This window comes from Aphidius gifuensis, linkage group LG1 (genome assembly GCF_014905175.1).
Source record: "Aphidius gifuensis isolate YNYX2018 linkage group LG1, ASM1490517v1, whole genome shotgun sequence".
NCBI lineage: Eukaryota > Metazoa > Arthropoda > Insecta > Hymenoptera > Braconidae > Aphidius > Aphidius gifuensis.
This window is the reverse complement of record NC_057788.1, coordinates 14,397,620-14,463,246: the sequence shown is the minus strand read 5'-3', so window position 1 is coordinate 14,463,246 and position 65,627 is coordinate 14,397,620. Positions and strand designations below refer to the sequence as shown.

At 28.6% G+C, this 65,627-nt stretch overlaps 2 protein-coding genes across 4 annotated transcripts in view; both read left to right on the top strand.

The window, feature by feature from the left end:
• Nucleotides 1-12,763: 12,763 nt before the first annotated feature.
• Nucleotides 12,764-44,318, top strand: LOC122848998 (dopamine receptor 1-like). Of its 3 annotated transcripts, none has more exons than XM_044147505.1 (6): nucleotides 12,764-12,852; nucleotides 41,553-41,622; nucleotides 41,846-42,155; nucleotides 42,270-42,423; nucleotides 42,972-43,370; nucleotides 43,708-44,252. In XM_044147505.1, the coding sequence occupies exons 1-6, from the start codon at nucleotides 12,778-12,780 to the stop codon at nucleotides 43,996-43,998; spliced, it is 1,299 nt and encodes a 432-aa protein (XP_044003440.1). In that variant the 5' UTR covers nucleotides 12,764-12,777; the 3' UTR covers nucleotides 43,999-44,252. The 3 variants fall into 3 exon arrangements, with proteins under 3 accessions (XP_044003440.1, XP_044003456.1, XP_044003448.1); XM_044147521.1 differs by lacking the exon at nucleotides 12,764-12,852 and adding an exon at nucleotides 14,584-14,604 and having other exon boundaries at nucleotides 43,708-44,075; XM_044147513.1 differs by lacking the exon at nucleotides 12,764-12,852 and adding an exon at nucleotides 19,137-19,539 and having other exon boundaries at nucleotides 43,708-44,318.
• A 17,715-nt stretch (nucleotides 44,319-62,033) lies between these two features.
• Nucleotides 62,034-65,627, top strand: part of LOC122848745 (PAX-interacting protein 1) — a 17,889-nt gene continuing 14,295 nt past the window's right edge. The window contains exons 1-3 of the mRNA XM_044147031.1: nucleotides 62,034-62,546; nucleotides 62,635-62,819; nucleotides 62,917-65,627. The exon at nucleotides 62,917-65,627 is cut by the window's right edge and continues 1,433 nt beyond it. Of these exons, the coding sequence (XP_044002966.1) occupies nucleotides 62,451-62,546; nucleotides 62,635-62,819; nucleotides 62,917-65,627 (2,992 nt within the window). The 5' untranslated portion in view covers nucleotides 62,034-62,450. The remainder of the gene's footprint in view (nucleotides 62,547-62,634; nucleotides 62,820-62,916) is intronic.

The following is a 65,627-nucleotide window of genomic DNA, read 5'->3' as shown; positions in this document are numbered from 1 at the left end:
TAATATTGAATGTAAAATTGTTTTTTCATTCAATAATTAATTTATAATAGAATTTTTATACCCTGGGAAAAAATCCAGAAGACACCCGATTTGATAATATCTGTAAACACATGCACAGATCGTTACAGATCTTTGAAAATACTCAACGATCATTAGATGTTATATTTACCATACCTGGTGAAGACAATCTTGCAAATTCTAGTAGATTCTGCCAGTCAAATTCTTGTCTTTCAAAAGTCTGACAGAATCTTACGCTCGGGACTCACTTTACGCTGAGAACTCACCTTACGACTGAGTGTATAACGCTGAGTTATAACGCTTAATTTTTTTTGTCACTACCGTGGCAAAAATATTTCTCCTCAATTTCACGGCAATTACTCCGAATTTCTTTGCAATTACTCCAAATTTCTCCCAAAGTGGCCCATGCGGAGAAAGGAGTGTAAAGAGCACTGAGAAAAAAAATTGCTGTTATTGAAAAAAATTTTTCTTCATATTAGCAAATTTTTTCTTGGAACTTTTTTGTCTTAAGTTGAAAAAAAAAAAATTAATTCGAGAAAAAATGTCTTATTTTGAAAAAATTTTTTTTTTAATTTGAGACAAATTATTTTTTTTTGAAAAAATATAGAGTTAATTTAAGAAAACTTGTGATAAACTTAAGGATATTTTGTCTTTTGATTTGAGGAAAAATTTGCAAAAAAAAAATGACATATACCCCAATTTGAAAGACAATTCATTCGATTTGAGGCAACAAGCGTTCAAGTTGAGAGAAAATTTGCTAAAATAAAATAATATATACCTCAATTCAAAACAATATTGATTTTTTTTATGTAAAATATTTATTAATTAAAATAACTTGAGAATTAAATTAAAGCAACAAACGATCAATTTGAGAAAAAATTTGCTAAAATGAAATGACATATACCTCAATTTGAAAGAAGAGTCATTCAATTTAAAGCAACGAGCGATCAAGTTGAGAGCAAATTTGCTAAAATAAAATAATATATGCCTCAATTCAAAACAGTATTGATTTTTTTTATGTAAAATATTTGTTAATTGAAATCACTTGAGAATTAAATCAAAGCAACAAAAAATCAATTTAAGAATTGAAATAAGTTAAATCTATATATCTATGTAGTAAAAAAAGAAAATATATGATTGACTTTGTTAACTTATTCAAATTAGAGTATGTATTTTATAATAAATTAAATTACATCACCACTTTACTTTTTTTTGTTATTTGTCTGAAAAAAAAAAACTAAAATAAACTTTATTCAAATAAATGTATTATAAAACGTCAAGTATATTATATATTCAATAAATAATATATGTCAAAGAAGGTCATTCTGAATGAGGATGAAAATTTTCTGTCTTTCAAGTTAACGTGCGATGGCTTAGGGTATGGCTTAGGGATAACACACTGGCGTTTGGAATATAGGTTTAGATAGGTTTTTAGGGAGATAGGTTCAAATCGCGCTCGGGACAAAAAATTAATTTACAAAAAAAAAAACCATGATACAAACAAAAAACGAAATGCAGTTCTCAGTGAGCAAAAAATAATAATTTTTTTTTTTTTTTAATTAAAAAATGTATTGACAAAAATCATTCAAGTTGAGAAAAAAAACATGTTTAAGTTGAGTGAATAATGATATAAATAGAGCAAATTTTGATTTCATTTTAGCAAATTTTTTCTCAACTTGATCGCTCGCTGCTTGAATTGAAAGACTTGAAATTGAATGACTTGTCTTTCAAATTGAGGTATGTCATTTTTTTTTAGCAAATTTTTCCTCAAATCAAAAGACAAAATATCAAGAGACTCGGTAGAGTCTCGCCTCAATTTTTAAAAAGCAAGACTCTTTACCGGGTATAAGTATTTTAAGTCAGTGGTCCGTGACGTCGTCGTTTTTAATTTATCAAATGTCGTTCTAATTATTTGTTTAAAAAAAAAAATAAAAACAGTTTCATTATATATATCGATGCCTCTCTTTCCAATGAGCCTACTCTCGATTTTTTCCAACAAATAATAAAAAAGATATAAGAGTCAGTAAAAGCCAGGTATTAAATCTTACTAAAAAATAAATTTTCAAGCTGAAATGTCTAATTTCTTCGGATACGTTGCGCATACCCCGCGCCTATCCCTACTCCTGAATTTTTTTTTACATGCATATATGTGTGTGTATGCAGCCGCATGCATTAGTTATTTATCATTGATGGTATAGCAGAATTTGTTTCTTTTTCCTTTTATTTAAAGCGTACACGGAAAAAAATTTTTAGCTGCAGTCACGAGGCGTTTGGATAGTTAAAAAAGGATAGTTGATTTAATAATCAAGCCCGATATATTAAAAAGACAATCGGTTAGTTATTCCAGCCGACTGGATAGCTAGCGTGGCTAACCAACTCGTCAGGTTCGACATAATCTCAATGTCAACAGCTGTTGTGTTCATAACCTCTCTTTTTTGACAGATCCACCAAATTATTATTAACAATGACTAAAATAATCCATATAGTTATTAAAAATTTAGCATAAAATTTTGTATTCAAGTTGGCGTTTATTTGGTGCATCAAATTTAGTATAAAATTAATTAGATAATAATTTTAAAAATTAGTAAATGTATATATTGTTTGTACTTCGTATGTCTATATACTTATAGTTATGCATATACGCAATCCTAAATAGCTACTAAAGCGATACCAGCTTGTCAGGCTTTGGATAGCTACCACAGCCACCAAAGTGTAGCTAATGTAACGAGTAGGCACGCTGTTTTCACAAGAATAGTAACCTGTCAAATGTGGATTGCCAAAATAACAATCCTCTGCTAACTATCCAAAGGTTAGTTAGCCGTGGATAGGAGAGACAGCTATCCAGCTCGTTGCTGCAGCTAAAAATTTTTTTCCGTGCAATAAAATTGTGTAAATTTTATGGCTTAGTATTGTATATAGTCAATGGCCAGATTTTTTACATAATTTTATTGTAAAAATTATGTATCAATATACGAATAATTCTTATAAATGACGGGGGAACGCAGTTTTTACTATTTATTTTGTAATTTTTTCTTTTACTTCTGTAATTCTTACTTAAAATTTCTCTCAGTGTATGTATGGGAATAGTTATGGTTTTCAGTATATTTCTTTATACTAAAAAGAATTGTTTAAACTTTTAAAGATTTTTAACTTCATAATTTTCTATTGGTCTTTATTTTCAATATTTTTTTTTTACAATCAATATTCGCTGCACAGTATTCCGGGAATATTCATTGAATAAAAGATATCTTGAAGAAGAAAACTATATATTTTTTCGGATTTCTACTGATGCATTTTTTTTATAAAAATAATAAACAATCGGTAACACTTCAGATGTTTATTGTTATTATTGTTATAAAAAAATCCATTAGTAGAATTACAAAAAAAAAAAAATATTTTACTTCTTGAAGATGTCTTTTATTCAATAGATATTTCAGAAATACTGTGCAACAAATATTTATTGTAAAAAAAATATTAATAGACAATGAAAAATATGAAAAAAAAAAATCTTAAAAGTTTAAACAATAAATATTCGTTGCACAGTATTTCTAAAATATTCATTAAATAAAGGACATTTTGAAGAAATAAAAAATATATTTTTTTTTTTTGGATTTATACTGATGCATTTTTTTATAACAATAAACATCTGAAGTATCGCGCGGTCGATCACACGCCCGTATACGTTACCGATTGTTCATTATTGTTTTTATTGTTATAAACAAATGCATAAGTAGAAACCTAAAAAAAAAAGTATTTTACTTCTTCAAGATGTCTTTTTTATAATTAATTCAATATATTATCGAAAAAATACCATAAATAAATAAAATATATTTGACATCATGCACATGTGAATCTATAGACGTTGTGGCAATGTATTTTTCTACTTATTTGTTTACTCAATAGTGTTCAACTATTAAATTGCATTGAATTAACCTAACCATCATAAATATATCGATGCATCGAATGTATCGAACGAATAACGTCGATGTGCGCGTGAGCCAATAGAGTGACGAATAAACGTTGCAACGTAAAGTTAACTGACGTCTTTTTTATAAATGAATCATCTACTGTTTTATTGTTTGTCCTTGGTGATTTTTGTTAGGCCACCCCTTTTGTTACTAAATATTATCACCTGGCTGTAACTTATTTCTCTTTTTTTTTTTATTCTCGTTTATGATTAACCTATATCTGTGACAGTTTGCTTGGTGTATAATTTACTGAAACCTTATTACCTTAATATAGTCTGTCTCTGAATTTTGTGTGATTTTGTGCACACAATAGTCACAGGTGTTGCTACAAGAGTGCGTTACTATTATTTTTTCCAGAAATTTTTAGCATATATCCATCACTGAGAGAAATTTTAACTAAAAATTAAAATCATGGTTGAATAGAAATTACTATAGTACTTTGTAATTTTTGTTTTAATTCTGGGACTGGCCGCGAGAGTCGGAATTCTACAATAAAATTATGTAAAATGTGTAAAATGTCAAAAAATTGCTAGGTTACTTCAAGCCTCTATACATCGTTATCCATTGCAGATAGACATGGGGTTGAGTGAAGTTTATTATTGAAAATTCAATTCTAAACAATTAATGAAGAATTACTTTTTTTGATTAATCTCTTAGATCATGAGTTATGAGTTAATTAAATAAAGAACATACATGTTTAGTGAAAACGATAAAAATTATTATATGTTTGAATGAAAAATACTGCACAATTTAATAAATATTCTTATATATATAATAAAAATTATCATGTACACATATAAAAGTTAGCATAGACTCAAATATTTTTTACTATATAGCTTTGTAAAAATTCTGTTTGTGGGGCGAAATAACACAAAGATGGCCGACCGATTGAACAAATGATTGAACTGTCATGTAATTTCAAGCATTTCTACAGCCTTATCTGTTGAAGCTAGGTATGGGGTTAAGCGAGGTTTATTATTGGTTATTTATTTCTAAACAATTTATCAAGAGTAACTTTTTTCTATTTAACAATTAGTTTTCGAGTTTTGAGCGTGTAAACAGAAAAGAAAAAATGTTGCCGGGAATTGATTGCTATTCTCCGTGAATCTAGCACAAACTGCCCAACTTAACACAAAAAATGTCCAACTTTCAAATAAAATTTATAATAAAATTTAGTAAATTCTAAAACCGGTAGTGGGTAAATTCTCAGCATTCTAAAATTTACTTGTGAGTGTCGTGAATTTAGTCATTTTTTTAAACAGAAATTACAATAAAATTGTGTAAATTTTATGGCTTAGTAGTGTATATAGTCAATGGCCAGATTTTTTACATAATTTTATTGTAAAAATTATGTATCAATATACGAATAATTCTTATAAATGACGGGGGAACGCAGTTTTTACTATTTATTTTGTAATTTTTTCTTTTACGTTTGTAATTCTTAGTTAATATTTCTCTCAGTGATGATATATAATTTTTCGTGGGGGTATTCTGGTGAAAGTAATTTGGTAGATTCTGGCAGATTCAAAAAAATGACGGGGCGTTTGTACTGATGTAAATGTCGATGGGCTTATTATTGATGACCCTGGTTTAAATATTTCTCCGTCTTTTGTCCATTTTTTTCCACTTTTCTTCCGAAAATGACTCATAGTAGGAAAAATGTTGAAAATAATTCTCCGTCATTTCTCCAACCATGGGTCATTTTCGGAATAAGGTGAGAAATGGCGAAGAAATATTTCCAACAGGGTATGCAAAGTAAAATTTCGGACTGGTCTTTTTTTATTACACGTATATAATAAATTCATGGTCTCAACGGAGACACCTTTAAGCGGTAAAGTATGGGCTTCACCATGTTCTAATGCGCCATTTTCTTGCCTGAAAAATACATACACTGCAAACAAAAAATTTTATATTTGATAACAAACCTTCTTGGAAATAGAATTTTACGTTCTATTCTTTTTTATGATAAATTTTCACCAATCGAAGGAATCAATGCACGGGGTTATCTGGTGTATATGTATATCTTTCGGCAACATTTGGAAAATTGATCCAAAACTTACGTAAAAAGGTTTTCTTATATATAAGATCTTATAATAAGCAGACATGGTTCAATGATTTGGGGGGGGGGGGGGTATAATTTTATATTAGACGTCTCATGATCTTATAAAGCCTCGCATGACTTTAAGGTTGTTTCTAAATGGCCATTTCTCCATTTTATGAAATAATTCTACTGAATAGATAGTTATTTCATTCGAACAATTAAAAAAAAATATCGAAAATTAAATTGCGGAAAATCCAACCTTAAAGTCATGTGAGGCTTTATAAAATCATGGAACGTCTTATATAAAATTATAAAACCCCTGAAATCAAAAACCATGACCGCTTATTATAAGAAAACCTTTTGACGTATCTTTTGGATCAATTTTCCAAATGTTTCCTAAAGCAATATACACCAGATAACCCCCAAACATGATCAAACAGGGTATCTTCTAAATTTTTCCCTGGGTATCTTTCAGTGGTAAATATAACATCCAATGTTATGATCATTGGGTATCTTCAAAGATCTGTAACGATCTGTGCATGTGTTTACAAATATTATCAAAACGGGTATCTTTTGGATTTTTCCCCGGGAACAACGTTACCGGAACAGTAGACTGGCAAGAGTTTATGATAGGGAAGCTGCCCTTTCCACATTTCTTTTCAGAGCCCACCAGGGTGACTGAGTGAGAGCTATGCTTTCTCATCATAAACACTTGCCTGTCGGCCTCCCCGAGTGGAAATTTAGTTAAGGTTCTGATCAGAACCGGATCAGGGAACCTGATTTCAAATCAGAACCGGATCAGGAATCCTGTTCAGGAACGGATCAGAATGTAACGCTCTTTTTTAGGATTCTGATCAGAATCGGATCAGGAAACCTGGCCAGATTTTAGGGTTAGAGCCAGGATACCTGAACAGGAATGGATCAGGATTCCTGACTAGAATATAACCAGGAATCCTGTTCAGGAACGGATCAGAATGTAACGCTTTTTTTTAGGATTCTGATCAGAATCGGATCAGGAAACCTGACCAGGATACCTGATCAGGAATGGAACAGGATTCCTGATCTGAAACGGATCAAGTAATTTTTAAAAAAAAATTGTTTTTTATTAATTGATGTTTTGTAACTAATTTACTATAGCAATGTTATTGATGAAACAGATTGAACGATAAGATTTTATATACCTAACATAACTTAAATTACCTAACCACTAGCGGGACGCGAACTCGGAACTTTCAGATTACAACTACGGACCTTAACACGCGCGGCCATGCCGTCTATCGATGATCTGATGTGATTTTTTGCTTTCATAAATTACATCAGCTAAAAAAAAACTTAAATTAGAATTTGCGACGTTAATTTAACGTAAAAATAAAATATAACAATTTGTTAAATTGTCCCTTGTCATTTTGTATTAGAATTAAAATTATAATAATAAATAAATATTTATTATAATAATAAATATTTTTCCTGATAATATCCTGGTCAGAATCTGTTCAGGAAACCTTATTCAGGTAACGTTCAGGTTTCCTGATCCTTTCCTGAACAGGAAAACTGAATAAAAAAAATTAAATTATTTGATAAATTTTTCCTGATAATATCCTGGTCAGAATCTGTTCAGGAAACCTTACTCAGGATACGTTCAGGTTTCCTGTTCCTTTCCTGAACAGGAAAACTGAATAAAAAAAATTAATTTATTTGATAAATTTTTCCTGACAGTATCCTGGTCAGAATCTGTTCAGGAAACCTTATTCAGGTAACGTTCAGGTTTCCTGTTCCTTTCCTGAACAGGAAAACTGAATAAAAAAAATTAATTTATTTGATAAATTTTTCCTGACAGTATCCTGGTCAGAATCTGTTCAGGAAACCTTATTTGGGATACGTTCAGGTTTCCTGATCCTTTCCTGAACAGGAAAACTGAATAAATAAAATTAATTTATTTGATAAATTTTTCCTGATAGTATCCTGGTCAGAATCTGTTCAGGAAACCTTATTCAGGATACGTTCAGGTTTCCTGATCCTTTCCTGAACAGGAAAACTGAATAAAAAAATTAAATTATTTGATAAATTTTTCCTGATAGTATCCTGGTCAGAATCTGTTCAGGAAACCTCATTCAGGATACGTTCAGGTTTCCTGATCCTTTCCTGAACAGGAAAACTGAATAAAAAAATTAAATTATTTGATAAATTTTTCCTGATAGTATCCTGGTCAGAATCTGTTCAGGAAACCTTATTCAGGATACGTTCAGGTTTCCTGTTCCTTTCCTGAACAGGAAAACTGAATAAAAAAAATTAATTTATTTGATAAATTTTTCCTGATAATATCCTGGTCAGAATCTGTTCAGGAAACCTTATTCAGGATACGTCAAGGTTTCCTGTTCTTTTCCTGAACAGGATTGGATAAGGTTACCTGACTTAAGGAAATCGTAAGGTGTCCTGACCAGGTTCGGGTCAGGAATGAGTCAGGTTCCCTGAATAAGGAATCCGGATCCGTTTCTGATCAGAGTTTGAGGTCAAATAGGGCATCCTGAAAATTTTTCCACTCGGGTCTACGCCGTGCTAGTATCGTAAGAACACCTTGTTATCTGGGAATATATGTTTTTTTTCAAAGAAGAAGTGAGCACCTTCGTCAATCTCTCTGCTACCATCGCTCTCGCCCGATCGGTAAATGGTTTTTGATAATATTCAAAACAATTAGTATGTCAAGAATACATAACCTCAAATTTTTTTTTGTTATTTGTTTACATTTTACATGATTGTGCAAGAAAAATTAATAGATATTATTACCCATTAAACAGAAATAAAAAATAGCGTTGTATAAAATTTTAAAATTGGAAGACTGAAGTTTCACGGAAAATACATAAAGCGAGGCTTCTCTCCGAAGTTTCGAAATTTTTCACTTTTCAATAGAATTATACGCATTCGTTAACCAAATTTTTATTCATATTTTATTTTTTCAGTTGATTTTTTTTGCCAATTTTTTATTATTTATTACAGTGTAGTTTTGTCATTCCACATTTTTTTTTTTTTTATATTTAAAAATTTTTTTTTCAATGTGTAGCTTATTATTGGTGATAATGAAAGATGGTGAGCGTGTGACAGATTTTACGGGACGATGAGCTAACAAAAAACAAATCGGCTGTGATCACATGTATACACTGATATATTTACAAATGTGAAAGGTAAAATGTGTGCATGTGTAAAGTTAATAAAGCTGTATATATATCAATATATCAATATCCCATATTTTTTAATATTCATGAATATTGATATAAACTTCGTGTATCGCAATACTAAATACGATTTTTGGAAAAATAAAAAAATGATCAAGAATCGAACTTTTGATTATTGCATTCCAGGCAAGTGCCTTAACCATTGAGCTGCGGGGGACTCTTACCTCTTCTGGCCACGGAAACTTTTTTAAACACGAATGACGACCATTGATTCGTCATTGACAGCAATTTTAACGTATTGATACCTACACCGTTGATACTACACCTAGTGGTAAACTAATAATTATTCATCAAAATTCATTATCAAAAATGAATTCATAAAGATTTTTTTTTCTCTCTTTTGTACAACATGAAATTAATATTAATAAGAGACTACACAAATCCAATATTGCGGCTGAGCTTTCGCCTCTTAGCTTTTGTAATAAAAAAAAACTTATTACATTGAGATTTTCGGCAAAAAAAAATTAGGTTTTTTATATCCGTACAATTCAATTTGAATAAATAATAATTATTGTGAAAGAGAATAGAAATGAAATAAATGGATTATTATAGTTCTTATTTTTATTTATTTTTTTATATGAAAAATAATGATGAAAATGAGTTTTGATAATTGGATAGGAATCTTTTTCATTAGCAATTAATGTTCAGAAATAATTTTTGTATTTTTTTTAATTTGTGCCTATGTTAAACTGTGATTATATTCACAAAATAATGATATTACATTTAATGTCGATTGTTCAAATTTTTTAGAGTTAATAAATAAATAAATAAATAAATGTCAGGTGCAGTTGAGTATGTATATGCCCTTACTGACAGATGACGAGAAAATATCCATCCTCTTTCAATTCAACCTGGTTTACGTCGCTTCAAAAACCTCACACTTCATCCTTGTCTATGGTTAAGGGGTGGTTGATGGTCATAGAAGGAGATAGTTAGATTGAACGAACAACGTACGTGTCTTGCTTATGCCGTTGAACGAGGCACGAGCAAAGCACTCGGAGCTTGACAAATACGTTGATCCGTCACCGATATTGGCCGAGCTTAACCGAGAACAGTCGGGCCACTGCACATTACTACTACTTGCTTTCTTTTTATCTCACTCTCTTTCTCTCTGTCTATGTCTATCATATTAACTCTTTACTCTCTTGCCCGAATGTACATCCGTGTTTTATTTTTTTATCATTATTATCATCATGTGTATATGAAAACATGCAACTATATTATTTATCATTAAAAATATCCATAGAAGATTTCGTCAAAGTATGATCTAATCAAAAGGGTGCATATAATAATTGAGCAGTTTATTGTTGCGTCAGAGAGTCATATAATCACCCTTTATTTATTTTTACCGGATAATTTTTTAATTAATATTTTAAGAAGCTTAAACTTGATATATTTCACTTAAATAGATATTAACCACAGTGTTTATTTAATTCAAATTTTGAAGTCCTTACAATATTCTATACTCAAAGATGAAACTAGTTTCTGCAGAGATAATATTTTGTCATCACGTGCTTTTCTTGAATTTGCATTGTGAATTAAATTTATCGACCCAGTTTTATTGTTGAAGAAGCGTGTGAGCATATTTTTTTTTTTTTATGCAAACTTATTCTCTCCTTCGAGTCATCCTCTGAACTTGCTCTTTTCGTCTCTTGAGATTTCGCTTCTTTTCTGTAATCATATATATATATATATATATATATATATATACATTATACAGTGTGTGAAAGGGTTCGTAAATGTAAGGCTTTGATTTTCATCATTTTTATAAAATTAGTTTCAAAGAGATTTTTCAATGTACACTTCTTTTTTCTTTTTTATTCATTGATTCAGCTCATTTCACAATTTTTTACAATGAGTTTTGCTTAATGAGGTTTTTCATACAAGAACTACCAAAAAAATTAAATTTTTATAGAATCTGTATATTTTTAATATTTCATATATATATATATATATATAATATTTCTTATAAAAATATAATCTTTTTTTTTAGAATAAATATATTTATATTAGAATGATTCTGCTATATATATATAGAGAAGTTTATATTAATGTTGAATATAAATTTATAGATGATAGAAAAAGGATGTGTAAATTGTTATCATAATATATATAATTCATTTTATTCGATTCAAATTGTGTGGGTTGTAACCAATGACAACTTGTCATTATAAAGTATAAATTTCTTGATACATAAACAAGCCGTTATATATAATTTACTAGCCTATGTTCTAGAAAAATTTCATTCGATGCACTCAGCTTCAAATCACGATGATATTCTGTTATTATATTTTATATAAATAATGGCTTGCTATACTGTTAATAAATTGAGTTGAATACTGTTTAGAATTTTTATAAAAACTTATCATTTTCTTTGAATTTTTTTAATGAAAACAGAACTCCTGCCTGTGTTTCTTGAAAAGACACCCGAATCAACTAGATGAAAAGTATTTTTTTTTTTTTTCTTGTTAGTTGTAATCAAACTCTTTTTTCCCGTGTTTGTTTTCCGTTTTTCCTTCATTATCTCTTTATACCGTTCAAAATAAATAAATATCGTACAAGACATTAAAATAATCAAAATTTTTAAACGTGACACGTATGTACATTAAACTGATAAAAAAAAAAAGAAAAAAAAATTCTCTATTCCCTAAATCCGTTTATTTCAGTCAAAGGGATGAGCTGTATACAATTTTAGATTTTTTCTCAAGTCAATATAAGCATAGAGGTTCATAAGCTTTTTTTCTGCCTTTTACAAAACATGTGAAGTGTTTTTTTTTAGTTAAAAAAACATATTGCTAGAAAAAATTAATTATATTTCTTTTTGTAATTTTTTTTACCACTTTAAAAAATATAGAAAAATTTAAGAAATAAAAGGTCAAGATCATCACGTCTTTCTTAAATCTTAATTTCAAACAACTTTTATATTCTTCCACAAACTAGATTTTTCATCACAAAAGTATGACAGTGAGGTTTGGCACTGATTTGTGTTGATATAAAGCAACATGTAAACAGGAGATTGAGCGATTATTTCATTATTGATAGTTATATAAATATATATATGAATTCCTTCCTCTCATTCACATGTTGAATGTTCAAATTAATGTCTATCAGTATTCCGCTTGATCATCTCCATTATTTGTATCAGTCATAATTCATAAACATATACAATTATAGATAAACGACAGCAACAACAGAAAGTGAGAACGTTTTCAATGAAATAAACTTTTCATTGCAATTGTTTCTTTATTTTATAAATATATAAATGTTACCCAGAAAGAATGAAAATACCAACGATGAGGATGTTTGTTGAGATTCAATTCATGATATTCATATATATATATAAATATGAACAAGTTGTATATATGCATTAGACTCTTCGTGTGTGTAGGGGTATATGAGCAGTTTATATCCAGAGTGGTGAGTATATAGTGAGATGTGTCGAAGTAGGGTTGCATAGCAGTAAATAGAGGGGTTGAACCGGAGATGCTTCTGGAGTAGGAGTGAAAATCTTGGTGGTTGAATGTCAGCGGCGCGGAGCGTCCAGTTAGTGCGCGGCGAGGCGCGCCAGCTGCCGCACGTCATGATTTTATCCCAGGTGAGCTCACCTACGAGACAATCCGTTACCCATTTCGTATTTTATAAACGTTTAATTTAATTTTTTCAAATGCAAATATAATTTTTTTTTTTTTTTCAAATTTAACAACCCCAAGTTTTTATTTATTATTTATGTTTTTTTTGTAAAAGGCATGACTTTTAACTGCACTTAATTCTTATATATACATTATATTCTCAATATATATTAAATAGTTGCCACATAAACTTGAAAAAGAAACATAAATATAAATTTCGTTCATATTCTCTCCTTCTAAATGTGCACGATTGTTAAAAATGTCAAAATAATAAAATAAATTCTTTTATATGTACTTTATACTTATTTTGTAATTTATAGATAAATATAGGTATTTATGTAAACATCACTTGTGTATTTTTTTTGTTATATTTAAAGAATTCATGATAAAGAAAAAAAAAGCTATATATCAGGAGAATTTTTCCTTTTCATTTTTTTGATCATTCATTCTTTCTTCAATGTGTATTTTTTTTTCTTATCCTGCATTGATGTCTTTGAAAGTTACTTTTTGACTGATACTCTATAGAGATTATGATGTTCTTAGAATTGGATATAACATAAAGTTTCGCGATCGATGTTACAAATTAGATATTTACAGTTTTTCTGTTTGACTGGTGATTGCAACAGGTTCCGTCGCGCTCAAAATTCTTCAGGTAAAAAATAGTGTTTATACTGTTTAAATGAAAACTGTGAAATCACACACTTAAACTTTATTTCTTTATTTATTTTTTTATTTATTTATTTATTTTAAGTTTACGTAATATTATTATAAAATTCTTATCTCTAGACATTAATAGCTCAATTTCATTTGATCTATAGATTTTTGCGAGAATTGAACCGTAAATAAATTGAAGGATTTACGCAAGATTTAAATTCTATAGTAGTTACTGACAAATATCATAGTTTTTTGTATATACATTGATATCTTGCTCCCTTCTTCCATATACACAGACTCAAAAGGGGAGATAAAGCGTTATATATATTCGATTGCCTACTACCGATTCGGGCTAATATTTACACACTTGATCCTTATATCATACTTCCGACATAAAGTTTATCCTAGTCACCCTTTCGAATCATCATTCATTTTACTCTCACAAGTTTTTATTATTCAACCAACGAAAAATAATTTTTTCTATTGCTATTACAGTTACCAAGCAACAATCAATTTTTTAATTTAATTCTAAATGAAAACTAGATTAAAAAATAATTAATCTTTTTCCTGATTTTTTTTTTTTTTTTCATTCAATTGATGAATTTAATTTTATAAATTATCAAAAACTTTTTATTTAATTTAATTTTTTTTTGGCTAAAGTTAAAACTTTTTTTTTTTTTTATATTTTTATCGACTTAAACTGTGTTTCAAAAGTTCTTCAATATTCATTATAATTTAGCGTATTTTAAGTTTGTTAAATAAAAAAAAAAGTGACTATGTTAACAACTTCTGTTGAAGCAGGTTTATTGTGTAAGCTGTGTGTTTGTGAATGATATGCTGTTATACAAAGCTCAAATATTGTCGGAATAAACTTTTGAAGGAAGGGGGTTAAAAGAGGACATATTACTGCTGATGATGTTAATGGTTAAAGTGGAATTTAGTTGGTTGGTCGGTTGGTCGGTTGGTTAGTTGAAGATATGATGAAGTAGGAGGTTATGTGTGGTTATTTAGTTAACATTTCGACGGTATTACCATTCAATTAACAATCTGCTACGTATTACAAGGTGGTGTATATTCAGTGCATGTCCGGTTTGAATTCATTAAATCCAGGATTGTTGTAAAGCTACAATTCAAAGCACGAACTTGCTTAATGATAATACCCTCGGATATATATTGCTCAACTTTACGGTCTCTTAACTCACTCCCCAAACTCTTAAAGGCATAAAGATTTTTGCTGTATTATCTTGAGGGTGTATTAAACAATTTTTATTTGTTTTTTTTGTTTTTTTTTTTTTGCCACATGGCTATACTTGATTATCTTCATTTGTCAAAATCATCTTTCAAAGTTTTTGTTTGTCTTCAACAAATGTTCCCCCCTTGGGCAAATGTTGGATTATATGAATACCATATTGACTATTTTTTGTATCTTGATATGAATTTATAATATAATTCAAGAATTGTTTAATAGTTTTGTTTTTTTATTAATATTATTATATTTTTTTTTCTTTCGGTGGAAGATGATAAAATTAAAAATAAAAAAACTTCATGGATATTAAGAAAAAAAAACTTTGTTAAAAACTCGATGCTTTTTCTCATGGTACTCAACGGGTTGCTTGCGTTTTTATGCAAAGGGATACAAAAAAAAATTACCCAGCGATACCGATCACTATCAAAGACGTGATAAAAACTGTTGGTTATAATTACCACTATCATTTAAAAGAAATCGTAAGATAAAAAATATATATATTCATACAGTATTGAGTTATAGACTATAGATTTTCATTAATATATTTAAAAATTATATAGTAAATATTGTATCGAACTATTTTGTTGTATTAAATATCACCGAAATTTTAATTGGTATAGTATATTAATGTAATACACAATTTTATATTTCTATTATTTTTTCCTTTTTAGTCATCTATTTGAGAGACAGTTAGTGTCGCGTTTAAAATATAATTTGTAATAAAATTATGATAACTCAATGGTGACACTATAAAGGTTGATTTTGATGGAAATGGTTGATCAACAAAAAAAAAAATGATTGATTTGAAAAAATATTAATCAATGATAATCCATAAATTTCTGGGTGATGCAAAATTATATATACATTTTTTCTATCAGATTTTAAATAGATATTCTTTTGAATTTGATTGAATAGATGCAAATTTATAAAATGTGCAAGTTAAATAAAAAAAGTCCCTTCGGGGCAAAAATTGGTCACCAGAATTTTGACCTTGCTCGATATTCACTCGTTCTATTTATATATATTCAAAAAAAAATATATTGTGATACAATGTCAGAAGCGAAGGAATTTTAACATTCATGATTTTGTTACTTTTTTTTTTATTAAAGTTCTTGCTTCATCAAGTTTAATATTTGCTTTTTTTTCGATACATATAGAATTAACACTTATATTTGATTTTGTTGTTTTTTTTTTGTTTGCGTGAACTTTTATTTAATTCAATAACAACAATTTTTTTTTCAACCCATCATATACATGCTGGAAACTTTTCTGACATTCATAATTTATCAGACAGATGTTTTTTTTATGACATTTATATCGATATTTCAACTTGCATATGATTTTTTTTTTTATCAGTCATATGAGAAAATTCAATTTTTGTACGTAAGCTTCAATCGTGTTATAGTAAAAACCATCAGAATTTGAGTTATCGATTATAATGATGTATTTTTATTCTCATGCAAAGTGATATTAATTTTTTTTAAAAGGAATTTTTAGTTTTTGTAATAATAAATTTAATGCAACAATACTATATTATTCAGTGGAGTTGATAATATTGATATTATTGAAAATATTTCAAAGATTTCTGTAATTTGAAAAAAAAACTTTGCTATCGAGTATTCCTTCTATATATGGATAAAAATTTTTCAAGCTATCTCGTTTTTTATTTATTCATTTATTTTTTCAAAAAAAAATCACGGAAAATTCTCTGTAAACTTTATTTTTGGTGAAAAATCATATCAGGTTCAAGTACAACTCAACAGTTTGAGTTTATTCAAAAACTAAAAAAAAACTTTTTACGTATATGCATATCAAACAAAATTATAGCTATTCAAAAATCTATGTGGTGCAAAAGTGTGAATTAAATTCACTTTCCACCTTGTCCAATATTTACGTGACCGTGTTGTTTTTTTTCTCTTTTTTCTCTTTTCGTTTCTTCATGCTGCACCGTTTCGTTTTCATTCCTTTTTTTTTATTTTGCTTTTTTTCATACTACGTGATTTTTTTACCGTATATTTTTTTATTCTACACGTCTAACTTTCAATTTACAACGCCTCGATAACTTGCCTTCCAGTTGGACTTTCGTTGACTACATCTATTCGCGCATAAAATCGCTCGTAGAAATCTATATATACATATATATCAAAGGATCCAAGTGAAGTAGAATAACCCGTATATGATGCGTATATAAAAACTATTTTGAATAATTCGCAATATTGTTTTCTGCTCATTGTAAATCTCGAAGAATAAAAAAAATATTATCGATAAAATTTATAAAAACTAGGGCATTGAAGGATTAAGTTATATACGAAACAAAATCCTCTTGAAATAGCAAAAATATAAAGAGCTGAAAAATTAAAAAAAAAATCTTTAGCAGGACAAACGAAAAACTTGATGTTGGAGTCAAATTTTCTTTTATTGAATATTTATAAAAATTCAAATTACACGGTGCTATAAAATTAGAGAAAATTTGACTGAGAGAAGAAATCGAGGGGCCATATCCACTGTCATATTCATTATACATGGTATCATTTTTTTTGTATTCCAAAAAAATTACAAGTACTAGCCAATTAGTGGTCGAAGTATTTATAAATATATTCATTAAAATTATTCGAGAATATTTTTGATTTTTTGGTAGTCAAAGCAGATTCATACGTATTTATATAGTCACAAAATTTTTTTTTTAAGTCTGAAAATACCAAGTACAATAATATTTTACACATAGACTTATTTTACATACAAGAGTAAATTCCAATTTGGAATGAAAAAAATTGATTCAGGCAGTGATGGGTAAAAATTTTCCAAATTTTATCGTAACATGCTATCTTTAAATAATATAATTTATATATAGATAAATAATATTTCTGTTTATATTTTGTTTTTTAATCTGACTAAGAAAGTTTTGAGAACCCTTGTGAATAAGAAAAAAGGAACAAGAACAAGTATAGACTATAATAAAAGATAAAGGAAACCAAAATAAATAGAGATGGAAGATATCACGACACAAATCAAGTTTACCTTCTTAATATACATCAGAAACTATACTGATGCCTTTCTCAGCAAAGACAAGAAAGTTAATATATTCAAAGTTAAATGAGTCACCCTCAGTATATATATAAGCATTGAAGGTACGGAGATTGATGATGGGGGTTGTATCATGGTTGCTTCAAAATTTCAAACTTTTCTTAACATATTCATCGAGGGAATGTGCTTTATCAGGTGGATAGGTCAGTGTGAGACCTATTAAATATACCTACTGAGTGAGTAAACCAATCGCCCAAGAAAAACATAGACCAAAATTATAATAACAAAAAGAATTGAATTAAAAAAAAAACTATACTCAAATACTAAATAAAAAAATATTTCCTTCCAAAATATTAAACGATTATATAATTTTTACTGACGTTATAAATTTCAATTTATTTAAAGATCGAAATACCATGAATATTATTTTATAATATATATATTTACTACTGGGTTAATAAAATGCTTTGACTTGGGTCTCTCGTACTCATTGAAGTAAATTTTTATGGTGTGTGATAGTGTAAAGTTCAGTTTGTGTGGGTGTGGCAGGCGGCGAGCAACAACAAAGTTACCGTGGACAAGCATCGATCAGGGCTAGACCAAGAGGCGAGCTCCTACACGCCGATGTAGTAGGGGTAGAAATAGGGTGAAAGTAAAGCGGGAAAATGGTAGAGAAAAAAAAAAATTAAAATAAAAAAATAAAGTAAAGAAAAAAAAATAATCAAAAATAAACGAAGCGAGTAAAGCGATGTTGGAAAATTGTCCAATCATATAGACATACCTATAGGTATATATATATATATATATCACATTTGTGATTGGTATATACGGTGCTGAGGAATCATTATATAGTAAATATGAAGAAAAATTAAATGACTTAAAAATGTAAAATACATGTGGGAAATATAGAATTCCTATATATATACACTAGTGAAATATAGGATTGTGTATCCAATGCATCTGAGATATCGTGAAGGCTACTTGCATGCCACAGAACCAAGGGTATAGCCACAGGTTGGACTATTTGTCAAATATTGACAGTGTGGTTAACGAAAGAAATACATCCTTCATGTTTAATTGTGCTTTGAAAAATATTTTGTATGACACATAATAGTCATAAATCATATATATAAATTTTGTAAAAACAAAATAAATAGTGTTCAATGCAGTTAGAAGTAAATATGTGGACATAAATTTAAGTAAGCATTGACGACTTTTTAAAATGAGTTAAAACTTCAACAATGGTTGTATACCTTATCCGTTATTATGTTAATAAACGTAAATTTATGAAAAGTTCAAAAGTGTTCACAGTGATGATAAAAAAAAATTGCCTCAGGATATTCTACAGTTTAGAAATTAACTGGTTTAGGTATATCGTCATATTTTTGAGAAATAAGATTTTCTTTGCCATTTTTCATCGTAACGATCGTGTCAACATGTGAAAAGAAGATGACAATTTGACAATATTAAGCCTTAAAGTAGAAAGGTGATTTACAGCTTTCATCCCCTTAGCTTTAAAAATATTGACAACAGCGCTCTGAAATGTGATGATTATAACAAAAAAAGCAAAAAAAGAAAAAGATGACAAAGAACATAAATAAATATATATATATACCGATAAAAAGTCCTCTGATAAGATGTTTCTCATTAATTTTTTAGATTCAAGGGACAATGAGTTGAAGAGGACGGCATTGATAATTCAGATAAACTCTGAATTCTCTCATGTATGGTACGTTATCTATACCACCATTAGATCGTTAATATAATAATATAGCTAGTCTACATGTGCGAAAGGAAGTCGGCCACTATCTCGTGTAGGAATTGCCAAGACTTACAATACGGCCATGCATTGGCCAATCAATGACACCCAATGATTGGTAGCCAGGCTTGGGCCATTTATGATTCATTCTTGGTGAACGACTGGCCCATTCTTATATTGCCAATTCATGGTTCTGATCTATGGCCAATACTTGGCAGCTTTTTAATGGCCTTTACTTGGTTGCCGCTCATCGACCAAGCCTTGGTGATACTTAAGTAGATTACAGCAAAAATTGAGACGGAATACAATAAAAATTACTATTACTACATGAGACCCCAGTTCAAGTCCAGGTAGAATCAAACATCAAGTATCATTTTTTATTGGCTTATAATTGGTCAATCATTATGCCAATCATGGTTGCCGTTATTAAATTAACGTAACCATCTAGACCTGTAGATTAAATGGGCGATTAATGTTTGCCCAGTTATAGATGGAAGTTTGTCAAGCATCAGCCAATGCTTGGCCATGTTGTGTTCTCCGACACGGGACGTGGTAGAGCGTTACTGCTATGTGAATAAGAAATTTCATTTTTAATTCTAATAAAAACTGCGCAGTATATGCTATATAGTATAATTTTTTTTTTTAATTTACGTAGAAACACTTTTACCGTTAAAATTAGAATTTTCATGAAGTCAATGTCCATTTTCACTGATGGAGTTTATGAATACGAAAAGATAATACGAACCATCGATTGTCGGGAAGGCCGAGTGTACTATGACCCGTCAGTAGTTATCGGAAAGTCAAGGGATCGCGCCTCGCTTGCAGTAATAATTTAGGTTGTTTAGATAAACAGTTTTTCCTCCATCAGTTTGCATTGATTTAATAGATGAATAAACAAATGAAAAGAAATCATTTTTTTCTTAATTTATAATATTTTTTACTAATCATTTTATAGGTTCAGATTTTCTAATCCGTTTCTAACCAGGTATCCTAATTCTAACCTTACGATCAGGTCAGGTATCCTGACCCGATTCGAATCCAAATCATTAAATTCAGTGTTACATACGGATCTGACCAGGTTCCCTGATCCAATCCGGATCCAAACCTGACTTGAATTTCCACTCGGGTAGATCTTTTAATTTTGAATTCAATGGTATATTACGGAGCCTAGGAGCCATAAAATTTTATTAAACATAGTAACATATAGTGTTATAGTTGTAAAATATTACAAACTATGTAATAAAAAGTGAATTACATTAAATAAACTAAAAGTAATATCGAAATTATTATTTACTTGTATTGTTTTATTATATTAATTTATTGCGTAATGCCGGTCAGAAAATATGTTTTTCGCCACGTCGACATGGAAATAGTGGTCTTCGATATTCAACAAAAGTACTCGGTATAAAATGAATCGAATAGTTTCGTGGGAATACCGGGTACTCGGTATATCGGCTCAAAAAACTACCGGTATATCGACTATCGAGTACTTGGTTTTTTTTTTTTTTTTAAAGAATTCAACTAGTATTTTTTTGCTAAATAAAACAAAATATTGTAAGACATTCTTTAATTTTTTTATAATTTATCAGTCAGTACAAAATTTGCGTGTAATAATTAATTATTATTAACAATAATAATTATAATACATGCAATAAAAATAAAATTAATACATATATTTATAGTCAAGTCAAACAGATAATTTTAAATTCTTTGATAATTATTAATATTATATAAAACTTGTTAAATATAATGTTAATATTGCATAAACATTTCATATATTTATTTTTTAGTTAGTTGTTTGGTCTCAATGAAATAAATATAATTAATATTGTCAAATGTCAATTTGTTGTTGTCACAATGTTGTGCAAAAATAGACGCCATCACGTCAACTGCAAATAAAGGTTGTTTTATATGTGGCAACGTAAATCCTCTAAAAATGGCGCTATTATAAAAAAAAAAATAATAATAATTTAAGTTCACTTTGAGGTCACCACCGGTCAAAGTACTCGCGTCCGATATTGGCCAAAAATATACCGAGTACCGGTATATCGGGGGAAAAAAATACCGAATAGTTGGGTACTCGGTATACCAAGTAGATACTCGTGTCTCCGGTATATCGCTCAATATCGAAGACCACTACATGGAAAACAATCGAAATTACACCGTCCACAGGGTCCCAAAATCCCTGTTTTTCTATCGATACGCAAAGACGTGGTCAAGGTAGAAATACCATGCGCAAAACATCTGCATCGATGAGCAAAATTTTTTCACATCGAAAGCCATCTAGCGTCAGACATTTGTGGCGGTCCTCGAGCCCACACTTACGCCTCTACTGGCTAACTTCGAAAATCATTTATATTTTTTATCATTTAACTAACTTTCTAATAAATAACATTTAGTGTTCAATAAAATGGCAAGAACTCAGCATCTTAAATTTGTCTCGTTATTTAATTAACCCAATCTATATAATAAAAAGAAGTGGCCGGATCCTTGGAAACGCAGTTTTACGCAAACTATTGGTCCGATTTACATGAAATTTAACATATATATTTGGTTTGAGCTCAGGAGGGCTTAAGTCCACGAAAAAATCACCCAGATTACTTTTTACGATAACCAGGAGGTCAAAATGATTTTCCCAATTATCTTCAGGGTTTTTCTTATTATTAAATATATTTTTACAAAAAGAAGAAATTAAAAATATTGCTTTAGTTCATCATCTCCTGGGTTTTTTTTGATCAAACAATATATTTTATTGAGAAGAAAAGAAATAAAAAAATGCATTGGTTCCTAATGTTGTCCGGTTTATCAGAATGCAGAAATTGAATTTTTTCTACATACCTATTTCTTTTGATTTTAATTTTTTGAAGAATCAAAAATAGATATACAACCAAGTTCGGCGAAGCCGAACACGGCCGACTCGTTAATAATAATTATTAATTAATTAACAATAAATAAATTGACACTCATTAACCCACAAATACACCATGAAATATGAATCATAAATCATAATATAATACGCGGATCATGCACACATGTGAGGTAAACACACGTAATACCCCACACATTTTGCGCACTGGAAGTTATCTACCGGGAGTACGTGAACTATATCTATGTATTATTATTATTATTATTATTATATCATTTATATACATCCCTAGAGAAAATGGCGACACCGATCCGACACCGATCCGACAGTCGGTTTGTGCACTGATCTCATACAAAAACGACACAAAACCGACACACGACTATAAGAATTTCTAAGTCACAAAAATAAATAGTAAGAAGCATTTAAAAAATAAAATATTATGTCTAAAAATTTCTTAACAATATTCTCACAATTTAAGACACATTAGAATTTTTTTTAAATAATTTTTTTATTGAAAAAACTCAATTCTGTTTACGTATTAAAAGTGAGGTTAGCTGTCAGAATCATCTGTACACGACTGTGAGATTTTACAATTCTCACACAATTCCGACACAAATCCGACAGACGTACGACAGTATATTTTTATTTTGTATTTAATATAAAAAAAAGCATTTTATTAATTAAAATTTTTGTTCAATATTAAAGTTATAATATTTTAATGATTTTAGGCATATTAGATTTTTTTTTTTAAATAAATTTTGACAAAAAAAATAATTGGAAACATGGGAAACCAAATACATAGTTTCATTACAAATTACATTCGAGTTACAAAAATACCAAATACATGGGAAACTGATTAAATGTATTAGTTTTGAAAAAAAAGTATTTAAAAAAAAACCTTTCTTAACCTCATAAAAAAACCAAAAAATGATAATTTTCTAATAAAATAATTTGAAAAAAATCTAATATGCCTATAATTATTAAAAGATTATAATTTTATTATTAAACAAGAATTTTTGCAAATCGCAAATTCTCACAGACGATTCCAATTATTGTGTCGGAATTGTGTGAGAATTGCAAAATCTCACAGTCGTGTACAGATGATTCTGACAGCTAACCTCACTTTTAATACATAAACAGAATTAAGTTTTTTCAATAAAAAAATTATTTAAAAAAAATTCTAATGTGTCTCAAATTATAAAAATATTATTTAGAAATTTTTAGACATAATATTTTATTTTTTAAATGCTTCTTACTATTTATTTTTGTGACTTAGAAATTCTTATAGTCGTGTGTCGGTTTTGTGTCGTTTTTGTATGAGATCAGTGCACAAACCGACTATCGGCATTTTCGCTAGGGATATTGTTTTTTTAAATTTATTCATGGTTAGGTTAGATACCATATGTCAACTGACCAAAAATGAAACACAATTTATACATATGTGGAATTATCATTAACTTCCCGGGAAAAAATTAGACGATCGCCAATGATCGCCAACGATCGTCAGCGGTCGTTGAAGATGTCATATTTGTCCACATCTTTGTCGATCGCTGTCGATCGTTGTCGATCGCTATCGATCGCTATCGATGTACAACAATTTACAGAAAAATAGACAAACATGATTCTACGGCCTTAATTTAAATTTAAAAAAAAAAATATTCCTGTGTATATTATAATTACGATAAATTCTCCAGCATAAGCTAATGATTATTACAATTTGTCTATTTTTCTGTAAATTGTTGTAGATCGATAGCGATCGACAGCGTTCGACTTTGATCGACAGCGATCGACGGCGATCGACAAAGATGTGGACAAATATGACATCTTCAACGATCGTTGGCGATCGTCTAATTTTTTCCCGGGTTGTTTGAAAGCTTGTTTTTGAAATTATTAAAAATGTGTAATGAACAAATATAAATCTATGATTATTTACAAAAGTTAGTGGATGAAGCTGATACCATTGTCTTAGACATGTTGCCTGAAAAATCCAAATCAAAATGTCAAGTTTACATATGACAAATTTATTCAATGGATATATGACAAATTTATTCAATTTATTTATAATTTAATCAATCCCAGAAAATCACTGCACAACAAATGTGTGAAGATGACTTGTGTACTTAAAAAGATTATAACGTGCTGTTTGTTTTGAGCTAATAACTATACATTGATTGACTGGTAATGTTGTTGATAATAATTTTGACTCTAAAGCTAGCACAGTCTTATGACGAACATCCAAATTATTGTTATTATCATTATTATTATTATTATTATCATCATCATCGTTACATGGTAGAATTTTAATAAGATAATTGCTTCATAACAAAATGTCGTTTGACACTTGCTACATTTGATTCATATGTATCATCAGTAACTGTCAATGATTCTATCAGTTTTTTTGGCGATTTTTTAATTAATTTTTTCAATGTTGGCTTTTTAACTCGAACATAAACATTACTATTATTTTAATAAAAAACAAAAAAAAAAAAAAAAGATGTGTGTTATTGTACGCACAGGGAAGTGAAACTTCTTTAATAATTTTAATAAATAGTAATTGAAAGATCTCTCGTTGCATTAATATATTTTTGACTAGTTGTCTTTTTCGCTCTCATTCCGAGTGAACTATTATGTTCATTCAGTCATTAACAATTATGATAGAAATTTTTAAATTTATTGATTAGTTATAATATTAAGGTTCTATGTAAATGAAATTCTAATTAAAAAACTTAACACAGAATATAATTTTATATAAATATTTATTTATTGAACAACTAGTCAGCCGAACACTTCTATTACTATTTTATGTATACTTTTTATTTTATGTATATATTCATGAAATTTTGTTTTTTTTCAGTTGCTTTTATCGTCAGGATTTTTGTCGGGATGATATCTTTTAATATTTTCCCGATATATCAACTTTAGATGACTTAAGCTTTCAATATTATTGAATATTGAGTCAATTTCAGCCTCGTAATCTCACATGTTACAGCCTGAAAAATATAAATAAAATTAATACAAATTATAATGAAAATAAATTTGATTTTAATTTAGTAGCTATCTCTTCAATATTTGAATAAAAAAAAAGACCTGGTAACATTTGTTGGGGCATGTGGCCAGCGTTACCCGTTGAAAATTAAAAATTTTCAATACTCCGGCTAGGGCCACACGGAGAAAAATAAAAGGTAAAATTTACAAAAAAAAAATAAAATTTACCTTTTTTGAGATGAAACGAGGGACACCAAGAGACAAAAGGTAAAATTTACCAAAAAAAATGTTATAAGATTGAAGCTGTAGTTTACCTATGGACAGTGTTAAATTTACATTTAATTTTTGTTATCGCTTCCATTACTCCGAAAAAAGGTAAAATTTACCTTTTAAGGCGTTAAAGTTGTTTTTACATTTTTAATGAGTAAAGTTTGTGTTACTCTCTTAGTAGGTAAAACTTACCAATTTTCGATGTTAAAAATGCAAAATAAAATTGTTAATACAACAGGATATTTAGTTGTTTTTTTTTTTTTTTTTTTTCGCAATTATGGCACTGCCTGGTATCGAACCCGAATTGATTTTATTATTTATTTAATTATATTTGATTTATAAAATTTTAAATTTAATAATTAATTTAGATATTGTCCAAACAAAAGTTGTCACAAGAGTGAAGCTCCTTAAATTCTAAAATAATAATTCCCATAAAAATTAAATTAAAAAGAAGGGATGATTTAAAGTGGGAACATCTTGACCAATTATATTTTACCTGTCCCACGATAATCAGCGTTTAATATTTTACTTAGAGAATTATTTGTAACGTCAACGGATGTAAAATATCGAGTAGCTAAGGTGACTTTGAACTACGGTTTGCAAAAATAATAAAAAATAAAAAATATAATATTGTGAGAAAAAAAGGTAAAATGTTGATTTTGCTAAAATAAATAAAAATAATTTAAAAAATAAAAAAGAAAAAATTTAATTGCTTACTCGGTATTTTATATGCCCTTGAATTTATTATATATTAAATTAATTTATTTATTTATTAATAATATTGATACGAAGACGTAACACATGTTATTTTATTTTTGAATAATAATAATGTCCAAGGAAAAGCAGTAGCTAAGGAAAAGATGTAGCTGAGGAATTAATGTTGCCAGAGAATAATTTTTCAAGCAAATATATTTCCTTAAAACATTATTCTTTGACAACCTCAATTCCTTAGCTACATCTTTTCCTTAGCTACTGCTTTTTCTTGGGATTTTTATTTATTAAATAAATTACATGTATTTCGTTTGTTAAATCAATAAATGTCTAAAGTAAAATTCAAGGTTCCTAGATTTCTATTTTTTTAACAAATAAAATACACGCAATTCATTTTCATTTTCGTTACCAATTTGAGTGGCAACTTTCACCCGAAATAAATGTAAACGTAAAAATACAATTTCATTAGGTTAAATTTACAATTTTTTTGGTAAATTCTAAATTTTTTATAGTAAGTCTTACTTTTTCATTTTGTTGAAAATATATTACAATCTAATCAGGCGAAATTTACCTCTATAAATGCACAAGTTACCTTTTAAAAATGTAAAACAAAATTCATTATTTTATCAGGTAAAATTTGCATGTTTAGAGGTAAATTTCGCCTCATTAATTTGTCATATATTTTTTACAAAATAAAAGAGTAAGATTTGCTCTTAAAAAATTAAAAATTGACCTCATAAATTGTAAAATTTACCGAATAAAATAGTTTTTTTACTTTTACCTTTTTTTCGGGTAAAAGTTGCATGTTTTTGCCTGGCGTCCCCCAATCGTACACAAAAAAGGTAAAATCTACCAATTATTTTTCTCCGTGCATTGTTATTTTTATTGCTTAGACATATTTTAACCGTTAATTAACGAAAACATTATTCATATTTAAAAGAAAGGAGTTTTTCAAAGCTTTTTTTGGAGCCTTATAAACATTTTATTTCAACTCTATGATGACATGTTTGGTCCGTTTTTTTTTATTTTTTTTCGGCGAGCCATAACTTTTGTTATAATCAAGATAGGGAGTTCGTAATAGGCTCAAATTATGCGCCTAAAAAAAATCTAGTGACGGCATTACGGATTTTTTTTTCTCTCAATAAGAGTTTTCGAGCAAAAAAATTAAATATCCGAATTTTTTGTCAAATTTTGAAGGTTTTTTTTTTTTCTCAAAAACTATTATAGATAGAGGAAAAAACGCAGTATGCAGGCGATAGAGTTTTTTGAAACGCATAATATAAGCCTTATACGAAGTCTCTCTTTTGATTTCGCGTTAAGTTATTTATTGCGCCGTTTTTAAGTTTTTTTTCGGCGAGCCATAACTTTTGTTATAATCAAGATAAGGAGTTCGTATTAGGCTCAAATTATGTGCCTTAAAAAATCTAATGACGGCATTAGGGGTTTTTTTCTCTCTCGGGGTTTTCGAGAAAAAAAATTAAATATCAGAATTTTTTTTTTTTAATTTTATAGCTTTTTTTTCTTTTTTTCTCAAAAACTATTATAAATGGGAAGGAATTTTGCAAAGCGGGCGATAGAGTTTTTTGAGACACATAAATTGAGCCTAATACGAAGTCTCTACTATGATTTTGCGTCGAGTTATTTATTGCGCCGTTTTTATAACTTGTAAAATTTTCACATGAAAACGTATGTACTATTTTAAGTTACATAAATAATAATTTAAGAATGATGAAATATAAAACAGAAAAGATTCACGAACAAAAAACCTTCGGTGATAAATACTCTCTGATGGAAAGTTTAGACACCACAAATTTTTAAGTAAGAAAAAAAATTTTTTCAAAATTTACATTTTAGTTTTTTGATTAAAAACTATTATCAATAGAGTAAAAAACCTATTACGCGGGCGATAAAGCGTTTTTTTTTTTTTCGCCGATGAATTCAAGACTGCGGCTGAGCCTATGTCTCCTAGCCTCCGTAAAAAAAAAAAAAAAAACAAAACGAACTATTTGATGTTAAATAAATCACAACAAAAACAAAGTTTTTTCACAAAAGTCAGTCAAGTTTGAATACTGTCAGGTAGTTTTATTTCTAGATAGATACCAAGAAAGAAATATATGGATTTGATAATTAAGTCTAAATTATTAAAAATACTAAACTGACCCCACCTGTTTTTCTCAAATAAGATTTCAATATTTAAGACATATATTTTACATCAGGTGGGTCAAGTTTAAATTTTTTTAATAGTTTAGACTTAATTACATGCGTCAAAAATATATATTTCTTTCTTGAATTTTTAGTGTCATATCTAAATTAAAATACTTACAATTACAGTGACAATTTCGAACACTTGACTCTTTTTTGTAGAAAAAAACTTTGTTTTTTTTTTTTTGTTGTGATATCACATCTTTTTGTGAAGTCATTTGGTCATATCAAATTTAATAGATCCAGCCTCGAAATGATTGTTTTGTAACTTTGACACATTTACTCATTTGTTTTGTATATATATAAAATATTTTCAAAGTCATCAAAGAAACAAAAGAAATTGATAAAATATAAAGAAGGAGAGAGAGAGATATAACGAGTAATAAATTGTTGTTGTTATTTTGATTTTCACTCGGTACATCATTTACTAAATTATTATTAACTCCTGTTGTTGTTGTTTCATTGAATGATTCAGTATTTAATCATCTGTTCCATTTTTTTATCCTTAACAAATACATTCAAGATCTTGAATTTATTTCGATCATGGCAAGCACGATCATAACAAGCACAAGCACTTGAATAACCACTATCTTGTGTATTATTTGATTATTGAACAGATTCATTTCAAATACTCATTATTTGATTTAAAATACTATTACAACTACCAGTACAAGTCTCATGAAAATTACCAGACATTGGTATAGCACCTGGTCCTATTTTAAATTTTACTGATTTAGGATTACCAGTACATTTATCAGATGTTTTTGATAATATTTCAGTGTCATTAATTGTCTCTTAAAATCCTATACAATCTAAATAACCATCTTTGCTATCTTTACGTTCACGTGGTACCACATTTTATCCACATATTATTTATTGTTGTTTGGTATTGTGATTATGATGTTCCTGTCGTATTATGTCAAGCACTTAAATAACCACTATCTTGTGTATTAATTGTTTATTTAACAGATTTATTTTAGATACTCATTATTTGTTTAAAAATATTATTATAACCACCATTACAAGTCTTATCAAAATTATCAGACATTGGTATAGCACCTCGTCGTATTTTAATTTTTACTGATTTAGGATTACCAGTACATTTGTCACATTTTTCTGCTAATATTTCAATGTCATTAATTGTTTCTTGAAATCCTATACAATCTAAAATACCATCTTTACTATCTTTACGTTCACGTGGTACCACATTTCATCCACATATTATTTATTGTTGTTTGGTATTGTGATTATGATGTTGCTGTCGTATTATGTCAAGCACTTGAATAACTATTATCTTGTGTATTATTTGTTTATTTAACAGATTAATTTTAAATACTCATTATTTGATCAAAAATAACATATCATAAATTATATATTGTATATAATAAAAGTTTCAACCTTAATATTTCTTTGTCTCCTTTGAATCTAAAAAAAAAAAATTTTAAACAAATTTTTTTGTATCGTTGTCAAGGGAATAAATAAATAAAACAAGATAAAAAATAATTTAAAATTACTTACCTTCATACCGTTACTTTCGTTGCATCCATCTTTTGTTTTTTTTTTTTTTACTGCCCATTCTAAAGAAGTTTCACTTTAAAAAGGTAAACGTAACCTAATTTATTAAACAACGCACTGTAAAAAAAAAATTCTATATTTGATAACAAAACTTCTTGAAAATAGAATTTTCGTTCTAGGAAATTTTTAGATTTGAAAGAAGAAAAAAAGTTCTTGTTATGAATAGGAAACTTCTTGTTAAAAGACAAAAAAATTCTTGAAACATGACAGATTTAGATTTGAAATGAACCTAAAATAGATTTGAAAAAAGAAAAATTATTCTTGTAATGATAATAAAACTTCTTGAAATAAATGCTAAAAAGGTTTTGAATTGAGACGCATACTTCTTAAAAAAAATCTTTTTGTTCTCATTTCAAGAACAACAGTTCTAAATTTTAGAACAAGGCTTCTTGGAAATAATCAAGTAATGTTAAATAAATAATTTTTTTATTTATTTAAATCAGTAGTAATTTACTTCTTGAATTGAATCTGATTTTGACTCGATAGAAATCTTTTTGTTCTTAATTCAAGACACAACTTGATTATTTCCAAGAAGCCTTGTTCTAAAATTTAGAACTGTTGTTCATGAAGTGAGTACAAAAAGTATGCGTCTCAATTCAAAACCTTTTTAGCATTTATTTCAAGAAGTTTTATTATCATTACAAGGATAATTTTTCTTTTTTCAAATCTATTTTAGGTTTATTTCAAATCTAGATCTGTCATGTTTCAAGAATTTTTTTGTCTTTTAACAAGAAGTTTTCTATTCATAACAAGAACTTTTTTTCTTCTTTCAAATCCAAAAATTTCCTAGAACAAAAGTTCTATTTGGTAGAACTTTTTTTTTCAGTGCGTAAGAATGTTAAGGGGCGCAACGTTGATCGCTCAATATCGAGTATCGACGTTATTGAAAAATAGTGTTCGACACTCGGTGCCAAAACGGCGATCTGTGCATAGCGGATATAATCCCGTGTTCCACGATTATATCACAATGCGCAAAACGCCGTTTTGGAACCTTGTATCGAAACATACTATTTTGAACTTTAAGATAAAAAAGTGTCGAGAAAATTTCAGAATTTAAAAACTTGTCAGTGGCAACATTGTTTTTCTTGATATTTCCTTTAAAATTGAAACTTTACAAAACGATGTGATCGTTTTTCTCAATTTAAATATCATTTATATTTTATATATTGAACCAGGTGGGGTCATTTAAAATTTTGTCAACAGTTAAGACTTAATTATATGCATTAAAAATATATTGAATTCTTGACTTTTTTTGGTACCACATTTTTTTGTATTAAAACAATAAAATAGCTAAACGATTTCGAATACTTGACACTTCTTTTTGTGAAAAAAATTAGGTTTTTTCTTTGTTATGATAATTTATGATTCTGTTAGTGTTGTATATATGTATATCAAGAGGCACGGTAGTGCCTCGAGTCAAGTATGAGAAAGAAATATATATGTGTTGATGAGAATATGTGTGAGATAAGATTAACTATACTACTACCGTGCCTTATTATACACCAAATATTTTGTCCCTTTCCGTCTCTAATCTTTTAGAAATTTAATTAAAATATGATAGAGTTGAATGAGGATGCTGAGGTTTGGTAACGATCTCATTAATCGATGTCGAGCTTTTTTTAAAAAAAAAATCAGATTTTTTCGTTGCGGTATATATATTTAAAGCATAATTGATATTTACGGTCTTTGCATTTTTATCAAATCGACCAGATTTCTTCCGTTCAAAAAGATGTGATATCTCAACAAAAAAAAAAAACTAGTTTTTTTTACAAAAAAAGCGTCAACTATTCGAAATTGACACTAATTGTGAGTAAAATGAGATATGACACTAAAAATTCAAGAAAGAAATATATATTTTTGACGTTGTAATTAAGTCTGAACTATTGAAAAAAAAAATTTAAACTTGACCCCACCTCGTTTCTCCCAAATAAAATTTCAGTATTCAAGACATATATTTTACATCAGGTGGGGTCAAGTTGAAATTTTTTTTTTTAATAGTTCAGACTTAATTACAACGTCAAAAATATATTTCTTTCTTGTCTTTCTGGTATCACATCTTAATTAATATACTCACAATTAGTGACAATTTCGAATACTTGCCACTTTTTTTGTAAAAAAAACTTGTTTTTGATGTGTAAACATCTTAAGGCGCGGGTGACAGTTGGAGTGAAATGAAAAAACCAAAAAAAGAGCGTCATATCTTTTGACGGATGTTAGCCTGACTCCATTACTATAATAAGCGCAATGGTAGATTATGTTGCCACTGACTAATTTCCGGTTTCTATATTCGATCTCGCGGTCAATCGGATAACGCGCTCGCCTCCCGCCCCATAGGTTCTCGGTTCGATCCCCCGTCTTAGATATTCAGTTTAGGAAAAAAAAAAAAAAAATTCAATCACCTAGAAATTGATTGAATTAACAACAAAATAAATAATTAACTACGAAAAAAAATGATTTTTTTTTTTTTTTTACATTTTCAACATATTATTAGTTTGATTAGAAAAATTAATCGTTTGTATCAAACAAAAAAATGAATTCCTTGGAAACGCTTTTTTGCTTGTAACAAATTATAATTTATTTATTTTATTACTTTTATTGTTTATATTGAGTCATCTGTCATTTGAAACAATCATTACATCGTTTTAAATCAATGACGATTGTTTTTTTACAAACAGCCACCGTTTAAATGAAAACACCATGTGGCATAACTTTAGAAGTAGTGATGTCGACTGATACGGTATTTGGTATTTTACCGGTATTAAATACGGTAAAATACGGTATTTGTTATCAAATTGAAATACCATACCAATATGCCTTTTACCGATTTTTCCACACGGAGAAAAATTTTCAGCAAATTTTGCTATGGCGCCATATCATTAAGGGTCTATCTTCTGACTATAAAAATATTTACTATCATGTTAACAAAAGAAAACAATTTTTGCTTTGAAAAATTAAAATGTACCATAGCAATTTATATAATGTTTTTTTTTTTTGCTATGTTCAGAAAAAAAATTACAACGCATTAAGAAATTTTTACCGAGGCCAAATTTATAAGTTAAAATAATCTAGCCTAAAAATTACATTGTACCATAGTAAAATATATTTATTTTTTTTTTTGCTTTGTTATTCATAAAATTTTACGTTGTTGCTGTGGACAAAATTAAAATGATCCTCTGAAAATTTACAATGTGCCATAGTAAAAATTTAATTCTCTTAGAAATCCTATAGGTGTCACTGATAAATACAAAGCAACATGGTTAAAATTACAATGGGCCATAGCAAAAGCAATGACAGACTTAGAAATGTCAACCACCCTCACTTTTTAGCCGACTGCGCAGGCGTGTCTTTGCTTATGTTTAAGTTGTTAATGAAAAACAAATATAAGTTAGCGTTTGTAAATGTTGTTGTGGCGCAGCGGATAACGCGTAGGAATTCTGTTCGGAAGGTTTGGGGTTCAAACCCTGGTTTGGGTTAATAAAATAAAATAAAATAAAATGAAATAAAAAAAAAAACAAATAAATAAATTATAGATATTGACAATAAAAAAAAAAATTTTTATAATATTATCAATAAATGGAATAAATTTTGCGTTTGACCATAACAAAAATTACTATGGTACACAAAAAAAAAAATAGCCACGCCCACACGATATTTTGCTATGGCCCATATGAAAATATCATGAAACCGATAGATGGCGCAGCTCAGCTATGGGCCATTGTAAAATTTGCTATGTTTTTTTCGTAAAAAAAAATAAAAAATTTTCTCCATGCATGTAAATACGGTAAAATACGAGTAAAATTTTCGATACGGTATTTTTACAACTATATAGGTGAAAATACGGTATTTTCTGTTTTTGGTACAAGCAAAAAAAAAATTTTTTTTTTTTTTTTTTCATATAATTTCTAGATTATCAACCGTGGCACTGGTCATTAATAGCGGCCATATTTGATATTTTGTTTTATTGTCAAATGTCAATTGCTCAGCTGTTTTTATTATATTGCACATTCCACATTGACATTATTATTTTAAAAGCCGATATAATAACAAAGAAACTTTTTAAGTGTAATGAAAATTTATTAATATAAATACTTCTACCAATAATACTAACTTTTTTTATTTAAAAAAACCTTATTTTTTTAAGGACAAATATATTTTTTTTTTTTATATTTTAATTTTGCTATATAATTTATTTACTGAATTTATTTATTGAATTTATTTATCATCTATAACTTCGTATGTATTTATTTTTATTTATACAATAAAATCAAGTTATGTTCATATATTTTTTATTTTTCAATACCATGAGTAACATCTCTATAGTTGTAAATACGGTATTGGTATCGAAAATTTCACTGATACCGTATTTTTACATACAGATTATTGATACGGTATTGAATGGTAAATTACCGTATCAATACCGTATTTTGTACCGTATTTGGTATCAAAAATAAAATACCGGTATTTGCACATCACTATTTAGAAGTTTATTTCTCAAAAAATACCCCCTGCCGTTCGAAACAAGAATGTAGTCTATTATAATGAACGTAGTAGTGTTAGTGTCAAGGCGTGGTGGGGATACTTTTTAGAAGTTTTTTTCTGGATGAAAACGATCTATCGTTCGACACAAAACGCCATCTGTATGAAATGAACAAATTTCAATTATTTCAAGACTTTTTTCTTTCTCTTTACAAAACAATTATAGTTTACAAAAAAAAATATTTCTCCCTTTAAAAATTTTTTTGCCAAGAAGTTTATTTCTATTATCGAGAAATATTCTTCTTTTTTTCATCAAAAAATTTTCTCTGTGTATAAATCATGGTTCATAACAAATAGTTCACGTATGTATACACCGGACAAATTTAATTGATTTCAAACACTACTTCTGTACTGGATAAAACAATTTTTTTAAACATATGTACACTCTAATTGTAACACCTTGGTGAATCATCAATACTTGTATCAATAACTTTATTTGGTAATTTCGAAAGTACTTCAAGTTCAAGCTAAACAACCAGCATTAAGGTTGTTTTTAAATCGCATGACCGGGCGACGTTTTGGGTTCACAGGGGTACTTACAAACGTATGTTAAATAAAAAAATTATAGCGCCCCCTCATGCCTAAAATCTTTTCACTTTACTGATGCGTCATAAGTAGTGTGAGTGTTGCCGGCTTATATTTACAGACACTAATATTACTCTAGCAATAAACATTCAGGGGGAAGTTCCAAAACCGTACATTTCTTGTAAGAGAAGGATAGAAGAAGAGATGGAAGATTGAGCCAGAAGAGATAGAGAGAAGGATAGAGCTAGAAGAATAAAACCGAACGGCGGTATTGGAAGTACCCCAAATTTTTAATGTAATTCAGCCGGCTAAAACCCGTAAATTTAAAAAGTAATTAGCCAATATCTTTTAAACGGCACTGAGGAAATGGATAATTTTTTTTTCATTGATTTCGTATTTGTAAAGTGTACAAATCTGTAGAAAAAAATCAAAATTTAAATTAAGAGTTTTAAAAGTACAAGCGCAAACGTACCTATACTCCCTATGCTTGCGTGTTAAAGTTGTCAACTTTGACACTAATTATCTAGATTTTGACGCAGAGAAAAATTATGAAAAAATTCCACCAAATAGATAATTATTTCATTTAAACATTAAAAAAAAAAAATCGAAAATTAAATTACGGAAATTTCATTTGAAAACAACCTTAAAAAGTACATGTGCAGTTGTAAAATCTTCAAGTACTTATTGTTCATCTGGTTGTCCTTCTTTTCAGTACCATAACTAAAACCAGATAATACAACAGATGACATTGTTTTTTTCTATATATACAATATATTGTCAGCAACTTGATGATACATTGGTGTTAATATATTTTCACGTGTTTTCTACCTCATCCATTGCTTTAAGTAATACACGTGCATCTTCATTATGTAAATAATCAAAACTAGCTTGTCCAAGATATAAATGCATTTTTTGATTTGACGTCGGTAATGCCTCTAGATCATATGATTTAATAAGATTTAATTTTAGTTGAAATGCACAGCCTGGTTCTAAATGACGATATATTTTATTCTGAATAAAACCATTTCTTTGACGAAATGTAAACAATTTTCGAAATTGACGTTTTCGTAATGCAGAAAATGTAACACGTCTAATACTACGTGATACTCGCTCATCTTTATTTTGTGAACACTTTCTTCCATAAAGTTTTAATAATTTACCTATTTTTTTTTCAACTGATATTGGTATACTACTAGGTGTTGTTGATATAACTTCTTGTAGCTCAAGAAGTGGTAAACTTAGATCACGGAATGAACCCATAAGATTCTCAATCAATTCACATAATCTTGGCAATCAATATGGATCTGATAGACAATAACCAGATAATAATGATGTATTTTTCTAATGCCGCACAATATTTTTGATGTAAAGCATTTTTGGTATTGCTAATGATATTGGTGATGGAAATTGTCCAGTATATTCTTGTGCTTGTATACATAGTTTTCTCATCATATTTAACTTATTGATTAATTTTTTTTTGATGGTTTCAATTTATCTTTCATTAATTGTGATTAATAATTATTTTGAACTGAATCCATAATGTTTTAATTAAAATAATTTACATTAAAAGAGAAGTATTGCTTACCTGTATATTTGTCTGATGTTCAATAAGATATGTCAATCTATCGTAGTCAAGGAAATAAACAGTAAATAGAAAAAAACAAAAGATAAATATATAATTATAAATTAATTATAATTGACTACCTTCGTTACTTGCGTTGCTCCCATCTTTTGTTTTTTCTTTATAACTACCCATTCTGAAGAAGTTTCACTTCAATAAACAAAGTTGTCACTTGAAAGTATTTCGGTCATAAATTGTCCTCGATACTTTTTTGCGTCAAAGTGCAACTACAAATGTAGTTTTGTTCTCGTATTAAAAAAACATTTTCTATAAATAAAAAATAAACGCAAATTACTAAATGCATCGCTATACATTGTATTATACTCAATATATATTTCAAATTTCAAAATGGTCCAATAATATTTAAGAAAGTTATGACGAGTTATATTTAAAAAAAAAAGATAATTTAACTCGTAAATTTTTTGCATTTTTATTTTTTATTTTGTTAAATAATAAGTTTAAAAGAAAGTTTATTTGAAAAAAATGTCCTTAAGGAATTCTTATCTTTCTAAATAAGGCTATATATTTTTTTTTTTAATTTCTTAAATTTTATTCTTTTGGAATTTTACCAATTTACAGTACCGCATTTACCCAGCTCCGAGCGCTCAAGCCCTTTTCGAATCCGGACCCTCAAATAACCCGCGAGGAAAAAAATATAACTAGGAAATATATCTATTTGGCCTTTAAAATATATATCTTGGGAGAATATATCCAGAAACTATAATATGAATTCCCGGGATAAAATTTCTAAGTACGGAAAAAGTCTTGAGGCTAAAAAAAGTATATAGAAAAAGTATTGAAAGTATGGAAAAAGGCCTAAAAACGTACGAGTTTGACGACAAAAGTATTATTTTGATTGAAGCTTTTAATTTCAGTCTGGAAAAGTCCTGATATTTAGAACAGGCTATTTTTTTTCTCAAAAAAGTATTTAATTTCAAGACTTTTGTGTGGATACGTTGTGAACATTAAAAAAGTCCTCGGATCCAAGACCAAAGTACTATTTAATAAAAAACTTGAAAATTTTTTTTATCGGCTGAAAAAAAACTAAGTTCTTTTTTTTTATGGACTTAGTTTTATTTAACCAAAACTAAAATTTTCTAAGTCCTTTATCTTATACACTTAAAAAATTTTTATGCGGATTAAAAAAAAAACTAATTTATAAATAAAAAGTTTATAAAATAATTGATTTTTTTAAATATAGAGCTTTTTTTAAATATATAGAGTCGATTTTATTTTAGAAAATTACAACTAATAATTGATTAATTAATTAATTAATACGTTTGTGTTATGTAATATTGATTTGAGTATGATCTGATAAATTATTTCATTAAATTAATAAAAAATAAATAAACGAATATGAATTATATCAAGAGACTCGGTAGAGTCTCGCCTCAATTTTACCCGAGCGCGAGACCTTACCGTATAAGTATTTTAAGTCAGCGGTCTGTGACGTCACGATTTTTAATTTTTGTTTTATCTCCTTAATTAATGTTAGAAAAAAAAAATTAAAAATACTTTCACTATATATATCAATGCCTCTCTTTCTAATAAGCCAACTCTCGATTTTTCTACCGAATATTTAAAAAGATATACAACTCAATAAAAGCCAGGTAACAAATCTTTCTAAAAAATAAATTTTCAAGTTGAAATGTCCACATTTCTTCGGATACGTCGTGCCATACCCCGCGCCTTCATGCAAAAAGATTTGTAATTTTTTATATATAATTAATTAATAATTATATTACTTCATCATATGCTTAAATTAAAATAGAGAATAAAATAATTTTCGTAAACTATTATTATGATTAAACGAAATGAGTGAAATAAAAACAAAACATAAATTTATGATTTATGTCCCCGAAAGCCTCTATTTTACATGAGCTGTTTATTTTTATTTTTTTTTTTTTTACCCAGCAAATTATTCAACTTTGTACTTCAAAATTTTGCCATTTTTTTTTATATTTCACATCTTTTGATTATTAAAGTAATCATAAATTAATAAACAGCTCATGTAAAATTGAGGCTTTCAGGGACATAAATCATAAATTTATGTTTTGTTTTTATTATAAATAAATTTGATAATAAATTAATATTAAATAAACAATTTATAATAAATTTTTTGATTATTCTCAGCATAATTATGATTTTTTAATCGGGAACACAAAAAAAAATACTATATAAGTCTTAATTTCCAATATTTTTAAAGTATGGAAAAAGTCTTGAATCTCCGTACCTTTTAGAAGTAACTTCCAAAAGTCTTATTTTTTCCATACTTTTTCAGGATTTTTGAACAATCCTGAAAAAGTAGTAGTTTTGGCAACCATCAGGATCGGTCTTATTTCAAAACTCTGAGTCTTATTTTTCAAGACTTTTTCCGTACCTAAAATTTTTATCCCGGGAATACAGTTTCTCAGTATCTCAGTACCTTTTGATTATATAATATATTATTCGATGAGCAAGCTTGCCTAGGCGAGGACGTTAAAAAATGGCAATTATCTAGAAAAAAAGTATATAAATATGATTATGTTTCAAATTATTTATTTCAATTTTTTCTTAATCATAAAATTACAAATTAACACAAAAAATGTTAATGATAATATTAATATTAATAAAATAAACTTATTTATAATAAAATAGATAATATAAAAAAAAATTGACACAAATGAACAAAATCGTTGGTAAGGTGTGACATACTGATAATAAAAAGTAAATAATTATTTATTCCGAATGCACTGCCCAAAAATTTTGCTAGCGTTGTACGTTAAATTATATTATTTTTTTTTTCCGGTAACACAAAATTCTATATGGCGTCGTTTACTAATAGAAACGAGGGAAAATGATTATATGATAAATGCAACTCGCGAAACCTATCGGTCGTCTCTCAACTAATTTTTAACATTTTAAAAATGTCAAATTCAAAATTTAACATTTTTTAAAGTGTTAATTTTATGTATAAAATAAAATGAAATTTTTTTAGATGTCAAATTAACTTTTTTTCTAATTTTTACATTTTTTTAGATGTTGAAGATAAAAAATGTTAAATTTGTATTCAACAATTAAAAAAATGTTAATAATATTTAATATTATTTGAAAAAGACTATTAAAAATGTATTTAAATTGAAGCATTGTAATTTTTTGAAGTATTTTGGAAAAAGTATATGTATATATCAAAAATCCGCTCAGTCATGGGTAGGGATGTGAAAAAATTTTGTGACCGTCACATGACCATTTTGTGACGCCGTCTGTGACTGTCTGTGACGCGGGCAAAAATCGTGACCATTTTCATGACCCAACTTTTGTGACCAAATTTATGACGACTTATTGACTGACCGTCAGTTTTACATCCAGTATGCCATCTATTGAATTTTTTCGTATTTTTTTTTTTTTATCAAAAAAAGAGACAGACGCACACACACAGACAGAGTTGAAAATCTTATAAATTATTGATAAACAATTATCTGTAATTGATAATTATCAATAAAAATTTATAAATATTTAATATTATTAACTAAATTTATCTAATTATTTATCACACACAGCAGTCTAACCAGTAATCACCATATTGGTAACAAATATTTATTGTTCAATTGAATAAATTTATATTTAATATAAAAAAAAAAAAAAAAACAATAATAAATGCTAAACATTTAACATAAAATATTAAATTTAACCATTTAATAATTGAATAGCATTCAACAATTAAATATCAATTTAATAAATTTGCAATTAATATAGAAAAATAAAAACAATATTAAATTTTGGACATTTAACGAAAAATATATATATTCGATAATATGCATTTATTTTAGGAATTTTTTATCTAGCTTTTTTAAATAACGAATTTTGTGACGAAAAAATGACGAAATATTTTGTGACGGTCTTTTTTACAACTATTTTGAAGATTTAAAAAAAATACCAATTGTGACGGAGAAAATGTGACGAAAAAAATGACGAAAAAAAAATGACGGTCACAGACGGTCACAAACGGTAATTTTTTTTTGTGACCTGACACAAAAAAAAAAATGACCGTCATTTACATCACTAGTCATAAGCATGATATAAGTTACAATTACACTTATAAGTTTATTAAAATTTAAATAATATTATGTTTCTGTTTGTTTTTTCCGTCTATGCGCGTGTCAATCAAGAAGCACCGTAGTGCCTCGTGTCAAGTGTGTTTTATATTCATCAAATAAACGATTATTAATAACAAATGAGCGTTATATGTTTTTTTTATCCATACAGTAACTTTAAACTTTTCGTTATGTAGATGAAAAAATCTAAAAATGGAATCAAAGCTTTTTATTACATACAAAACGATATATACATATACAAAAGCTAATGAAAATTAACAATACCAATTTTAATTTAATGAGACGAAATGTTAAACTATTGAAAAAATTGAGAATTAATGTTTATAACGAAGTTTAATTCTGTAGTAATTTTATGCATAGATGTACAAGATACGAACCTGCCACGTACGAACAATGAGAATCTATAGAATAATTATAGAATAGTAATAATTCGTAGTCAATGGCATGGCGTATTAATAACAATTGTATATGCCTTAAATGTATTTATAGCTTTAATGAATAAAATAGTTCAGACAAACTTTTTTATTACTTTTTCAAATTCAACCTTTTTTTATTTTATAACAAAAAAAAATAAAAATTTTTTTTTATATGGTTCTAGAATAATTCGTTGGAGTATGAAGAGGATATATCGGACGATGCTCTGTCCTTGTTATCTGAGCTGTTTGTGGGTAAGAAAAATAAAAAAAAAAGTTATCTTTACCACATCGTAAAAAATATAATAAAATGAAAGATTCATAAAATGTGTAAATTGTGTTGAACTTTTTTACAACTCAGGATTTTATTTTTAAGATGATATCAAATGTTTTTTAACAGATATATAATTATATATATATAGTATCTGACTTATTTGTATACTTTATATTTATGAATTTATTTTTTATCTTTTAATAGGTTTCTTGCTCTTTGTGCTGATATTTTTTTCGGTTGCGGGTAATATTCTTGTTTGCGTTGCAATATACACGGATCGTGGATTGAGAAGAATTGGTAACTTATTTTTGGCATCACTTGCGATTGCTGATTTATTTGTTGGATGTCTGGTTATGACATTTGCTGGTTTTAATGATCTACTTGGTTACTGGATGTTTGGTCCACGTTTTTGTGACACATGGATTGCATTTGATGTAATGTGCAGTACAGCATCAATACTAAATCTATGCGCAATATCGCTGGATCGATATATACATATTAAGGATCCATTGAGGTATCAATATGTGTTTTAATTAATAGTTACTGCAAAAAAAAAAAAAAACAAAACAAAACAAAAAAAAACAAATGATTGATAGATGATAATGTCCATTGGTTTAATATTGTTTAGATATGGACGTTGGGTCACGAGGCGTGTTGCTGTTGCAAGTATTGCAAGTGTCTGGCTGTTAGCCGCTACTGTATCATTTGTACCAATAAGCCTAGGATTGCACAGAAGTGAAGATTCAAAAGGCCCAGCACCAACATACAACGATGGTTCGCAGGTAAAAAAAAATATTCATGGAATTTATTTAATTTTTGATAGATTTCCATTGATTTTTTTTTGTGCTCCCAAAAAAGTGTTATATGCACTGTTCATTTATTATTTTGATCTTAGTTTCTTGACAATTGGATCAGGGTTTACACTATAACAGTAAGAATAGAAGAGGGTATTTTGTAATAAACAAATCAAGTAAATAATAATACAACAAAAATAGATGAGAGTGTTTATTTTGATTTATGCACACATAGTATTGTTTTATTTTGTTTTTGCAAACAATATTTTTCTCATGTCAACCGATTTTTTTATTACTTATGTCATTATAGTGACAAGTTTTTGTTTCAACTATCATAATTATAAAATTATTAATAATAATAAATTTTTTTAATTCAACGAAAATAAAGTCAGAAAAATTAATTGTTTCATAAATTTAAAATATACGTTTTCATTTTTCATTTCAGAAATTATTTTTTCTGTTGCATTTGAAATAAACTTTGTATGTTATCTCAGCAACGATGTATTTATTTTTTTTTCTATTTAAACTGTTTGAAGGAATATCCCACCTGTGCCTTGGATTTATCACCAACTTATGCTGTCGTATCATCATGCATATCATTCTACGTACCTTGTATTGTTATGATAAGTATTTACTGTCGACTTTATTGTTACGCTCAAAAACACGTTAAAAGTATACGTGCTGTGACAAAAATACCCCAACCATCATCAATTGGTAAAAGTTTTCGTGCAAGAACAACAAGAAAATTACAACCATCAAAAATAAAGTCACAAACTAAAACAAAACCAACAAGTCCATATCATGTTTCTGATCATAAAGCAGCTATAACTGTTGGTGTTATAATGGGGGTTTTTCTTATTTGTTGGGTGCCATTTTTTTGCGTGAATATTGTCGCTGCATTCTGCAAGACATGTATACCAGACCGAGCTTTTCAGGTATGTTTTAATGATTGATTTAGATTACCATTATTTTTTAATTTAAAAAATTTGAAATAGGAAATACTATGTTTTCATAATAAAGTTCTAAGTTATGATTTTTTTTTCACGCTATATTAAGTTAATCATCTTAATCGTTAATATAGTTATATAAATTTTAATTATTATTAAAACTTATAATTATCTAATTAGTCTGACAGTCTTAAACATCTTAAGAAAATCTTGACTTACGAGCTAGGAAATTTAAAGCTAATTAAGTCAAAGAGATTTCAAATTTCCGTACACGTACGCTGGATGACTAATCAACATGTTTGTTTTTTTTTTTTGTATTCAACAGGTACTAACCTGGCTTGGCTATAGCAACTCGGCCTTTAATCCAATAATATACAGCATTTTTAACACTGAATTCCGTGAGGCATTCAAGCGTATACTTACCAAGGGTGCTCGAGCTCGTGGAAATCAACCATCAACGAGTGAATGTGGAGAATTTCGTTCCGTAATTGTACAAAAGCGTAATGGCTCAATCGTTGAGTGCAACATTAGTCCAAGATCAAGTGCTGACAGTTGTCAGGTGAACCAAGTAATAACCGGACGACAACATCGTGACACAATTGTTAGTTCAATTTAATTTTAATAATATATATATAAGAAAAAAAATATTAAAGAGACCAATGATAAAATTAAAAATATTAATAATATTTAATGATTAATACACCAAATGATAAGAAAACATTACAAGTATTAAGTACTTATAATAATAATTATAAGTATAAAGAGTATCTAAGGAAAAAGATGATCTTTTAATGACAATCATTATGATAATTTTATTAGATGAGTGTATATTAAAAATGGAAAATAAAAAAAAGTGTATAATAGATAAATTAATAGTGAAAGATTTATTCAAAATTATAGTAATAATTTTAGTTGTAGAGCAAAAAAAAAAAAAAAGTCATATTTTTTAAACATAATTATCTCGAAACCCATTTAGTTAAAATGTTGCATTTTGTTTGTAATTTATCGAAAATCTATTGTGAATTTTTCTGTAGCATTTTCATTGAAAATTAAACTTTTTTTTTCAAAATTTTCTATTCAGTTTTGAATGAAAAAATTTTTTCTTGTTACGTAAAACTTTAAAATTATTGAATCGCGTAATTATGCTTTATACTTTACAAATGAGTTTATAGATTGATCGATCAAGAAAGATTCCAATAAGTTCTGTAACTATTTATTATAACTTGACGTAGCCAGATAATAAATTATAAATATTGAATTATACACGGAGAGAAATCCGCAGCAAATAATGCTGTAGAGTATCAAACAAATTTTACTGTAGTCTACTGGAAATTGAGAAGTTGCGTGGGGAGGCCACCAGGATCGACTAGAATTTCCTACTACACTTCAGTAGTTTTAATCAAAACAAAACAAAAAAACGTCACAAAAAATTAAATAAAACCTTATTATTTAAACATCAGAATAAAAATGTAACGTGTTTATTAATTTAAAAAAAATAAACCATTTTATAATTTTCATGTGTTTCACCGTATTTTTATTTAAATTCATGAATAAAATAAAAACAATAAACTTTTTTAGAAGAGGTTAGGAACACACTTGATTTCCAATAAATATTCGTGTCATCTGGCGGGAAAACCTGCTGTACACTACAGTAATTTCTGGCATAAAGTATACCATTAACTCGAGACTTCCAAAAATTCCGGTAGACTACAGTAAAAAATTTAGATGAAATATTAGTATATTTCGTTACAAGTGCCCACTCAGAGAGTGTACTCTCAACGAATTTGGAGGGGCAAGCACGAGCCTTGGCGAGTGATTCCCCTCCAAATGAGTTGTGAGCGGGCTCTCTGATTGGGCACATGTAACGAACCATATTTTATGTTACTAGGGACAGTGGTAATAATGTGTGAATTTCCAAAAAGCGCACTACCCCTCTTACGCTTTGGAAATTCACACATTATTCCCACTGCCCTTGTAACATAAAATAATAATCATTATAATAAGTGGGAATTAGTCGCTTTAATGACGTCAGCTATGATTTTTACGATACCACTACAGTAATATTTGCTGCGGATTTCTCTCCGTGTAAAATTTTTAATTTTAGACATATATGAAAAATAAACATTGTGGGTTTCATAACTATTAGACCTATATATAAATTATATTAGTAACATTAACCGAATGGTTTTCGAGGAAATAATGCTTAAAATGGGTATTAGCTCTTTAAAATAAGAGTCCATAATTTAAAATAAGAGAAATAAATTTAAAAAATTCTTGCAATAAAATATCGATTTTTTTTTCTCGGCATAACTTAGCAAAAATAAATTTAAGTCTTCAGTGTCACGAAACCGCAGTCTGAGAAAAGAAATTCAATAGGGGAAAAAAAAAAAGGAAATGCATTGGAAGCTATCAATCTTGATTTTCATGTCAACCACAGCAATCATTATGATTTTTATTTTTTATATTTTGTAGCTACTATCGATGTTTGAAACTTATCTTCATTCATTTATTTTTATATTAAATAACTAACGTTTTAATACGAATAATATAAATTTAATAATAAAACAATTAGAACCAATAATAATAATAAGAACTGTCAATACTTTATAGCTAAAAACAAAACAACCGATGATTGATCAATAAATTTTATCATAAAAGTATATCTATTATTTATAACGTATTTATAATCGAAAAGGTAAAAATGCAAACAAAAATTGTGTTTTTTCTTTTTATGTAAATATCAACTGTACTTCAACTAACGACGAATCGAAAAAAAGCTAACGTGAATTTAAAATCAATTTTATCAATCTTAAATTGGACTGTATTTTAAAAGTCGTTTAATTTTGTATTGATATTTTTTATTGGGTGATTCTGCGCACTGTTGTATATTTCATCAACGATGAGGGGCAGTGGCGGAGAGTCGATGATAAACTGACGGCACACATACACCAGTGTCTTCTTATTGTTTTTTAATTATACAATTAATTTATAAAATTATTTTAAAGCTAATTCAATTAAATTGATTTAAACATACAAATTATTTCAAATTCGTTTATATTTTATTTGAAAAAAAAAAATGAATTAGAGATGTGGGCTGTATATGTATCGATAATTTCATCAGTCAATTTTAATTAATTAAGTTGAATTTAAAAAACAATATAAATTATTATGAAAATATATTCAAATATATCTTATTACTCGACAGATATGATATGAATTTGTTCAAAATATATTATATATTATTTTTTATACCTTGGTAGCAAAATTATCTCATCTATATGTCAAAATAAACGTAACGAAATTAGAACCTATCCAAAATATGATTTATATTTTATAGATTTTTAATAACCGATTTTATATGTTTTTCATTTTGATATATATATATATAATTTATATAAAGATATGCATTATATATAGCATAGACGATCTGAAGAATATAGGAGATATAAAATATATATATTTTGAAATATATTTAAATTCAATATTTTTAAACAATAAATTTAACATTTTTTGAACAATAAATTCAAATATTTAAAATTAAATGATATCAATTTTTAAACAATAAATTTAACATTTTTTTAAATAATAAATTCAACATTTATTTAAACATTAAAAATATGTTGAATTTAATGTTCAAACAAATGTCTAAATTTTTGTTTAAATAAATGTTGAATTTATTGTTTAAAAAAATATTGAATTTAAATATATTTCAAGTATATATATTTTATATCTCCTTTTTATATTCTTCAGATCGATCTATGCTATATATATATTGCATATCTTTTTTATATAGATTATATATATGTATATATCCAAATAGGAAAACATATAAAATCGGTTATTATAAAATCTAAAAAAAAATCTATAAAATATATATATATTCCATATTTTTTCGTTAGTTTATAATTTCGTTATTTATATTTTCGGACTTTACATATATAGATGAATAATTTTTTCTACCAGGAATATAAAAATAATATATAATATATATTATTTAGATATATTCCATATCTTTTTTATATCTCCTCCATATCTGTCGAAATTGAGATATAATTGAGATATAATTGAGATATATTTCAGATATAATTTTTCTACGTGGGTACTGTTATGAAAATTATAATTTAAAAATATAATTAATTAGTTACTATAGATATGATTTTGTTGAGTGAGTTTTGTTCTTGGTAAATCATAATGTATACAATTTTTTTTATACATTGGTTTTTTGAATTAACATTCATTTTTTGAAACAAAAGTTGCAGACACGACAATTGTTATTACTGATTCTTCTTTTTGTAGTTTATAAAATTTATAATTTTTTAATATGTCGCGCGCTTTTTTAATCGTATTGATCATTGAAGAAAATCCAGATATAACGAATATCGAATATAAATAATTCGAATACGTGACGAACTGACCATGAGGCCCTAGCGAAAAGTTTTCTCCTATATTTTTCCGTTTTTCTCCGATGTTCTCCGCATTACTCTGATTTACTCCGATTCCCTCCAAATTTCTCCGATTCATTCCTCGTTACTCTGATTTTATTCGCATATACGATTATATATATATGATTTTTGTTTGCATTTGCTTCAATTTTCTACGTTTTTCACGAGGAAGGGCATTTGTTCGTTAAAAAAATTTTTCACTTCTTCCTTCTGCAGAGGGGGGGGGGTGTCCACTATGCTGTTTTCTGTGCAAGGTCTTTCGTCACTACATATTACTAGGAATCTCTAAAAAATTCACTATCCATGGCTTGCATGAAAAAATGGAGGTGACTTTATAGTGTTGAATTGATGAGTGGTTAAGGTTGATTCCCAGTCGCATTACCGAACCAATATTTATGCCACGAAGGGCCCGTATATTAAGGGATTACATCGGCCAGTCACTAAAAATGAGAATGCTTTGAAATTTTTACAGTAGATTCTTGAAATACTGGTACATTTTATGTAAATTTTTGGTAATTGTTTGGAAGCTCGTTATTTTTTTATTAATTTTCAAAGTTTACAACTTTTAACATGGGCTCTTATGGAGAATACGATTTTTGCCAAAAAGAGTCCATTAACATATACCGATATCTTTTATCGACAAAATGACATCATGAAAAAGAAAACTATTATGAAATAAGACAAAACAAAACGTATGGAAAAAGAAGTAAAGAGGTTTGGAGCTTAGTTTTTTTATAATTACTAGTGTTGTTGACGGCCGCAAGTGATCCAGGCAAGTTCTGTTTTAAATGGGCATTTTAAAAAATTTTACCCGATTTTGATGAAAAAATTATTTTAAGGGTATTTCGACCTTCCGATTTCAATAAAAATATTTAAGAAATTCTACCCCCCCCGGGAAAGGGTTAAAAAAAATTAATTGAAATTAAAATAATCAATTTCACGCACGGAGAAAAATTTTCAGCAAATTTTGCTATGGCGCCATATCATTGAGGGTCTATCTTCTGACTATTCAAATATTTACTATTATGTTAACAAAAAAAAACAATTTTTGTCTTGAAAAATTAAAATGTACCATAGCAATTTATATAATGTTTTTTTGCTATGTTCAAATTAAAAACTACAATGCATAAAGAAATTTTTACGAAGGACCAAATTTAAAAGTTAAAATAATCCAGCCTAAAAAATTACATTGTACCATAAAGAAAAATATATATATTTTTTTTTGCTTTGTTATTCATAAAATTTACGTTGTTTCTGTGGACAAAATTAAATGATCCTCTGAAAATTTACAATGTGCCATAGTAAAAAATTTAATTCTCTTAGAAATCCTATAGGTGTCACTGATAAATACAAAGCAACATGGTTAAATTACAATGGGCCATATTTAAAAGCAATGACAGACTCAGAAATGTCAACCACCCCCACTTTTTAGCCGACCGCGCAGGCGTGTCTTTGCTTATGTTTAATCAAAAACAAACAAATGTTAGCTTTTGTAAATGTTGTTGTGGCGCAGCGGATAACGCGTACGACTTCTGTTCGGAAGGTTTGGGGTTCAAATCCTGGTTTAGGTTAATAAATTAAAAAAATAAAATAAAATAAAAAGAAATAAAAAAAAAACAAATAAATAAATTATATAGATATTGACAATAAAAAACAAAATTTTTATAATATTTTCAATAAATGGAATAAATTTTGCGTTTGACCATAACAAAAATTACTATGGTACACAAAAAAAAAATAGCCACGCCCACACGATATTTTGCTATGGCCCATATGAAAATATCATGAAACCGAAAGATGGCGCAGCTCAGCTATGGGCCATTGTAAAATTTGCTATGTTTTTTTCGTAAAAAAAAATAAAAAATTCTCTCCGTGCGATTCCTGTTAGAATTAGGAAAAAAAGTTTCAAATAAAAGTTGTAGAGAATAATTTTTTAAGGGGGGTAGGTCTCATAAGTTTTTTTTTTTTTAACTATCCGTTTTTGCGTAATTAATTTTTAAAGTTTTATATTTTTTGATTAACGCGTTACCCCTCATGAACCCCCACTCAAAACTCTCCTGCGCGACCGCGATAGATATATAAAAAAGAGAAATAGTTTCATTTCGACCCGACGCTACCCGACGCTACTCGACTGTACCCGACTCAACGCACACACACATGCACAGCTGTTGTATTTACACGCACCGTGAAAGTATTAGTGACATAAACTTTTAAATTCGATTTCTATCAATTCTCCATATATTTAATACTACTATATTGCGCATAGGGTATGATTTTGTGCGTATTCATTACGGTGCAGACAATCTCTGTGTCGCAGTCATACGCCTCGACAAAAATTTTTCTGCGCATGTCCGAATAATCCGTTCGGTTCACACGTATACACAATAGGTGCTTTCTTTTGTGTATTTATTTTTTTCCTGTTTATTTACACGCATGCGCAATCGAATGCACAGTCAGCAAAAAGTCAGTTTGCAACAGCGTAGGACATGAGGGGCTGGATCAGCCATGTTTCAATTTTTATTTTTCAAGAATTAGTTGTTTGACGCCACTGTTCTTTCATCAAGTTTGCATGACAAGCGCATGTGCATGATCATGCGCATTAAAGTTTAAAAAAATAAATACACAAAAGAAAGCACCTATTGAATTTGTGTGCGTTGCCGAATGTTTCCGAGCTCCTACTCGAATAATAATTCGGACATGCGCAAAAGATTTTTGTCGAGCAGTATGACTGTGACAGAGAGATTGTCTGCACCGTAATGAATGCGCACAGCCCACTTATGGGAAAGCATAGGCGATGCGCAATATAGTAGTATTAAGGGATTACCTCGGAAAGTCACTAATAATGAGAATGCTTTGAAATTTTCACAGTAGATTCTTGAAATACTGATACATTTTATGTAATTTTTTGGTAATTGTTTGAAAGTTCGTTATTTTTTTATTAATTTTCAAAGTTGACAACTTTTAACATGGGCTCCTATGGAGAATACGATTTTTGTCAAAAAAAAGTCCATTAAAATACCGATATCTTTAATCGAAATAATGACATCGTGAAAAAAAAACTATTGGGTTATGAAGTGAGACAAAACAAAACGTATGGAAAAAAAATTAAAGAGGTTTGGAGCTTAGTTTTTTTATAATTAATAATTAAATTATGAAAAAATTCATCTAATCGAGCAGTATATATGACGTCTACTATATTCTAATGTACGCTTGGCAACACCGAATAGTGATCCGCCATGTTGTGGCGCGTAGGTTCAAAAACGCCAGTAATAAATGCCACATTGATACACACATACTGCCACAGCAGCTATATCATACACTAACACAACCGCACTCTCAATAATTATTTCAAAAAAACTATGGTTTTATCGTAAAAAAAAAATGAAAAATTCATCTTTTTGAGGTTGGCAATGGCTCTCAGACCAATATATTAAATATAGGCTCTATCCCCTCTCCTATATCCCAAAATTTGGCCGAGGTAATCCCTTAAATATATGCAATTCTCTCAATTCTCGCGTCGTCGGTCGGACTAACAACAAAAGTAATTATTAATAAAAAAAGAATCGTAACAAATAGCCCCACCATTCAAAAATGCATCGATTTAAAAAATTTTTTTTTCGTCATATTATAAATTAAATAAACTATCGTATGCGCATAATAATATTGCTATTTCTATTTTCTCGCGGACCGTAATTATTTTTGGGGGAAAAGAGGTGGTTTTTTCGTGAAAATGTCCTACAACGAAATTAATGTACTACAATTAAAGAAAATTTTCCCGTTTTTATTTTATTTTTCGGTCAATTATTTAAAGAGTTATTTGATATTTCTCCGGCAAAAATATTTTTTTTTCTATTCTTTTCGCGACGGGTAATTATTTTTGAGGGAAAAAGGGTTGGTTATTTCGCGAAAATGCTATATGTCGGAATTAATGTACATAAATCGAAGAAAATTTTCCTGTTTTTATTTTATATTTTGGTCAATTATTTAAAGAGTTATTTGATATTTCTCTGGCAAAAATATTTTTTTTTCTATTTTTTTTCGCGACGCGTAATTATTTTTGAGGAAAAAAGGGGTGATTATTTTGCGAATAAAAAAATTGTAATATATAGTAGAAAATGTGTAGATTATTATCAAATAAATAAATTTTTGTGTCTTTCTTTATTAACAATATAGATATTTACATAAACAAATAAAAGAAAAAAATTCGATTATTTAAAAAATTTTATTTGTTTATGAAAATATTAATTATTTATTCGGCGAGACACAAAAATTTATTTACTTTATAATAATCTACATATTGTCTACTATACAGGATGAAGCGTAAATGGCGAACACTAGGTATACTACGAGATTGTACGTGAAATTTTAAATAGTAAATGTTTTTACAGTTTGGGTCTACGACGCTTTGTGACTGAGTTATTAGCGTTTTAAGTTGACCAATGAGAATCGAGCGTCGTGAATTATTATCATTATGGTGTCTGAACCCACGTGTGTGTTTTCGCGCCATGGATTAAAATGTTTTTGTTTTTTTAATTAATTCAAAATTCGAACGCCAGATAGAGCTAAATCATAAATTCGCTGGATGAATGCGCAGCTGCATACTCACACACACAGCACTCACACTAATTATGACAAAATGATCATTTTTAATTTAAAATCACATTTTTATTTTTGATCACATTATGTGATTTATTTTTTGATCACATTTTAATTTGAAAAACTTTTATATTTTTTTTGATCACATTATGTGATTATTCTATCAATGTGATCAATAAATAAATCACATAATGTGATCAAAAATATGATCTTCTCTAATTTTAAATCACATTTATATTTTAAAGTAATCATTAAAGTCACATGACCGTTTTGTGACGCCGTCTGTGACCGTCTGTGACGCAGGCAAAAATCGTGACCATTTTCATGACCCAACTTTTGTGACCAAATTTATGACGACTTATCAGCTGACCATCAGTTTTACATCTATGCTATCCATTGAATTTTTTCGTATTTTTTTTTTTTATCGAAAAAAGAGACAGACGCACACACACAGACAGAGTTGAAAATCTTATAAATTATTGATAAACAATTATCTGTAATTGATAATTATCAATAAAAATTTATAAATATTTAATATTATTAACTAAATTTCTAATTATTTATCACACACAGCAGTCTAACCAATAATCACCATATTGGTAACAAATCTTTATTGTTCAATTGAATAAATTTATATTTAATATAAAAAAAAAAAAAAACAATAATAAATGCTAAACATTTAACATAAAATATTAAATTTAACCATTTAATAATTGACTAGCATTCAACCATTAAATATCAATTTAATAAATTTGCAATTAATATAGAGAAATAGAAACAATATTAAATTTTGGACATTTAACGAAAAATATATATATTCGATAATATGCATTTATTTTAGGAATTTTTTTATCTAGCTTTTTTAAATAACAAATTTTGTGACAAAAAAATGACGAAATATTTTGTGACGGTCTTTTTTACAACTATTTTGAAGATTTAAAAAAAATACCAATTGTGACGGAGAAAACGTGACGAAAAAAATGACGGTCACAGACGGTCACAAACGGTATTTTTTTTTGTGACGTGACACAAAAAAAAATGACCGTCATTTACATCACTAACAAGAATCTACACATTTTCTACAATATATTACAATTTTTTTTTATTGTTAATATCCCAAGATTGAATTGTTTAAATAATTTAACAACTAGAAAAAAGTGTATAAATTTGATAGCTTTGAGTTATTAAATTGTTTAAGCAATTTAATCGCGAGATATTTACAATAAAAAAAATAGTAATATATAGTAGACAATATGTAGATTATTATAAAGTAAATAAATTTTTGTGTCTTGCCGAATAAATAATTAATATTTGCATAAACAAATAAAATTTCTTAAATATAAATATGATTTAAAAAAAAAAATCGTTTGTATCAAACAAAAAAATTCCTTGAAAACGCTTTTTTGCTTGTAACAAATTATAATTTATTTAATTCATTACTTTATATTGTTTATATTGAGTCATCTGTCATTTGAAACAATCATTACATCGTTTTAAATAAATGACGATTGTTTTAATATTTAACTACTATATTGCATATTGATTTATTATTATATTTGTCATATATGAAAATTTATCGTATTGTTAGTCAATCAAATTACGATTCATTGTATTCGTTAAAACAGAATATTCACATCACAAAAATGCATCACATTCTGCAATGCACAATGAAAGCATAGATGCAATATGTCTAAATTATGTTTTCACAAACAGCCACCGTTTGAATGAAAACACCACGTGGCATAACTTTAGAAGTTTATTTCTCAAAAAATGCCCCCTGCCGTTCGAAACAAGAATGTAGTCTATTATAGGGAACGTAGTAGTGTTAGTGTCAAGGCGCGGTGGGGATACTTTTTAGAAGTTTTTTTCTTGATGAAAACGATCTATGGTTTGACACAAAACGCCATCTGTATGAAATAAAAAAACTTCGATTATTTCAAGACTTTTTTCTTTCTCCTTACAAAACAATTATAACTTATAAAAAAAAAAATTATTTCTTCCTTTAAAAATTTTCTTGCCAAGAAGTTTATTTCTAAATGTCAGAAGTTTTTTTTCTCAGGATTGTACAAAGTATCTATGACGATTTTCGCAAAAGTTAGGGCGTTTTTTAAAAATTACTAAAAAACTAGGCAAGCATTAACTTTTGAGAAATTTGTAATAGAGAGACTTCGTATCAGGCATAAACAACCCATCTTTTAAAACTCCATCGCCCATCATAGGGAAAGGCATTGTCTGTTCAGTCACTTTTTTTTTTTCTGAAAACTAAATTAAAAAAAAAAAAATCGGTTTTTTTCATTTTTTATAAAAAATGTGTTTCATAGATCAAAATTGTTTCAGAAAGGCGATAGATTTTTGGAGTACGCATGTTTGACGCCTAATACGAAGTCTATAACACCATTTTATCACGAGTTATACCTTGCCTAAAAAATGAAAACGGCACAAGCTATAACTCAAAATAGAGTAGTCCCAGAGGTTTTATATTAGGTTTAAAATAATAATTTTTTAAAAATCTATAACTCCTTATTTTATAACTCGTAAAGAGATAATTTCACGCACAATTTTTCAAGAAAAAATCGTCCGTAAAAGTATCCTTACGCACTATATTGGGGCAAAATAGCGTCCATATTACAAACCTCGTGTCAAAAAATATTGTATAGGCATAACTCGTACGTGAAGAAGGTGATCCTCCAAAACTTTGAAGGTGTCAATGTGCAAGAATCACCTACTTCACGTACTAGTTATATCATATACTATTTTGGTACGAACTAGTATATTTCGTTACAAGTGCCCACTCAGAGAGTGTGCTCTCAACGAATTTGAAATGAGTTGTGAGCGGGCTCTCTGATTGGGCACATGTAACGAACCATATTTTAGTAATCATTAGAAATATTGCATGATTACAGGTAATCTGTAATCTGGTGTAATCTTCAATAATCTTCAATAATCTCGTGTAATCTGTTTGAAATCTTTGAATTTTAAGTGTAATTATAAAAAATTACTGGGATTCTTCGTGATCACAAAAAAAATAATCTTGTGTAATCATTGGAAAGATTACATGATTACTGGTAATCTGTAATCTGGTGTACACTAAATTTTGGAGTGACTTCCCCCTCGAAAAAAACGATATAATAAACAAATAAACAACAACAATAAACAATAACAATGTTAAATAACGTATTTTGGACTTTTTTTTTTTTGCTATTAACTAGCTATTGACTAGCTATTGAGTTGCTACGAATTTGCTATTGATCTGCTGTTGACTTGCTATTGACTAGATGTTGGACGAATTTATACGGAAAAAAAATTTTTTTTTTTTTAATTTTATGTATTGTTGTCAAAAACTTAAAAAAAAACAATATAATAAACAATTAAACAACAACAATACACAATAACAATGATAAATAACGTATTTTTGACTTTTTTTTTTGCTATTAACTATAGCTATTGACTAGCTATTGAGTGGTGCAGCGGATGTTTCATGTTATTTTATTCTCGCGGTAAGTTTTCATAAATTACCAAAACTCAGATAACAACGAATGACAGCTCGGACATAACCTAAAAAATTTTAACATGATCATTCTTCGCTATGATTATTGAGAAATGACATCGAATCACGCTATAATAATGTGATAGAAACATTGTTAATTTTTTCCTTAATTTATGTAGATCAATTTAATATGTTTAGTATAATGCAGAGCCGTTGTAATCCATAATTCTTTTTGCTATTGACTTGCTATTAATCTGCTATTAAGTAAGCGCCCATTTCATTAATGACTCTTCCGCTAGGGGGAAAAAATATTCCTTCGTCGTTGATTTTGAAAGAATTTCTCTGTGGTAAAATTATTTTTTCATACATTTTCTTGCGTATTTTTATCGCGGAGAAATTTTTTCGGACGTTTCTTCACCTAAGTCGATTCGAAGAAAATTCGGAAAAAATTTCTCCGCGTAAAAAACAAGCGGAGATAATTTTTCTGCGGTAAAAGTATTTTTTCACACGTTTCTGCACGTTTTTTTTATATTGCGGAGAAATATATCCGAACATTTCTTCACCCAAGTCGATTCGGGAAAAATTGGGATAAAAATTCTGATACCTTTCTCCACTAATTTCTCCGCATGGGTCAATTTGGGAGAAATTCGGAGTCATCGCGGAGAAATTCAGGAGAAATCGTGGGGAAATATTGTCACCAGGGATAACTTTGGTTGGATTTTGGTTACTTCGAGGTTTCCCCAACGATATGACCCAATCACTCTCGTAAGTTGGAATCAGGTTAGTTTGAGATTTAAAGTTCGGCTTTCAGTTTTATTATATTTGAGTGGTTTGAACAAAGTTTATCAATGGTCAACTAACGGTTAGTTCTCATTTGGTTATTCTTAGGTATAAAAAGGCAGTGCCGTAACAAGGGGTGCAGGGCAAGAGGGGCAACTGCCCAGGGCGCAGTGTAAAGGGGGGCACACTTAGAAGCGCGTCACAAGAAAAAAAATATTCTTTTTTAAACAATTAAAAAAAAAATTATATTTTCAGGAAAGAAATTGACTACTGTCATTTATGATCATTCAGATATTACATAAACATGATTGTCTTTCTAAATTTTGAAGTTAATTGTCCTCATTATTGTCATTTGTCGTTTCGAGACAATCGTGCTAAAACAATATTAAAAATGCAAAATAAGACGTAAAATGAAAAATATACTTAATAATTTGAATTGAAATTTTTTTTTGTTTCTTCTGACAACGGCCAAGACACGATCCTCTATACTCTAAAATTCTACCTAATTCTACCTATCACTAACATCGTACTATAACCGACTTAACCACTAACGCAGGTTAACATGGACCGATTTTTATTCTGCTTGTATTGACTATATATGCCAAAGGTTTGCCTATCCTTTTTTTAATTGACATAAATTGAGATGATTATGGCAAATGGCCGAGAAACTAATTCAGATTACGAATTTATTTATTTGGTCACATCCTTTTCTTAGCAACATTTGCCATAATTAATTAATAAAAAAGCTATTGCCAAATATTGCTGAGGAAAGAATGTATCACCAAATATATTATTTCCTAGTCTAAATGAATTCTTTAGCTATTTTAGACAATAATTTCAATTTATGATAGGAGATATTGCCATGGTAGAAATACTACAGGTATGGCAGTGCGCAGCCTGGTTTGGCCGCTGTGAATCGACCAATCAAAAGGTCGCCTTCTCGCCACAAAAATGGAAGACTTTATGCGCGCGCGATACAAATTTGTTAAGAAAATTTTCAAGTTTTTTTTAAATTTTTCAAAAGTTATCATATTTATTCAACTAGATTTGGTATATTTTATAATGATTCACATACATCAATAATAAAAATTAATTATTTATATTAAATAAATGAATCCAAGTATAATAAATACAACACAACCTCTATTGTTTGTGGCATCAAAAAAAACAACAACAATGAAAATATTATAATTTATTTGTTAAACTGTCTTGGTTTTTTTATTTTTTTTATTTTTTATAAACATGCTCCACATATATTTATTAGTATTTACAACAATATAAAAAATAGTTGTCAAAACAGTATGTTAGAGAGAGAGGATCTTATAATAGAGATTGCGTGTTAGAAAGAAAAGCAAAACAGCTCGATGGCGCGTTCTTGATTGGTTGAAAAAATAAGGCTGCGCAGAACGCGACGAAAAAAGCATGGACTACTGCCATACCTGTAGTACTTCTACCATGGATATTGCTAAGGAATTAATTTAGACTAGGAATTAATATATTTGGTTACATTCTTTCCCTAGATACATTTGCCATAATTAATTAATCAAAAAGCTATTGGTGACTGTTGCTAAAGATTGGATGTAACCAAATAAATTATTTCATTATCTAGATCACTTTCTCTGCAATGGTTTCTATAATACAATAGAATCATTGTGCCAAATTGATTGTATCTTCAATAGACTTCGATGACATCATAGATGAATTTTCCAGCGACAACGCCAGAAGACAAAAACTGTTTTGATTTTCTAATGATCTATTCTTCATCTATAGGTATCACTTTTAAAATATTTTGTCTTCTATATTAATATCCACAACAATTTTTATTTAAAAAATAAAATAATTTCAGTATATTCTGGCGGTTTTGCTTGTTATATATAATATTGTTAAATACACCTAACAAATGATTTCTTTTTTATATATAATATCGATAAAAATAGGGCGCAAAATATAATTTTGCCCAGGGCGCAAAAATTCCTTGTTACGGCACTGGTGACAATAACAAAATATTACAAGCAATTAAAACAAGTCAATTTTTATTTATTTCAGGATAGCTATTCTTGACATAATTATCCCCTCAGTTATTCCCGGCGACAGGAATAATTATTTTGTGGAAATTCACCTTACATTATGGCTTTATTTCAGTGTTGGGTAAATGGTCGATTTTTGGGTTTAATACTTTCATACCGGTATGAAAGTATTAAACCGGTATAATACCGGTATGAAAGTATAAAAGTATGAATCTCAGGAACGCCCCTTATGGCATCAAAATTGTCTACCATACCAGCATAAAACTCTCGACTGTCAAATTTTTTGTTGATATATTAATAGATGTATTACAGAATAAAAAAATAATACGAACAATATTTGATTATAAAAACAAGAACAGTAATGTATTTCAATTTATTTGAACAGATAATAATAATCTATTGACAAATGGCTAAGGAATGGATGTAGTTTCGCTGTTAATTTTTAAAGAATTAATTCAGCCAAAGTAATTAAGATCCTTTCCTTAGCTATTTTTTCCGTAGCTTTTTCTTTATTTAAATAATGAGAAAGCTATGGAAAAAATAGTAGCTAAGGAAAGAATGTTGTTTACATGTTACTTTATGGAGAATTAATTTAGCTAAAGAAATAAACATGAAGGCAACATCCTTTCCTTAGCTAATATTTTTCCCTTAGCTTTTTAATTATTTAAATAAATAAATGGTCATAGGAAAAAAGGTAGCTAAGGAAAGGAAGTTGCCACATGTTAATTCATACGAAATGAATTTAGCCAAAGAAATAAACATGCAAGCAACATCCTTTCCTTAGCTAATATTTTTCCCTTAGCTTTTTATTAATTTCAATAATTAAAAAGCTATAAGAAAAATGGTATCTAAGGAAAGGAAGTTGTTTACATGTTAATTTTTACAGAATTAATTTAGCCAAAGAAATTAACATGTTGGCAACTTTCTTTCCTCAGCTAATATTTTTTCCTATGGCTTTTTATTAATTTAAATAAATAAAAAGCCATAGGAAAAATTAATTTATTTGAATTAATAAATAGATATGGGAAAAATATTAGCTAAGGAAAAAAAGTTGCCTACATGTTAATTTCTTTGGCTAAATTAATTCTGTAAAAATTAACATGTAAACAACTTCCTTTCCTTAGCTACCATTTTTCCTATAGCTTTTTATTTTTATTAATTAATAAAAAGCTATGGGAAAAATATTAGCTGAGGAAAGGAAGTTGCCTACATGTTAATTTCCATGGCTAAATTAATTTTTTATGAATTAACAGGTAAACAACATCCTTCCCGTAGATTTTCCAATAGGTTTTTACATAAATAAATAAATAAAAAACTATGGAAAAAATAACTAAGGAACGGATGTTGCCACATGTTGATTTATAAAGAATTAATTGAGCCAAAGAAATTAACAGGTAAGCCACATCCTTTCCTTAGACATTTGTCAATAGCTTTTAATATATTCAATAAATTTATTACTATACTGACAAATGTCTGAGGAAAGGATGAAGATTATTACTATTATGCTATAATTAAAGGAATGATATTCTTAAATTTAAATTATGAGCAATTCAAAATGGTGTGTGACGTAATATACGAAAATGCCTACAGATGGCGTTACTAACGTGATATGAAAGTATGAAACCTCCGCGGTATTATACCGAGGATTACGACCGGCATCATACCGCGGTATTATACCAACTTGGTACTGACTTTTGTCAGTAGTAATAAATTTATTGAATATATTAAAAGCTATTGACAAATGTCTAAGGAGAGGATGTGGCTTACCTGTTAATTTCTTTGGCTCAATTAATTCTTTATAAATCAACATGTGGCAACACCCTTCCTTAGTTATTTTTTCCATAGTTTTTTATTTATTTATTTATGTAAAAACCTATTGGAAAAATGTCTATGGACAGAATGTTGTTTACATGTTAATTCATAAAATATTAATTTAGCCAAAGAAATTAATACGTAGGCAACATCCTTTCCTTAGCTCATACTTTTCCCATAGCTTTTTATTAATTTGAATAAATAAAAAGCTATAAGGGAAATGGTAGCTAAGGAAAGGGAGTTGTCACATGTTAATTTATACGAAATTAATTTTGCCAAAGAAATAAACATGCAGGCAACATCCTTTCCTTAGCTACCATTTTTCCTATGACCATTTATTTATTTAAATAAATAAAAAGCTATGGGAAAAATGGCAGCTAAGGAAAGGAAGTTGTCACATGTTAATTTATACGAAATTAATTTTGCCAGAGAAATTAACATGCAGGCAACATCCTTTCCTTGGATAATATTTTTCCCATAGCTCTTTATTTATTTAAATAAATAAATGGTCATAGGAAAAATGGTAGCTGAGGAAAGGATGTTGCCTGCATGTTAATTTCTTCGGCAAAATTAATTTCGTATAAATTAACATGTGGCAACTTCCTTTCCTTAGCTACCACTTTTCCTATGACCATTTATTTTGTTAAATTAATAAAAAGCTATGGGAAAAATATTAGCTAAGGAAAGGATGTTGCCTGCATGTTTATTTCTTTGGCAAAATTAATTTCGTATGAATTAACATGTGACAACTTACTTTCCTTAGCTACCATTTTTCCTATGACCATTTATTTATTTAAATTAATAAAAAGCTATGAGAAAAATGGTAGCTAAGGAAAGGATGTTAATTACTTTGGCTGAATTAATTCTTTAGAAATTAACAGGGAAGCTACATCCGTTTCTTAGCCATTTGTCAATAGCTTATTATCTGTTCAAATAAATTGAAATACATTACTGTTGTTGTTTTTATAATCAAATATTGTTCATATTATTTGTTTATTCTGTAATACATCTATTAATATATCAACAAAAAATTTGACATTCGAGAGTTTTATGCTGGTATGGTAGACAATTTTGCTGCCATAGGGGGCGTTCCTGAGTTTCATACTTTCATACCGGTATTATACCGGTTTAATACTTTCATACCGGTATGAAAGTATTAAACCCAAAAATCGACCATTTACCCAACACTGATACCAACCCAACACCGCTTTATTTGTATCTTTTTCAATCGTTTCCATCCAACGACTATATCGCTTTCGAGCGTTTTCATGTTATCCCCGGTACAGGGGATAATTATGTCGAGAATAGCTATCCAGTTTGATATAAATATTGAACAGTTAAGCGATGTCTCCACGCTATAGAAATGCTTGCAAGATCTTGCACGAAAAAATGGAACATGTCCTATTGGCTGCAATAATCTTGCAAGACTTTTTAAGGCTGATTTCCACCGAAATTCTAGTAATTATCTAGTGATGATAGATTTCTATAGCGTGGAGTGGCGTGGAGGCACCGCTTTATAATTAAGTAATAAATTAATCACTAATTCAGTGATTAATACGCGTACAAAACGTCTGTACGATACATGAGTATCATACTTACCAAACTCTTCGTTATAATCAACAAGTAACTTACTGTGATTTGTAAAAAACTCCAAAATCCCTTATTTCGTACAACCAACCCTGCTTGTATATAACCTTCACAATAGTTACATTATATTATATTTTTTTGTCGAAATCAACCAACAAATATACTTTACAACAAAAGAGACGCGGCATGTTTATTTTGTTTTTTTGAGTAATGTTGACAGTTGTTATATTATCAAATATAACAACATTTGTTTATGAAGTATTTAAAAATCTATCAAATTTAATGGATTTTGTCAAATTATCACTTGACATTAACGTTATAAAAATATAAACAAACAATGGGAGATATTCGTGCAGGTTTGGAAGAGTTGAAGCTTGATGTTTCTCTTTTTGTTGGCGTTAAATATTACTTGAGTGGAAAAGTTGATACAAAAGTAAGTTTAATATCATCAGTTCAATTATATTTTTTTGCTTCATGAATTGTTTTATGGACGCGTTATATTATGACAATATATTCTTCAGATTGTGTCATTATTGGAGAGAGGTGGTGCTGTAGCTTCAACCTATTTTTCGGATTTTGTAACACATTTGATTGCTGGTTATGACCCTCGAGAAGATGACTTATCTGAGGCTCAAGATCTTTATGAAGTACCAGCTGTCACTCAAGATTGGGTTATATTTTCAGCGAAATGCAACAAAATTCTACCGTATCCTTTATTCTAAAACATTAATATGTAATAAAAAAGCGAAATATTTGTTTTTAATTTTTTTTTCTTATTATTCATCCTTAACAAATAAAATTAGAACGAAATACTTTGCAGCCCACGAGGATCAATTATTTTCTTCTGTTTGTGTCTGCATATCCGGAGTGAGTCAAATTGACAGTAAGTACTTGTGGGCAATGATAAGCTTTCAAGGTGGAAAATGTCAGCTGAACTTGAATCGTTGTTGTACACATCTTGTTACTGGCCGTGCATCAGGAACAAAATATGATGTTGCAATGAAACATCACATGACAATCGTAACACCTGATTGGGTTGTTGATTGTTGCAGAAAAAAACAGCTGATCTTAGAAGCTGAATATCATCCTCGTTTACTTTTATCTACACCACCATTAAGTTCAACTGCGCTAATAACTGGTTTTATTGATGAAAAAGATTTAAACGATTCTTATCAAGATGAACAAGAACAGTCCAAATCGTCAATTGTTCATGAACAGCTAAAGCAAAGGTTGCCTTGGAATCAAACAAATAACACTGTACCACAAATGATACCATGTTCAAATCCAATGGTACAAACCCAATCACAAGTACCTGTTACAGTAAATCCAGGACAAAGTCGAGTTGTGCCTCTGGCACAAATGTTACCCCAACAAGTTACAAGTCAATTTCAACGTGATTCAATATCAACAAACTATCAAACTGCCGTATCGACATCATCAAACCATAATTGGCATAATCAAGTAGTGTCGCAAGTTCTCGACACTTCGTCACAAGTTAACTCACAAATACTACAACACGAGCAATCATCACAAGTTAATGTTCAGTCGCAACAAGTTCTACATCATCAAATACAACAGCAAGACAATCAATTAAATCAACAGCACCAACAAATACAAATAAATAACCAGATTAATCAGCAGCATTCGCAAATAAATAATAATATTATTAATAACAATAATAGTAACAACAGTAATAATAGTAATCATCATCACCTTAGTAATCAGATTAATCAACAACAGCAATTGCAAATAAATAATCAAGGCAACCAAATTAACCCACAACAACAAATACAAATAAATAATCAAGCTAATCAGATTAATCAACAACAGATACAAACGAGTTTTCCTCAGCAAATAATTACAAGTCAAGCGTTGACACAATCTAATCATCAGCTTGTTTCACAACAGCCAGTTATTCCTCAACAACAACAACAACAACAACAACAACAAAACATACTGATTTCCCAGCATCAGCAGGGCAATGTGATAGCTCAACATAAAGGACAGGTACCTTTGCGAGATAATCCATTGCAACAAGTTATCTTACCGACACAAATAAATCAAGGACAAAAGCAACAAGTTATTATTCAACAAGGTCAGGTTGTTAATCAACAAGGACAAGTTATCAATCAACAAGGGCAAATTTTAAATCACCAAGGACAAATTATTAACCAACATGGAATTATTAATCAGCAGTTAGTTCAGGGAGGAATTAATCAACAATCTAATATACAAGTTCCGCTAGGAGTACAGCAGCTTGAGTTACAAAATGTTACTCAATCAACCAATACTCAACAAATCCCCCAGGGTCAACAACAAATTGTTCAACAAATTAATCTTCAATCTCAGTCTCAGCCACAACCTCACCAGATTTCTCAACAACAGCCACAGCAGTTAACACCCGAACAACGTCAGCAATTGCTTGTAATACAACAACATCAACAATTGCAAGAGCAACAACAACAACAACAACAACAACAACCATCTCAAGATCAAATACAACAAAAACAATTAAAACAGCTGCAGTTACAGCAACCACCACCACCACAACAACAACAACAACAACAACAACAACAACAACAACAACAACAACAACAACAACAAGTCCAGCAGCAAAAAATTCAACAAATTTCTCAACAACTTCAACAATCAGTACCTCAATCATCTCAACAATTTATCATTCGAGACGGTCAACTTCAACAACAAGCACCTAATCAAATAATGAATCAAAATTCACAAAGTTTTATTGTTAATCGTGAAGCTTGGCAACAACAGCAGCAACAGTATCACTTACAGTTACAAAGACAGCAACAATTAGGTCAGCAACGACCTCCTGGTCAATGGACCCAACAACCACCACAACAGTCACGTCAACTAATCCAGCTCGATGCTCAAACTCATCAACAATTACAACAAATGGATCCCCAACAACGTGCCCAATTCATACAAAAAATACAAAAACAACGTAGTTTTTTTGTTCAACGTCAATTACAATCCCGTCAATCACAAGCACCTCATAATGCGATTGTTAGAACACCAGGTCAAGCAGGTTTATCGACATTGCAATGGGTAACACAACGTGCACCAACAATACCTTCACAGATACAAACAACAAATATTCCAAAGCCAATAAATCCTGGTGTACAACCACCAGCACTGACACCAATCAATGCACCAAATTCAGTGTTAATGCCAATACAAGGACAGAATCAAATGCAAACTCAAATTGTTCAAGGTCAAACTTTTCCAACAGCCTCGTTGACACCACAACAACTTGCCCAAATACAATTACAAAAACAGCACCAAATATTGAGATTACAACAGCTTCAAAGAGAACATCAACAACCGTTACAAGAACAAGAACAACAAAAGCAGCAAATAAAACAACAATCAACGCCAACAGTTGCTGGTCAACAAGATCCACAACAACCGCCTCCACCGCCCACACCACAGACACCTTTTGCTACATCATTATCAGGAAATACCCAAATATCACCAGATCAACAACTCGTTA

Excerpts from the sequence above, each read along its gene's own strand:
- LOC122848998 (XM_044147505.1), top strand. The coding sequence starts at position 12,778 with ATGTCAGCGGCGCGGAGCGTCCAGTTAGTGCGCGGCGAGGCGCGCCAG. Across the intron at positions 42,156-42,269 it reads CATATTAAGGATCCATTGAG|ATATGGACGTTGGGTCACGA; the intron begins GTATCAATATGT and ends AATATTGTTTAG. Across the intron at positions 43,371-43,707 it reads TACCAGACCGAGCTTTTCAG|GTACTAACCTGGCTTGGCTA; the intron begins GTATGTTTTAAT and ends TGTATTCAACAG.